The sequence below is a fragment of the Aspergillus ruber genome (assembly GCF_000600275.1).
Source record: "Aspergillus ruber CBS 135680 unplaced genomic scaffold scaffold00034, whole genome shotgun sequence".
Classification (NCBI taxonomy): Eukaryota; Fungi; Ascomycota; class Eurotiomycetes; order Eurotiales; family Aspergillaceae; genus Aspergillus; species Aspergillus ruber.
Genome location: NW_024467330.1, coordinates 1 through 64,821, shown reverse-complemented (window position 1 = coordinate 64,821; position 64,821 = coordinate 1). Strand labels below are relative to the sequence as shown.

General features: G+C 48.4%; 21 protein-coding genes across 21 annotated transcripts in view; 12 read left to right on the top strand and 9 right to left on the bottom strand.

Annotated features, from left to right (window-relative positions):
- The window catches only part of EURHEDRAFT_405969 (SLC26/SulP family anion transporter), a gene marked incomplete at both ends in the record, with an annotated part of 2,550 nt that extends 687 nt beyond the window's left edge, over nt 1-1,863 (top strand). Inside the window, one exon of the mRNA XM_040780427.1 lies at nt 1-1,863. This exon is cut by the window's left edge and continues 687 nt beyond it. Coding sequence (XP_040635166.1) covers nt 1-1,863 — 1,863 coding nt within the window.
- Nucleotides 1,864-4,565: 2,702 nt separating this feature from the next.
- EURHEDRAFT_416352 (EMC6 family protein) lies at nt 4,566-5,638 on the bottom strand. Its single transcript, XM_040782930.1, has 2 exons — nt 5,343-5,638; nt 4,566-5,273 (listed from the first exon to the last, which is right to left on the bottom strand). The coding sequence occupies exons 1-2, from the start codon at nt 5,415-5,417 to the stop codon at nt 4,911-4,913; spliced, it is 438 nt and encodes a 145-aa protein (XP_040635165.1). The 5' UTR covers nt 5,418-5,638; the 3' UTR covers nt 4,566-4,910.
- Nucleotides 5,639-6,170: 532 nt separating this feature from the next.
- EURHEDRAFT_464826 (RNA-binding protein VTS1) lies at nt 6,171-8,126 on the bottom strand (the record flags this gene model as incomplete). The annotated part of the gene is made up of 3 exons (XM_040784989.1): nt 6,171-6,227; nt 6,282-7,570; nt 7,625-8,126. 3 exons carry the CDS (start codon nt 8,124-8,126, stop codon nt 6,171-6,173), a joined length of 1,848 nt encoding a protein of 615 aa, XP_040635164.1.
- A 1,187-nt stretch (nt 8,127-9,313) lies between these two features.
- Nucleotides 9,314-12,782, top strand: EURHEDRAFT_416350 (tetratricopeptide repeat protein). The gene is made up of 4 exons (XM_040782929.1): nt 9,314-9,610; nt 9,662-11,532; nt 11,583-11,798; nt 11,850-12,782. The coding sequence occupies exons 1-4, from the start codon at nt 9,354-9,356 to the stop codon at nt 12,728-12,730; spliced, it is 3,225 nt and encodes a 1,074-aa protein (XP_040635163.1). The 5' UTR covers nt 9,314-9,353; the 3' UTR covers nt 12,731-12,782.
- Nucleotides 12,683-14,379, bottom strand: EURHEDRAFT_533599 (UbiD family decarboxylase; the record flags this gene model as incomplete). The annotated part of the gene is made up of 6 exons (XM_040787252.1): nt 12,683-12,994; nt 13,015-13,269; nt 13,436-13,800; nt 13,926-13,930; nt 14,003-14,294; nt 14,331-14,379. 6 exons carry the CDS (start codon nt 14,377-14,379, stop codon nt 12,821-12,823), a joined length of 1,140 nt encoding a protein of 379 aa, XP_040635162.1. The 3' UTR covers nt 12,683-12,820.
- Nucleotides 14,380-14,947: 568 nt separating this feature from the next.
- EURHEDRAFT_380976 (kinase-like protein) lies at nt 14,948-15,828 on the top strand (the record flags this gene model as incomplete). The annotated part of the gene is made up of 2 exons (XM_040779353.1): nt 14,948-14,971; nt 15,025-15,828. 2 exons carry the CDS (start codon nt 14,948-14,950, stop codon nt 15,826-15,828), a joined length of 828 nt encoding a protein of 275 aa, XP_040635161.1.
- A 49-nt stretch (nt 15,829-15,877) lies between these two features.
- On the bottom strand, nt 15,878-16,929 carry EURHEDRAFT_464710 (uncharacterized protein; the record flags this gene model as incomplete). The annotated part of the gene is made up of 3 exons (XM_040784983.1): nt 15,878-15,925; nt 15,972-16,474; nt 16,533-16,929. 3 exons carry the CDS (start codon nt 16,927-16,929, stop codon nt 15,878-15,880), a joined length of 948 nt encoding a protein of 315 aa, XP_040635160.1.
- Nucleotides 16,930-17,308: 379 nt separating this feature from the next.
- Nucleotides 17,309-19,507, bottom strand: EURHEDRAFT_405961 (patatin-like phospholipase domain-containing protein; the record flags this gene model as incomplete). Its single annotated transcript, XM_040780426.1, has 2 exons — nt 17,309-18,016; nt 18,068-19,507. The coding sequence occupies 2 exons, from the start codon at nt 19,505-19,507 to the stop codon at nt 17,309-17,311; spliced, it is 2,148 nt and encodes a 715-aa protein (XP_040635159.1).
- Nucleotides 19,508-20,864: 1,357 nt separating this feature from the next.
- On the top strand, nt 20,865-21,535 carry EURHEDRAFT_416345 (uncharacterized protein). Its single transcript, XM_040782928.1, has 2 exons — nt 20,865-21,427; nt 21,490-21,535. The coding sequence occupies exon 1, from the start codon at nt 21,057-21,059 to the stop codon at nt 21,330-21,332; it is 276 nt and encodes a 91-aa protein (XP_040635158.1). The 5' UTR covers nt 20,865-21,056; the 3' UTR covers nt 21,333-21,427; nt 21,490-21,535.
- A 3,627-nt stretch (nt 21,536-25,162) lies between these two features.
- EURHEDRAFT_240405 (leucine-rich repeat domain-containing protein) lies at nt 25,163-28,305 on the top strand. The gene is made up of 3 exons (XM_040778063.1): nt 25,163-25,264; nt 25,345-25,595; nt 25,662-28,305. Exons 2-3 carry the CDS (start codon nt 25,554-25,556, stop codon nt 28,020-28,022), a joined length of 2,403 nt encoding a protein of 800 aa, XP_040635157.1. The 5' UTR covers nt 25,163-25,264; nt 25,345-25,553; the 3' UTR covers nt 28,023-28,305.
- A 1,735-nt stretch (nt 28,306-30,040) lies between these two features.
- On the top strand, nt 30,041-31,304 carry glcA (type 1 serine/threonine-protein phosphatase catalytic subunit GLC7; the record flags this gene model as incomplete). Its single annotated transcript, XM_040779352.1, has 4 exons — nt 30,041-30,217; nt 30,318-30,719; nt 30,855-31,154; nt 31,212-31,304. The coding sequence occupies 4 exons, from the start codon at nt 30,041-30,043 to the stop codon at nt 31,302-31,304; spliced, it is 972 nt and encodes a 323-aa protein (XP_040635156.1).
- A 1,305-nt stretch (nt 31,305-32,609) lies between these two features.
- On the bottom strand, nt 32,610-33,915 carry sar1 (Arf family GTPase SAR1). The gene is made up of 6 exons (XM_040782927.1): nt 33,750-33,915; nt 33,496-33,599; nt 33,398-33,437; nt 33,255-33,320; nt 32,902-33,201; nt 32,610-32,834 (listed from the first exon to the last, which is right to left on the bottom strand). Exons 1-6 carry the CDS (start codon nt 33,766-33,768, stop codon nt 32,794-32,796), a joined length of 570 nt encoding a protein of 189 aa, XP_040635155.1. The 5' UTR covers nt 33,769-33,915; the 3' UTR covers nt 32,610-32,793.
- Nucleotides 33,916-34,455: 540 nt separating this feature from the next.
- EURHEDRAFT_464675 (DUF2457 domain-containing protein) lies at nt 34,456-36,687 on the bottom strand (the record flags this gene model as incomplete). Its single annotated transcript, XM_040784980.1, has 1 exon — nt 34,456-36,687. One exon carries the CDS (start codon nt 36,685-36,687, stop codon nt 34,456-34,458), a length of 2,232 nt encoding a protein of 743 aa, XP_040635154.1.
- A 1,489-nt stretch (nt 36,688-38,176) lies between these two features.
- EURHEDRAFT_416333 (uncharacterized protein) lies at nt 38,177-38,778 on the top strand. Its single transcript, XM_040782926.1, has one exon. It carries the CDS (start codon nt 38,416-38,418, stop codon nt 38,641-38,643), a length of 228 nt encoding a protein of 75 aa, XP_040635153.1. The 5' UTR covers nt 38,177-38,415; the 3' UTR covers nt 38,644-38,778.
- A 3,074-nt stretch (nt 38,779-41,852) lies between these two features.
- Nucleotides 41,853-45,302, bottom strand: sha1 (putative calmodulin-binding protein Sha1). Its single transcript, XM_040782925.1, has 2 exons — nt 42,498-45,302; nt 41,853-42,441 (listed from the first exon to the last, which is right to left on the bottom strand). Exons 1-2 carry the CDS (start codon nt 45,109-45,111, stop codon nt 42,305-42,307), a joined length of 2,751 nt encoding a protein of 916 aa, XP_040635152.1. The 5' UTR covers nt 45,112-45,302; the 3' UTR covers nt 41,853-42,304.
- A 2,550-nt stretch (nt 45,303-47,852) lies between these two features.
- Nucleotides 47,853-51,630, top strand: EURHEDRAFT_518326 (uncharacterized protein; the record flags this gene model as incomplete). The annotated part of the gene is made up of 7 exons (XM_040786663.1): nt 47,853-47,901; nt 47,970-48,169; nt 48,241-49,834; nt 50,655-50,695; nt 50,763-51,192; nt 51,270-51,556; nt 51,613-51,630. 7 exons carry the CDS (start codon nt 47,853-47,855, stop codon nt 51,628-51,630), a joined length of 2,619 nt encoding a protein of 872 aa, XP_040635151.1.
- A 2,991-nt stretch (nt 51,631-54,621) lies between these two features.
- Nucleotides 54,622-55,813, top strand: EURHEDRAFT_464796 (uncharacterized protein; the record flags this gene model as incomplete). Its single annotated transcript, XM_040784988.1, has 4 exons — nt 54,622-54,704; nt 54,781-55,222; nt 55,274-55,468; nt 55,526-55,813. 4 exons carry the CDS (start codon nt 54,622-54,624, stop codon nt 55,811-55,813), a joined length of 1,008 nt encoding a protein of 335 aa, XP_040635150.1.
- Nucleotides 55,814-56,650: 837 nt separating this feature from the next.
- On the top strand, nt 56,651-57,233 carry EURHEDRAFT_405952 (SEC61-beta family protein; the record flags this gene model as incomplete). The annotated part of the gene is made up of 3 exons (XM_040780425.1): nt 56,651-56,653; nt 56,778-57,126; nt 57,199-57,233. 3 exons carry the CDS (start codon nt 56,651-56,653, stop codon nt 57,231-57,233), a joined length of 387 nt encoding a protein of 128 aa, XP_040635149.1.
- A 1,098-nt stretch (nt 57,234-58,331) lies between these two features.
- EURHEDRAFT_416322 (sodium:solute symporter family protein) lies at nt 58,332-60,905 on the top strand. Its single transcript, XM_040782924.1, has 5 exons — nt 58,332-58,650; nt 58,698-58,870; nt 58,923-59,439; nt 59,489-60,142; nt 60,191-60,905. Exons 1-5 carry the CDS (start codon nt 58,529-58,531, stop codon nt 60,828-60,830), a joined length of 2,106 nt encoding a protein of 701 aa, XP_040635148.1. The 5' UTR covers nt 58,332-58,528; the 3' UTR covers nt 60,831-60,905.
- Nucleotides 60,906-61,877: 972 nt separating this feature from the next.
- Nucleotides 61,878-62,958, bottom strand: EURHEDRAFT_416320 (rhodopsin family protein). Its single transcript, XM_040782923.1, has 7 exons — nt 62,834-62,958; nt 62,636-62,689; nt 62,542-62,575; nt 62,462-62,486; nt 62,376-62,408; nt 62,278-62,318; nt 61,878-62,224 (listed from the first exon to the last, which is right to left on the bottom strand). The coding sequence occupies exons 1-7, from the start codon at nt 62,862-62,864 to the stop codon at nt 62,077-62,079; spliced, it is 366 nt and encodes a 121-aa protein (XP_040635147.1). The 5' UTR covers nt 62,865-62,958; the 3' UTR covers nt 61,878-62,076.
- Nucleotides 62,959-63,823: 865 nt separating this feature from the next.
- Nucleotides 63,824-64,487, top strand: EURHEDRAFT_546510 (uncharacterized protein; the record flags this gene model as incomplete). The annotated part of the gene is made up of 3 exons (XM_040787464.1): nt 63,824-63,864; nt 63,920-64,028; nt 64,214-64,487. The coding sequence occupies 3 exons, from the start codon at nt 63,824-63,826 to the stop codon at nt 64,418-64,420; spliced, it is 357 nt and encodes a 118-aa protein (XP_040635146.1). The 3' UTR covers nt 64,421-64,487.
- Nucleotides 64,488-64,821: the final 334 nt, after the last annotated feature.

Sequence of the window (64,821 nt, the reverse complement as noted above, 5' to 3'; positions counted from 1 at the left end):
CTTGGACAGACCGCGGATTTCAGCACTCGAGGTGCTACCTACGAAGTTATCATTGACACTTTGAAGTACCTTCCCAGCGCGAAGATCGACGCCGCCATGGGTGTTACCGCTCTTGCCATGTTATATATCATCCGTTTCGCTTGCAGCTACGGCGCTAAAAAGTACCCTCAACGGGCCAAGATCTTCTTCTTTGCCGCCACCCTGCGTACCGTCTTTGTCATTCTGTTCTACACCATGATCAGTGCTGCAGTCAACCTGCACCGGAAAGATGATCCTCTGTTCCAGGTTATTGGCGAAGTGCCACGAGGTTTCCAGAATGCCGCTGTCCCGGTTATCAACACCAGAATCATCAAGGCCTTCGCCAACGAACTTCCCGCTGCCGTCATTGTCCTTTTAATCGAACACATTGCCATTTCCAAGTCCTTTGGTCGTGTCAACAACTACACCATCGATCCTTCCCAGGAGATGGTTGCCATCGGTGTGTCCAACCTGCTTGGTCCTTTCCTCGGTGCCTACCCCGCCACTGGTTCCTTCTCGCGTACCGCCATCAAGTCCAAGGCCGGTGTCCGGACTCCCCTTGCTGGTTGCATCACGGCCATTCTTGTCCTTATCGCTATCTACGCCCTGACGGCTGTTTTCTTCTACATCCCCAAATCGTCTCTGGCCGGTGTCATCATTCACGCCGTTGGTGACCTAATTACCCCTCCCAACACAGTTTACCAGTTCTGGCGCGTTTCACCCTTGGATGTTATTATCTTCTTCGTCGGTGTGTTTGTCTCCGTCTTCGCCACTATTGAGGACGGTATCTACTGCACTATCTGTATTTCGGCTGCCGTTCTGCTGTTCCGCGTGGCCAAGGCCCGCGGCCAATTCATGGGCAGGGTGTCTATTCACTCTGTTATTGGCGACCACCTCGTGGATGAGCAAGGGAAGTATGGTCCCGTCAACAACCGTTCTTCCGAGGATCAGGACCAGCTGCACCGTTCGATTTTCCTCCCCATCAGCCATAACGACGGATCGAACCCGGAGGTCAATGTGGAGCAACCATTCCCTGGTATCTTCATTTACCGATTCTCCGAAGGATTCAATTACCCCAACGCCAACCACTACACTGATAACCTGGTCCGGACCATTTTCTCGCAAACTCGCCGCACAAACCCCTTCGCCTACTCGAAGCCCGGTGACCGCCCATGGAACGACCCAGGCCCACGCAAGGGCATTGTGGCAGATGACGAAAAGCACCTACCCCTTCTTCGCGCCGTTATTCTTGATTTCTCATCTGTCAACAACGTCGACGTGACCTCAATCCAGAACCTCATCGACGTCCGCAACCAACTCGACATGTACGCCGCCCCTGAGCGCGTCCAGTGGCACTTTGCCCACATCAACAACCGTTGGACCAAGCGTGCTCTTGCCTCTGCCGGTTTTGGTTTCCCCACCCCTGCCTCTGACAACGGTTTCCACCGCTGGAAACCCATCTTCAGTGTGGCCGAGATTGAAGGCAGTTCCTCCGCCGCCGCGCACGCCGAGATCATCAACAACCAGCATATCAATCCGCCTCCTCCGAAGGGAGAAGACCCCGAGCAGGGTCTCAAGAACCAGTCCCATACTACAACACATGAGACCAGTCGTGATATCGAGGAGTCGTCCGACGGTAGCAGCAGCAGCTCCCGCGACGACAAGCTGCAAAAGGACCTCAAGTCCAGCAAGGCGTACCAAAGCCAAGGGCCGCGCAAGGTGGCGATGGTGCAGGGCATCAACCGGCCATTCTTCCATATTGATTTGACTAGTGCGCTGCAGAGCGCATTGGCAAATACACCCGAAAGTGAACCATACAACAAAAATGGTGGTGAAGATGCATGATCGATTGGTTCCCTGGTGGAGGTCGGTCTAATCTTTTATCATCTCTTATGGTTGCTTTTTATTGATGTGCATATCTTCTCTTCTATTTTACTTTTGAGCGATTTTGGATTCCACCATGGCTTGCATACGTTGTTTTAATGTTCTGCTAGGTATACCCCTGTTTGGATGGCCTTGGTTGGTTTTGCTTGTATATAGATAGACTTGGCTCGAGTATCTCCTTCGGAGTACATAATAGACTTTCTCTCTTAAATCTTGCGCCCTGGTCGTAGTAAAGTCACATACCTTGATGAGCCTCCTTTAGTGAACATCTTACCATGTATCTTGGAGCCTCTACCATCGTCAAGATATACCCTTTTATTCTTTCACTCACGTCAGTTCATCTTCCAACAACCAAGCTGCTGCAACACTTCCTCCGGCACTTCCCAATTCTCCCCATCAAATATACGAGCTTAGGCCGTGCACGTCGTTGTTTGAACTTCTTTCTATCGGTTTTGTTGCACAAGTATCGGGCTATGCCTTTAACCTTGAAAGCTAACCATGCATAACAGACCCATGACCCCCATGGCGAAAAACCCGAGCGACGGCCAAGGACGCTGTCCGGCTCTTCATACCTTTAGAAAACAACGTGGAATCATACCAGCAACCTCACGTGCTCTTTTTCGAAACGTGAAGTGCTTCGCTTGAGCGCAATTTGAATGCTTGTTGGGTTCAACTCCTCTGCCGGAGTACCGGTATCAAGAGCAATTCTGGCACGACCGCAGCGTCGGACATTGCTAGAATCGAGATGAGTGCCCATTGCAGGTCTAACACTTCCTTTATTTTGTCCGCAATTTTATCAGACAAACATTATTCTGATATCGTCTTTGGAGAAAACCCCTAAAGAGGACCTGACATCTCTCGACGATGACAGTCTGATCACACTTGGCTGGGCCTCGCGTACCATCCAAGATGCTTCCTCTACCTGTATTTGCTGTCACCAACTCAATAGGTCTCTGTGGCAGTGTCACCTGCCAAAGGCTTTGTAGCATCGTCTGAATAGGTGTGGATCGTATACGACTCCTTTATGCGTGATTTGAAAACAGAAGAAGGCAAAAAAACTAACGGAGCATCGCACACGGATTTGTGGACTTAGCGTGAGCGTGTTCCATTTTTTGGAGTAAAAGAAATTTCCCAATCCTGGACAGATATTCTGTGAAGACGCTACTTGGTCTTTGGGGATCGTTACTCACAGTTTCTTCATGAGCATAACCAAGGAGCTATTGACAGTATCTGCATCCCCTGATGGAGTATAAAGTTGTTTTTGTTAATTGGGCCTCGTCATTTATGGTTCACTTATTGCCATATGTACTTTCATGCGGAGTTTCGTAGTCTCTTCGAACATTGTTTCCACTGCTATGCGTGATATAATACAAGACTTTTTAACCTCACTCAGACCTACCACTGAATTGTATGATGATGGGCAGGCGTGCAATCGGGACAGGCCATAATAGCCTAGTACTCTATACACTGTCATCGATTTCGGTTCCAGATCGCTGGTGTCCACCCATGTTCGAAAATGATATCTCTAGTTTCTGCTGTAGAGATGTAAGTCAAGAAGGATCTATATCCCAAAGTAAAGGTGAGATGCCTACCAGGTATGTGCGGGTGACAATAGCATATCGAAATTGGCTGATTCTGCAAGCGATTACCTTCTCCGGTGCCCATAATGTCTTCAATCGTTGCCACTTGGCCTTGCTTGAGTCTTTGTAAGACGCAATCCTTAGTCTGGAATGTGTTGCTCAATAAAATGGGGTTAACACTGTTTGCCTGCTTTTCCCAACGATGCGTTCAACTTCGAATAACGTTGAAACTTCGCAACTAGGGCTTAATTTCTATGTACTATACCGACAAGAAAACAATCCCGAAAAGGCAGAGGGCCGTATCGCTTAATCAATATCTTTAGGGAGGGGGGGGGGCTGCTGACTGTTGTGTTGTGGTCTCTAGGAACCCCAGAGTTGCCCTGTTTTCCCCATATGTCTCGTCCAACCATCCGCTATCCGTCAGATAAATCGCTGTGAATGCATGAAGCCCATGCTTCGAAAATGCTTGAGTCACAAATATGTCCATCATAAAGTTGTCACCAACTGCCACGGCGATGTATTGCTTCACGAAGGTCTTTGTGGGAAGCCTCGAAACGCGGTCTGCGCCCATGCCTTGGCTCCCTCGGAATCTAGCAACAGCGCGATGATAAGCGCATGAACTCTGCATCGCATTTTTGGAATAGCATCATTGCTGCAAAAATGTAATTAAACGGAGTACCGCAATAGTACAATCAAAAATACGACATCTCGAGTTTTGGTGAGATTTATGTCAACCGAGTTTGACTGTCTGTCGAACAAGGATTCTTGGTATGTCCAAAGCTTTTATCTGTCCTCTAGAACTGGGTGTAGGGTGTTTTCCTTTCCCCTGTGTTATGCTCGCATGTTATATTGCTAAAGAGCTTAGACAAAGTATTCTCGAGGATTTGACAACATGACAATGGAAAAATTTTGGTGGGATGGATCTAGATGGAGGAGGCAATGGTGCTAATGAAATACGATCATGTACTATACAGGAGGATGAAGAGGGCAACTCGAGAGAAGTGAATAGAAAAAGCCATGCTCCTAAAGATGCCTGGCCCGGCAAAAGAATGGCCTGACTATAAACGGCACATGAACATCAAGCTAGTATATTCACTTATCAATATTCGATAACAAGGCGCTCTACTATCACTTGCCCAAGATATCCAACAGTAGCTATGCTCGTGTTTCGTCGCCGATAAAGGCCTATGGCGCTGTGTCTGGATGAGCGAGCAGTTCATGTCCACATGGTAAGTCGATTATATTGAAAAGCACATAAAAATGCATGGCACCAGTATCATTATCGAACCAATAAATCCCAGTATCGTAGTCAAAAACACCAAGTGCCAGTAATAATAGTACACCACCCGGGCCACTCAAACCACCACCTCAAAGGTAACCCCATTACCAAAAACAACCTCCTATATCCCTTCTTTCCCTAAATGGCAATCACCTCAAAACACCCCCAAGACCCGACCACCCCAAAATAAACCCCGAAAGCGCCTCCCCAAGCACCCCACCCCCAAACCAAACATCCCTCCAAGCCCCCTTCCTCAGCACCTTTCCACTCCCCTGCGTCTTCCCTATCCGCCCACCTATACCAATATCCTCAATCTCTCCACCCCCAGCACCCGGAAAGAATAACCCAGCACCCTTTCCGCCAGATCGATACAGAAGAAGGATGTGGAAGAAGCCGGAGACGGTGACCGTACCGAGGAAGTAGAATGCGAAACCGGTGGAGGATTGGAGGGCGAGAATTCCTGCGGAGAGGCCGAGGAGGAAGGAGGTTATGGAGTGGAGGTTTGAAAGGATCTGTTTGTAAGAAGAGAGAGGTGGTTAGTTGGGGTGGTTTGGGGATTGGGGGGTTGCACGGGGACGTACGCGGTTGTTGTGTTGGACAGATTCAGGAACGAGGGGGTTGATTAAGAGGGATATTTCTTGTTTCGTTGGTGGCATTTTGGATTCTTGGTTCTTTTGGGTTGGATCCTTATATTTGGTTTCTGTGTTTCGTAGCTCTCGAGATAATCTGTTTGAGTTGAGCAATTTTGCGGTCTGGTTGGTCGAACGTATGCGCGCGTGATATCAGAATAGTGATAATACAATTTGTTCTGTATGTCTTCCTGTGAAATAGCAGTATGTATAGATAATGAGCGAGGAAATGTGGTCGACTGCAACGCCGGAGCTGCAGTGTCGTCGGGAATTATGAAGTTGGCGGCCGGAACGGACCAATCAGGCCACAGCATTCAACTACACTACCTAGCGCATACTAGAATACAATTTACGGACAGAACACTTCATACATTGATCCAAATCAATTACTATACCTTCCAGACATCTTCACTTATATCAATTGTAGCATCACGGCATAGACATGGCCTGGTCCCCCCCCCCATATCCAGTACATTGAGATCATCACCAGTCAACGGCAACTGACAGAAAAGTCCAATATAGTCGAAAAAATCACATAGATAAGAGAGACAAGTAGTAAGTACAAAGGTTTATCCTTTTCGTCATGAAGTAACCAAAAGAGCAGAAAACAGAAACTCGAATCAATTACTAAACAATTACTTTGTCAAGGTTCCAATCAAATCGCTCATGGAGAATTATCGGATCCTGCCACTTATGTCCAAAGACAACTTGTCAATTAATGCAGTAAAAACGTTCAAGGAAACCACTGAGAAGAGAAGAGAAATGGATATATGCATTCAATCACGCAGTGTTCTCGAATTTTCCATCCGCTTTGGCCTCGCGGACTTGTTCAAAGACCTATCATGATACTGTCAGTTTTTGTTCGTTTCTAATGGCCATCAAGGATCTTACCTTGAGCATTTTGTTTCGAGCACCCAGGGCGTTTACACCACGCTCTTCTAATGCCTTGTCGTCGAGTTCAACCAGCTCGGTCCACTTGAGATCCTTCAAGTGGTCGGTATATTTATGCAAACGCAGAGACCTCAGCCAGCTGGGGATGTCCTTCAAGAGGGTCGGGTCAGTGGGGTCCTCCGGCGGCTTCGAGCTACCCCGGCGACCGCGTGGTGAACGACCGCGAGTAACCTCGGAGTGGTCGGATAGATATCCTTCGTGACCACCAAGGCCAAACTGTCCAATTCCAAGAGCACCTAATCCGTTACCAAGGAGGGCGCTGTTGGGATCATAGGCTGTCAAAAATCCATTGTTCTGCGGCGACGTGAATCCCATAGGACCGAGAGTGCCACCCTGCATGGCGATTCCAGGAGATGTAGGGCGCGAACGTCGCCCTGCCATGGCAGCTTGCTGTTGGGCCTGCAATGCAGCAAGCTGCTGAGGGTTCAAAAATTGCCCAGAGACGACATTTGGTCCCGGAAGACCGGGGCTGGTAAGGCCTTGCGACATGTTCTGGCTGTTACTGGCATTAGTGTTCTTTCCTTGTCCATCGTTGGAGCGAGCACGACGGTATTTGCGGGCATCATCCAATGCAATGCGATTGTTCACCGTAGATAAAGCAGCGAGCTTCATTGCGGTGGCGTTAGCCACCATATCGGCTTGCTGCTGTGGCTGCTGCTGTGGCTGACCGCCAAAAGTGGCAGTCATGGGAGTGTTGGTCATGGATGCCCAGCTAGCGTTTCCAACATTGTAAGGTGACAGCAAAGGCGCTTCGATGTCAGGGGCAGGAATCGTGGCAGTCTGGGTGGTGGGCAGTGGAGATCGCAAGCCAGAAGACGCGGACGGCTGGCTGAATTGCCCCATGGGCTGCTGCTGACCGGACGATGATTTGGGGCGAGCAATTGGCGGCTGGTCAGAGCCACCACGCTGAGTCCAAGGAGAAGAGGGCGGCTGGCCCAAGCCCTCGTTGTTGTCAGGGGCGGAAATCGTAGGCGCGACAAACGACGTACGGTCCCCAAAAACAGCACTGTTACGGTTCGAGGGAGGAGCATTACCAGTCTGCTGGGTGAACTCGGCCTTCTTCCGTGCAATGGCCGCAGCAGCATCCGGGAACATCGCATTGATGGTGGAGGAATCGAGACCCGAGTTGCGCTTGGCACCTGGGGAAGGCGGAGGACGACCAAGGGAGTTACGTGAACTGTCGACGTTCAACTTCGACATAGCGTCATTCAGGCGGTTGGACATGGCATCTGCAGAAGTTATCAGTCATCTGTCCAAATATGTAGGAAGTAGTATTGACTCACCCTTTTCGCCAAAGTTGGCTGGCGACAATAAACCAGACATAGGATGGCTCTTTGCCATCTGCTGCAGAACCTGAATGAAGAAACGAATCTGCACCTGGGTGGTCTGCTGCAGCAGAGCGTACAGAGCAGCAGTCCTTTCGGCCTCGCTGAGGACCCGGAACCACTGTTCAATGGCACTGAGCTCATCCTTGAAATCCTGATCCAATGTAGCTGCCGCCATCTCTTCCAATGTAGTCTCATACTGGTCAATGTCGGAAAGCCACTGCTGCCCCGCACGGTCTAGCGCATCCTCATTATTGTTCTGATTGTGGGATTGCTGATTGTAGAAAACCTCCGATGACGGACGCATACTGCGGGAGGACAAAGGTGAGGGGAAGCCGGACATATCGGCGGATGCTCGCAGCTGATGAGAACCCAGGTTGCGAGCGGACGACGGCGGACGAAGGGTTGAATTGGACGCGTCAGGAGTACTGTTGCGGTTACCAATGATATGACTGGCCATGAAGACGGATATCGATGGGATTCAATCGGAACGGGAAAAAGGGTTGATCGATCGGGATAATCGTGTGTCCTTTCTTTTCGGAACCGGCCCCAAGGTATAATAAATATCGATACAATATTACTGCAAAACACCTGCAGTTCCTGCTGAGTTTGCGTCGTTGTGTGTGCGAAATCGAGTAGAAAGTTTATACCGAACGACACCCTAGGTTGACAAACAAAAATGCTGTATTTTCGAAATGGAATAAAATGAAGGTCGGAAGCGAATTCCAAACGGCGCAAAGGATAACCAAAAAGAAGATATCTCTCGAGTACAGAAACTCCGAATATCCCAACCACAACAGCTCTAGGTAAGATTCGAGATTGGGGAAGAGGGGAGGCACAGACCAGTCCAGTGGCTGCACGACCTGAATCGACTGGCAAAGATAATCTGGGAGGGCAAGTCGGTGGTGGCCACGAAGGCGTTGTTGTGTGCGTGAGTGGTGTGTAATTAGGAGAGACCTTGTGTGGCCGTTTCTTTTTTCCGTTCTTTTTTTTTTTTTTTTTCTTGCAATTGCTTTTTAACGAAAGGATGTCAGAATCAACTGCGGAAGTGTGTCAAACACAGCAAGCAGAAGATCTGAAGCATCAAAAGAATAAGAAAAATAAGGAGAAGAAAAGAAAAAAGAGCAAAAAAGGATGGGAAGAGATGCGATGGATGAGATGGAGAGAGGAGAAAGAGAAGAGAAGAGACCAGAAGAACAAGAAGCGAAGGATCGGATTGAGACTTGGCCCGATTCGGCAACTCAGAGGTCACTGGACCACTCCAAACCTTGACCCAGCATTAGTTCTAGTTCTTGTCTATTTAGCTGCTTGTCTATCGCCGAATAGTTTCTTTAGTCTATGCTATTCTAATGAATAGTCTTTGTTCGCGACACCATTGACTTTTTTCTTTTTTTTTTTTTTTTTTTCTTTTTTCTCCGGGCACATCCACGTTCTCGTGCCTTGCCGGTACGTACTGCATAGGAGAATTACGACGAATTCTGCTAATATCGTGCTTAGAATAAAATCATATTATATTGGAATTTACTTTATCAGCAGGGATAGAAAACAAACTACGCAATGCTGTGATAGGCCACCTGCAGTCTGCTATGGACAGCACTTGACGCAGACAGTCGTCAAATGTGATTAGAGCTGTTTCTATTATTATATGTTGTCTCATTGGTGGTGACAAAGTATAAGACGCGTCAATATGGATCATTCAGATTGGAACTACCCGGAGCATCCTCTTACAGACGAGGTCCAGTACGCAGTGCAGGATAGCCAACAACCTGCCGCGGAAGAGGAGTTCGACACATCGTTGCTGGATCCCAGACTTTACGGAGGTACACTTCCCGATCCTTCACAATTCTCGGAACAACCGGTCGTCGAAGATGAATACTACGTCGGGGATTACCAGGGCGGGGATGACTCGGAAGAGGAATACGAACTTTCCGGGGATGAGGACTCGTAAGTCGCAGTTATGGAACCTTTCTACGTTTCACGCTGACAAGGCACTAGGGAGGATGAAGAATCGCCCGATATGGCAGAGGAAGCTGCGGACGATGATGATGAAGACGACTTTCGAAGACGTCGTCGCAGGGGTACCGGCAAGTTCTCAGGCCGGTATGGTGCCAGGGGTGGTAAGGGTATCAAGAGAGGACCGCGCAGGCCTTTAGAACCTAGTCATGAGTTCAAAATGCTACATTCGGAGGCTACATCTGCGTTCATTGACGGAGACTACGAGCGTGCAACCGAGCTGGTGAAGCGCGCGATCCAGATCAACCCCGAAATGTTCGCCGCTCACTCTTTGCTATCCGAAATCTTCCTAGCAGAGGGTGAAAAGGACAAAGCGCTGACCGCGCTTTTCAGTGGCGCTCACACGCGACCAAAAGACCCATCAGTCTGGGCCAAGGTCGCGCGAATGGTCCTGGAGCGTGCAGGAGATGATAGGCAGACAGCCCTGAATGATGCTCTCTACTGTTATAGTCGAGTAGTCGATATCGACCAGCATAATTTGAATGCTCGGTTCCAGAGAGCGGCACTTTATCGCGAGCTGGGGCATAATGGCCGGGCTGCAACAGACTATGAACGCGTCCTTAAAGGGTCCCCGCACAACGTCAGAGCGCTTCGTCACCTTGCGGAAACGTACATTGATCTGGGCAATGTACAAACGGCGTTTGACTATTGGTCCGATAGTGTTGGGTACTACACGACCGTAAACCCAGACGAGGCCCCCGAATTTTCCTGGTCAGACGTCAATATCTACGCAGAATTGTTTACCTACCTAGGCCGGCACGGTGAAGGTCTTGGAGCGATCAAGTCGTTGTGCAGATGGCTTCTTGGGCGCAGTGATGATACAATGTGGGAGGACTTCCACGAAGACGATCGAGAATGGGATTCCAATGATTCTCCTCGGCGTATCAAAACCGATGGCTACATTCCAAAGCAATGGCCACGAGACTCCTATGGACTTGGTCTTCCTATCGAACTCCGAATCAAACTTGGTCTCTTCCGCTTAAGAATGGGATACGATCACAAAGACGAAGCATTGCATCACTTTGAATGGCTAAACCCAGAAGACAATGCAGAAGGAGCTCGACTTTACGATTATGGAGACCTCTTCCGAGAAGTCGCAGACGCTCTCAAAGAAGTCACCTTGTATGAGGAAGCTCTTCGCTTCTACACGCCTCTCCAACATACTGGCGAGTATGCAGACGTCAGTTTCTTCATGGCGATGGGAGATTGCTACATGCGCCTCGGTAACCTCGAAGATGCAGAGAACTGTTACATCACAGTCGCAGAACATGACACCAGAAACGTGGACTCGCGCGCACAGCTAGCCAAATTATACGAGAGTATCGGGCTGACCGAACAGGCTCTAAAATACGTTAACGAGACGGTCCTTCTCGAGAGGCAGGAGATGAGAAATAATCGTCGCAGAAAAGACACCAGACTTGAGCAGCTGGCAAAGGAATTCAAAACGGCAGAGATGGCACCAGAAGAAGCCCCGGTTGTAAAAGAATATGAAGAGGAAACCCCAGAAGCCGAAGGTGTCGCTGCGACACTTACTGCTGCGCCGATTGGTAGGAAGCAGGATGAAGAGGAGACCGGAGAAGGTGACCGGACAGAGCATGTCCAGTACTTGTTTTCGAAAATGCAGGTGTTTCATCCGCTGGTTAAAGAGGGCAAATTGGAAGCCACGGAAGACTGGCTGGATATTGCTGACGCTTTGCTGCGCGAGTTCCGGTCAAATCGGGTATTCTACCCGCTGCAACGACAGGTCTTTATGGGTTATTCTAGAGAGGCGCAGAAGAAGGCTGGGAGGTCTCAAGGTCGGACACTCATGGACGAAATGGCTGAAATGGCAGGCCGTCTCCAGGAGTCTCTAGGTAAGAACCATTCATAGTAATGATGGTATTGCTTTAACACAGGATTACAGGAAATGTCCCAGACGAACCGCTGCAGGATGTTATACCCACTGACTACCACGGAATTTCCTTCGACGATTGGCTCGATATATTCCTCCAATATGCCCTACTCGTAGCAGAACAGGGCGAACCCGGAGAAGCATACGAGTCTCTCGGAGCCGCGGCAGACGCAAGTGTCTGGTACAATTCCAAGCCCAAGACACGCTTAATCCACGTCTGCTGGTTCAGTCAGTTCAATCTCACCCTTGTCGTAATTTCCAACCTACTAACAAAAATAGCATGTGCCCTTCGCGTCCAAGACGAAGAAACACTCGCCAACGAAGCCCGCTGGTTTATCAAGGAATACCAATTTGTAACAGACACCTACCGCCTCTTCTCCATGCTTAGCCACCTCTCTGGCGACCCGCACCGCTCCCTGTTCCATTCCTCCCCAAACATGAAATTCATGCTGCGCCAAATCAAAGCAATAGACTACACCCTCCCAGACAACAACCCACAAGTCAGACATGGCAAGGCAGTCCGCGAATCCGTCTACCAAGAGCGCGCATCGCTCACCACCCGCGACGAAACCGGTGAGGCAATCCCGGCCGAGGAAATGGATGTCGCGCTGCTCGTGCTGTACGGGCATATCCTATACTCGGGGAATAGTTTCTTCCCGGCGCTGAATTACTTTTACCGGGCGTATGCGTTGGATGATGAGAATCCGGCTACGCTGTTGTCTATTGCGCTGTGCTACATCCATCACTCGCTTAAGCGGCAGTCGGAGAATAGACATTATCTTATCATGCAGGGTCTTGCGTTTATGCATGAGTACCGGCGTGTGCGTGAGAGGGAGGGGAGTCTTCAGCAGAGGCAGGAGATGGAGTTTAATTTTGCTCGTGTGTGGCATATGCTTGGGTTGACGCATTTGGCTGTCGAGGGGTATCATCTGGTGTTGGAATTGGGGGGACAAATTCAGGATGCGTATCGGAAGGCTCCTGGGGTTGGGAAGGGGAACGATACGGTTATGCAGGATGCTGGTGCTGGCGCGGTGGTTACGAATACGCAATTCGTGGAGGACTTTTCTCGCGAAGCAGCTGCTGCATTGCAGATTATCTACTCACTTAACGGTGACTTCAAGTCCGCCAAAGACGTGACTGCGAAATGGCTAGTTATATAGCCAATACCCACAATATTTGAATACAAATCTCTTGCAAACTTCCCATCAGCTATCAAACCCATACTCCTTCCAGTTCTCTTCCACTCTTTTCTATACACCCGGAGGAAGCGATCCTCGAAAAAACCCATCTTCCAAATGCAACTCCCCATCTCCAAACTCACTAGCAAACATGCAACATCTCACCACCTTCCGATGATGTCCGCTCTCCGTCTCGGGTTTAACCCCATGTCCCACGTACGGAATCAGTGGGATGTTTCCATATTCCTCGAAAGAAACTCATTCACACCGGTTTGACACCGCGTAGCTTCAGCCCAGATCACATTTTTCAAGTCAGTAGGATCAACGTCCTCCCCGACCAGGTAGATTTTGGGGATATACCACCCAGGCTTAGAGCCGAAAACGACATGCCCGACTTTCGCGCAGAAATCATTCATGCTTGTCTTCGATGCTTTAAGCTGCGTGAGATCGACCTGCAAGACAAACCAAAGACAGTGGGATTCAAACGGACACCGAGCCATTTTAACCGGAAGACCAGCATTCTGACAGATAGTCAAAACTTCGGCTGTTATCATAACACCCCAAACAGTATGATTCTCCTCAGTAGCCCGCCCTGCAACACAAACCGGTAAAACAGGGTGCTCCCGATAAGTAACAGCATCAACCCTGAAAACAGGACACTCCCTACTCCTCCCCGGAAACACAAACCCATGGTACTCCGCCACCAGCCCCCCCAGGCGCAGTCTCCGTATTCGAAACAACACCTTCAAGCACGATCTCCGCATTACCCGGAACGCGAATATCATTCGTTTCGCATTTCACAACCTTAACAGGTTCCCCTGACAACGCACCGATTAAATCCGTCTCATTCGTCCATTTAGGTATTGGCATCCCGCTAACCATAATCGCAGCGGAGAGTACACCGAAACACAACGCCCAAGGCATATCTTGTTTCTCGTCTTTCCACCTCTGGTGGATGACACCGATATCTTGCTTTGGGATGACGGGGCCGATGAGTGACCGTTTCCCGTGGACCATGCCGCGCGTGATGGACCAATTTGTCCAACGGCCGTCTGGGGTTTAAACGGTGTGCATGCCGAAGGTCTGCATGAATTTGCTGCCGTCATGGCAGTGGAGCAACGGGACGGGCAATGCAGTCAAATCAATATCCATCGCCGAATAACTTGTATTCTTTCACGGGTCCTGAAGAGACTTCTTTCGATGGTATAGACGGCTTCTTTTTTCGCATCGCTGATCTTCTGGATGATCTCCTACTCCGATGCAGTAGATGGAAGTCCCAGTGACTTTGCAATCCGACCAAGTTTGTGTCTAGGAACTTTGCTCAGGCCAACTGGTGCCCCAAGGACACGGAAGAGGCCATTGTCTTTGGATCTATCGTAGCCCTTAAATTTCTCAAATAAAGGAGCTTTACCGTCATTCTCGTAGACTTTGCGGGTTATAGCCCCTAACTCGAGGTGAGAATCAACTTCTTTGGTTATGGTGAGCACGTCGTTTTCGTCTTGGAGCTCTTTGAGGTATTGGCGGAAGCTTTTCGCGGCGGATTCGCCTCGGGAAGTGGTGGCTATTGTCCAGTTTGGGATACGGCGAATTGAGCGTTGGAGCGACACTTTTGGAATTGGTCTGGGTAGCATTGTGATGTTTGGTATTAGAGCATTGCTTTCTGTCTACAAGTATAATGATCCAGCTTGGGTCACGAAGAATGCTTCCTTCATATAAGAACCTTTCCTTGTTTCAGCATGCTGTGACATAATTCAATTCAAACCCCTCGTACCCCGAATCGGGCAGCATCTAACGACGTTTACAATTGCTATACTACGTCCTCGATCAGGCCCATGACCTAGCAACCACCCTCCACGGACAAACAGCCGCCAACTGGAGCAGCATCGCCTCGGACATCAAAACAGCCGCCAACCAACACCTCTGGGATGGTGACGCAGGACTATGCCGCGACAATAAACCACCACTCTCTACCCCCAGGGCGGAAATGTCTGGACAATCAAAGCTAACCTCACTATACTAAGTATTCAGTTATCAGTAAATTAATACGACCCGACATGAAAACAGTACTCTACCAATGAAGTCCGGTACATCCAGCGCCAAGATTCATACCTCATCATGAAGCAACAACACAATTCCACCACAGATAAGAATAACTAACAACAACCAAAAGAACGCCCCATTCAAACAGAAACATTCAATATGTCTGGCTATGAGATGCACCTAGTAAGTACACTCAAATACAATATCAATCATTCAAACTAATTCAAACAACGCAGCACGACACCCACCCCGATTACGACAACCTCCAACACCCAACCCGCGACAACATAATCAATGTCGGCCGCTTCACAACAACCCACAAACTGAACGACAAAGTCGTCCGCAAACTCCCAACGGACAAATCAAACCCCACCAACGTCCAAGCTCTCGACATTGAATCCCGCATCTACCACCATCTCGGCGAACACAAGCACATAGCAAGATGTCTGCGGTGCTGCGAGGAGTATATTGATCTACGGTATGAGCCACACGGGGACTTGCAGACGTTTCTGAGGAGGGATGGAGGCACTGGGAAGGTGAATGATGGATTCCGGTATGGGGTTGCGAGGCAGGCGATTGAGGCGGTTGCGTTTATTCATCAGAAAGATATTATCCATTCGGATCTGTCGGCGAGGCAGTTTCTTGTTGATGAAAAGGAAAATATCCGGTTAAGTGATTTCGGGGGCTCGTCGCTGCATGGCTCCGATGCGATGGTTATTGAGGGGGCTACGCATTATATGCCTCGGGGTGGGGAGCCGAACAGTGTGCGGAGTGATATATTTGCGCTTGGGTCGACGCTCTATGAAATACTAGTTGGGAGGATGCCATACGAGGAGAAGGAGGATGATGAGATTAGGAGGCTTTATTCAGAGAGTGTGTTTCCGTTGGATAATATTGCGCATGAGGGGTGGAGGGAGGCTGTGAGGAAGTGTTGGATGGGGGAATGTAAGTCTGCAGAGGATGTGCTTAAGGATGTGTCGAAGCATCATCATATGATTACTAAAGAGCTTTCAAAGGTGAAGCATGCGTTTGAAGGTTGATTCAATATATTCAGATATTTATATGGACGCCGCCATATCTGGTAGTAGGCTATAGGATAGCAACCCCATTCGGAGGACTAGCAACGCCCCCAGGTACCTATTTCATCAGCACATCAACACCAATAAAAGAGAAGAAATCTCACCTTCAAAGGAACACTGCTAAAGAAAAACGACCACCTCCCCTCCCCCCTACAAACCTCGCTCAGCCTCTCCAAATCAAACAACTCCCCAATCGGCATCCCCCACCCCGCCAACAACCACTCATGCAGCCAAAATCTCTTATCCTGACACGGCCACGCCTCCATACTCGGCATATCTCCCGCCACAGCCGCAAATCCCGTCTCCCAGAGCCACCGTAGCGTCTCCTCCGACGATTCGAGCCCGATGGCCGGGGGCACGGGGATGTCGGCTAGGGCTTGGGCTTGGGTGTCTGAGAGTTGGGCGTAGGCGCGGGTCCAGCCGGAGCGGATAAAGAGGATGTCGCCTTCTTGGAGGTCTGTGCCTTGGGACGCTGCGATTTGTTTGAGGGTTGGGACTGTTATGGTTGTGGGTGTGAAGTAGTCGATTGGGATGTTCTTTGCGTCGGCCCAGGAGGCGTAGTCAAGGAGGACACCACGGCCGACAATCCCTCCATTTTCAGCCCATGCTATGCACTGTCAGTATACATACATCTCATATCACTCATCTACGGGAGGAGATGGCACCGTGAATCCCAATCCCCGCCCCCCCAAGCACATCCCCCAACGTCCTCCCTCCAAAATAAACCCTCGCATCTTGATACGCATAATGCCGGAATCCATCCCATTGCGAACTACTCTGCGTATTAAACTCCAATGTATCATCATTCACCTCCCTCGGCGCCTTGTTCTTAATTGTCTGCTTGAATGGCGCGCGTCCAAAGCACGGTCTCGCCATCGCGTCTAGCGGCCAGTCTGTGGATATCCGGATCCCTTTTTGTATTTCTGCGGCGGCGACGCGGGTCTTATCTGGGGTTAGAAGGTTGAGCATGCCGCATTCATCGGAGGGACCGAAGAGGCCCCAGGCGTTGCCTGGAGGGCCCTTTTTTTGGAGGGGGAGCGAGTCGAAGGAGGGTTTGGGCATGGTGTGTGGTACTGTTAGTGCTTTGTGAGTTATTCAAGATGCTGGTTGTATACGCTTGATTGATTACAGGTCCATATGCTCGGTATAAATACCCCGACCTTTTTGGTTAAATGTGGGGAACATCTCGGATATCATCATCGAAATCCGTGAAATCCGAGGCAACCCTAAGCTCGGATTTTCATCTCGTTTCCAGTACACTTTAAAATCACAGTCGACCGAATATGCACTCCTAGACGGATAACCCAACTATTATAACTAAGATATATGAAACTCAACGCTAATGCTATGGTATCCTATGCACGATGTATATAAACGAAGCACGACAATCACTTGAGCTTTCGCCAACGAATTTGTCCAAGCCAAAATTCAGCTCGCAATTCTACTCAGCTGGAGCATCTTCTTCTCCATAAATAGCATCGTCAAAGAAAACGGCAGATTGCCGTCGCATCTCTTCAATTAACTGTCTACTTCCGCGACGGGGCGTAGGACTTGGAATACGAGAAGAACCAGTCGAGCCGCTTTCCGACGTTTCAACATACCGGGATTCATCCTTGTAGTTGGACCGTCGCTCTGTAATTTTGCGGTTGACATGGTTGACCATCAAATCGGCCGGTTCTTGCTCGTTTGATGTTTGGCGGCGATGAAGGAGAGGGGACATTAGCTGGTCCTCGTTGCGAGAATGCTGCCGAATTCCCTTGACGATCTCGCCCTCAATTTTCAATCGGTTTTTAATAAATTGAATCTTTGGAAAGGCGCTTTGTTGGCCCACGTGGATCAGGCGTGCCAGGCGCTCGACGCTGGGATCGGAAAGGATATGATAGAAGTCGGAGGGAATGCTCTTCGGCCAAATGGTGACGGTGCCATTGAACTTCTGGAGCCAGATCTCACTCCAGTCCTGGCCCATGGGGCGCGGCAGTAGCTCGAGGTGCCGGAGAACTCTAAGCCATTTGTTTAGGTCCAGCTTAATATACTGTTCAATAGCAGAGCCTAGAAAGCCACCGCGCCACCCGCGACCCTTTCGATGAGTGACTGGTCGCCCAACTGATCCCCGAGAGCTGAAGAAAAAGAGATTGATGTGGGGATTGACCTATTCAAATGTTAGACACGTCTCAGTTTGACAACCAACTGGATTTCTCACCTGCGAAACGATGGTAAAGTTGACATTGAAATGCAAGTTCAATGCTTTGATTGGTATATCAGTTCGTAGACTGCCATCTTTCCACTTGTGCCCAAAAGAATACGGTGCAAGAGTACCGTCACGTTTCTTGGTCATCAAGACAACAGGATTCAAGATACCAGGAACTGCCGCAGAAGCTAGCACGGCACTCCAAATGACGCAATCGGGCGACGTGAGATAGTTTGCGAGAATTGTAGGCGAGTGAGGGTCAGACGGCACACAGCTCACATTTAATACACGCCCTGTCCTTTCATACGCTTCGCGAAACGTAGTAGAACCTCTGCAGAACCAGCTGCATTGACGAGCCCAGTCCAGAGTATCGAACCGTGCACCGGTGCGCCACCAGCGCCGGAACCAAGTCGGGAAATTTTCGTGGCACGCCCTAATGCGATGAGCCAAAGCGGGAACCAGAAGTTGTTTCAATTCCTCATCTGTCCTTGTAGCAACCAAGCCAGCGACCAATGCGCCTCCTGAGGTTCCTGTGATGATCTCTGGAAGAACACCATTCTCAAGCAATGCCTTAACCACACCGAAATGGTAGTACGCAAATGTAGCTCCCCCTGACAAGCAAAGCGCAGTGCGACCAAGATTCGTGTTCAAATGCTTAAAGTGCTGGTACTTCTCATCACTCGTGACCTGCTGGCTGTCCTCCACTAGCTTGATACAGGCATTAACCTCGTCAACGTATTCCTGCACCAGATCCTTGGTCCCGGAATACGTTTCACTGTACAACCGCGGGTTCTCAACCCCAGAAAAGTTGTTCTTGACACACGCTTCCAGAAGAATGCACAACTCTTCAATTGCAGACTCGCCCGTGCTCGTCTTCCCATTGTGCATCTCCCATTCCGCCTCCTTCCTTGACTTCTTCAACTGTGCGACGACCTTGTTGATCGTAAGATGGTCGTAGTATGCGTATTCATCCACCTCCTTCCATCTTGCATTGCCCAAATGCGCATCAAGCGCCTGCGCGGCCTTTAACCAATCCGCATAATTCGCCTTCGTGGACAACTCGTGTCGTAGTCGTTGCCTCTTCCCCCTCCACGTAATCCAGTGTTCATATATAAAAATATACCACCGCGTCAAGACATATATCAGGCTAAGCACGGAGATCCAGGCAAATACGGTGAAGAGAAACGGCCACTTCAACAGCGTGTAGAGAACCCCTTCCCTGGTCTCATCCGTGCTCCGCCGAGGCTTCCTGCGTTTATTGTTCGATTTCCGGACTCGTTGGTTAATAGGTCGCCAGTCATTTATAGCGACCAGGGGAGAGGCTTCGGGGGCGCTTAACGCTTTCTCGAATTGTCGTAGATCATCGGGGTCGATGAAGTCGTTGTCGTAGTCTGGTAGGGCGAAGGGATCGTAGGGATTGCGAGCATTCGCCAATTTCTCCGCCGGTGCCATTATTATTGCTGCATTGTAATACAATTGTAGAAAGAAATCAGAATAAGAGAGAGAGTTGGGAATATGGGAACTGGATTGAGGTTGAAAGGCACCGACGTCATGCGCTTGTCAGCTTGGAATCCGTTAAGCCACATTTCAGGACGGATATATGTGGCTTGTATAAACACTAGCCACACATGCGCGCTCACCGACGGTTTTGTGAAACATCAACAACGCGAATAAAAGCAGTTGCAGTGAACAGACAGCCAGGACGCAAGGGTTAAAAGCGGGACAATGCAACTAGTATTCGGCGAAGTCAGATACGCTGATGGTGGCATCCACGCGTGCATCGGCCGAAGTCAAACTAGCAGACCGAGTACTCGGTGCTCCGACTGGTATCAAACTGTTTTAGCGCTTGGAAGAGGCTTGGTATAGAACACTCCGAATTGATTACAAAAGAGCAGCAAACTTTCACGTCTATATCGGTGAAGACGAACAAAGAGATGGATGACGGATACCCTCGCAATACGGGAAATTGAGAAGGTGACCTCGATGCAGCCGAGTCGATGGCTTACTGCATGTGGCATTCCGAGACGAGTAAGCCCTACGCGTTCTAGCCCAAGGCAAGCTTCCGATGCTCTCTCCGACCAAGTCTCATTGGATCCTAATTGTCACTCAAACATCGTTGTCAAGTCGACCACGGAGATAATTGTGCTCGTGCAATCACTCATTGGCCGTGCTCCCCTGGTCATCGGAAGCCCGGAGTATGCCAAGGATTAAGTGAGATTGACATTGCATACACCAGGAATAAAGGTAGACATTGCTTCTTGGGAGCTTGACACAGATATTCGATTTCTTGCAGTGAAATCTGGATGGATTTGAAGGTTCTCATGTCCCTAAATGGATGTTCAGTATAATTGGCCAATAACAGTACATGACTACCCCACGATTAACATTAGTGGGGCTCCATAGAATTTTATGTTGATATTGAACGATAATAGCGAGTAGTCTAAATGCATCGGGTTATGAATAGGAAACGAATTGCATCACTGGAGGAAGGAAACCGGTCTGGGCATGGATGGCTTGAAGATTGCTAAAGTGCTTCAATTGTACTCCATATGTTAGCGTGAAAAGGCACAGGGATTCGATGTATTCGATAATTGCAATGCTGTACCGTATGTCATAACTATGAGAGCCGGCCTGTCTTGCAGGCACTATGAATACTACCACGAATCAGACAGACAAAGAACACACACATGGCAATATCCCTCATACAAGCATTCGTAGAGTTTATTGCAGCACACCATAACAGAAATAGAAACCAGCAGCACAGATTTTTTTATTAAAAAAAAAAAAAAAAAAAAAAAAAAGAAAGAAAGAAAAAAGCATGTCGCATTGCAGCAGCCACACGCGCAACCCTCAACTCACCCGCCCACCACCAAGTTACCAACAGCCGCCCAGATACAAATGATTTTCCCAAAGGGGTTTGGTTGAGTTGAACCGTGCTTTGTACAGTAGCGTAATACTAGCCCATAGCGCTAGTACTGCAGCGTGCAGGTGATGGGACGCAATGACCGACATGTCAGTGGATAATTTGATAGGGTCAACTGCAAAACTATTTGGGCTGGATGCATCGCGCTACTCGCATTACTCGTATTTACCAGAGTTTGTTAAGAGGATTCTGGGTAAATTATTGCCGTTTCAAGTTGATTCGATGGCGCACCCTTTCAATGACTTGAAACTTGTCGGTTATTCTGGTATGCGTTGCTCTTTGTTTTTCTCCGTACTTGTACTCCGTATGTACGTGCTCGCATTGACACATTTGGAGGCTCAAAATAAATGTTAAAATGGCGGGCCTCGTGTGATCCAAGCCACCACGCTTTGTATATCAAATGACCTCATCAGCATCCCCAGTCATCACAAAAAAAATGTATTCATTATCTATACATATAGCCTTATTGTAAGCCTCATTATATACACCGCCATAGAAAGAATAGCCCTACCAATTATGCTGCGTAGTCGCGTTTTTCGAGTCATGGCTTAACTGCGATCAGGCGGAAAGCGGCGTCATGATATTCGCGTCTTATCGATATCAGACGATTCGGCGTTCTCCACTATCAATCACTCACACCGCCTCTACTACTGTATGTACTGACACTCGGCACCGGCACTGACACTGACACAACTCTGTTGATACGCTATTATCTACGTTATCTGTCGAGGCGACTGCCCCTCCATCCAGAAAGGGAAACACTGGCATCATAGATCTCGTTAATTCTACAAAGACACGAACATACCCGATCATACAATTACCCCGCCATGTTTTTGTGACCACCGGAAACATCCACCATATTGTGGTTCGGATGACGTCCATAGAAGGGCGCATGGAGCGACAGTAAAATACGGTGTAAATAGGGTATGAGCGGATGGTGGACGGAACCATAGATCGCGACATCATCTCATTTTGTATCGATATCATACCATGTTATGTTTTCCGTTCATACCACCGTGTCGGGAAAATCGGCGACATCCATGGATCAAAAGGTTTGATATCCTTGGTACGATCCTGTAGACGAGTTGGTTCAAATCTATAGGTTAATCTTGCAGTAGGAATTGTATGATTCTGGAGAACAAATACAAAGTAGGAGTTTAATTTATACGAATGCATGTACGAGTATGCCGTACAGCAGCGCACTGTATGAATCGGATAAAGCCCACAAATTATCACAATTAGCGTCAATGCCGTGCACACGGAGGTTAAAGTCTTCCCTCATTCTTCCAAACCGCTGACTCCAAACCAATATGTATAGGGATGAATGGGGAATTCCTCAAAGTGTCACTCTAGGCAATGACAAAAGCCAAGACTCACCTGACATTGATCATTTTCACTGATCGCCCACCACTGTCCGTGCAGGGCGCTTAGATAATCCAATCCAATCCACTCCCGGTCCTCGGAGATCCCAGCAGTCCCACGGACCAGTCAACGAAAGATCTGCGGCTCCCATTGTTACCGTAACTTTACAGTGGTACATACAGCCAATAAGATGCGTTTATGCTTGCAATGATATTATGCTAATGGGATCATCGTCTCTTGAGTGTTATCAGGTGATGGTTTGTTTGTGTGGTTTTTCTCCGATTTTTTTCTCCCTGCATGTCGTCTAATATTAGTTTTTGTACATGGTTAGCTGAAAGAAAACCCGCTACAGGCCAGGAAATTAATACAAATTTATCCAGAGCGCTAATTGACGAACATGGGTACATATGAAAATCAAGTCAAAAATGGAAACGTTTAAAGATTAGGTTAAAAATGGAGAGGGTTCCAAATTTTTCATCCCTTCCAGCGCTTATCGCGCAAAATAAAGACCTTCATTCTTTCCTTCGTTGGTAGGTCAGGAAACTTACTCCGAATAGTTACTCTACGACCGTCTAGCAATGGTACTCTTGATTGACAGAAGCCAGTAGTGTTGGTGATGACAGTCGCTCAATTGAAAACAAGCAACGACACGAAAAGCAAAAATGCATATTCGTAATTGTACATCTGTCCATGAGTCTCGATATCACAACACAGAATAATAGAACGTGCTTACGCGCAGTGTTCTTCATAGGTAACACCAAGCCCCTCGAGATTCCCATGTAGTTAACTGCGGCACCGTTTCATCAAGCCTCTAGTGGCATGTTCTCCGGTGCTAAGGGAGTTGGCCTGAACGCTAGTCGGGATATACAGCAGTCGGGTTAATGCATGGTCTTTTTGTTGTCCATCGTACCATTGCCATTCCTACGTTCCTTTTTCGTTGTAAGACGTTTTTCTACAGCGTTGTATAAGTGTGGTCTGTATCAGGGGCCGTCTTACTTGACTTCGCTTACCCCGCGCAAAATGTTTGATCAGCACCGAGAATAACAGGCGGGGTAAAGTTGGGATTCGAACCAGGGGTAGAGTATATACATAATACAAGCACAAATAAGAGGACAATTGTACTTCGTAGTATAGAGCAGATACGGCATCTGTTCCGTGAGGTCAGGATTCAAATAGTTCGCCATGAATAGTATCCATTCCCTCGGGCCTGTACTTTGTATACTGTACGCTGGAGTACGTGTATACCATAGACACCTTGGATTAAATGGAACTGCAGTACTTTTCTATGGCCTTCGATCGCCTCGTCACTTCTAATACATCCTGAACTCTACTTGTGCATAGTTAGTGATAAATGTACAGCCCTCCGTACTCTGTACAGTTACGCAAGCAAGGATTTACGACTACTCCCTCCCTCTGCAGTGTCGATCTATCAGAGTGACCATTCAGATCCCACCATGATGGGATCATTCTTGCCGAGTTTGGATTCCAAGATACTCAAGTGTATCAGGGGGTTTATATTCTATTGTTAAGAGCCGTTAAATGTCCGTGGTCCAGTGTACGAAGAATGTTGACTGTCGATTGTTTCCCGTCAATGCACATACGCACGGTCGCCGTTGAAATCAAAAGCAAACCGTAATCTCCTGGTCTATGCGTCAACCTCATTTTTCCTTCCCTTCCCGAACTTCTATCCTGTACGACAAAGGGTGGTCGACTCGTTGGGTCACGTGGTAGTATTTACCTTCTGTCCCCCCGCAGCAAGGGAAATAATGTCACCAATGGACATTGAAGACTCCGATTGATGGGATATCACTTATGAGTTGCGTAGAGTATGTAGACTTCGCGCAGGGTACTCCGAACATTTATCTCTGGGCCCACCCACACTTTACTTTTCCAAGACCCAAAGAATGACGCTTACTGGATGCACTAAGAAGGCGTACCGTTTCAGTAGCTGATATGACAAACCAGAAGCCCACGACAGAGAACTTTCTTTCCATCAATTGGGTCCATCCCAGCATGCCAGTAATTTCTCTTCCTTAATTGGATGGTATCGGAGTATAATTTGAAGCATCGTTCTGTGCATACTGTAGATAGGATAGAAAGGAAGAAAAGAGTCACAGTAGCGCTAATCCACGCTAAACCCTTCCGACATAGTTGCCACCAACCCATTTTGGTATAGCGGTGCTGTGGTTTGCATGTATGTCTTCACAGCCTTTTTCTCTCTCTTCGCTCGAGCACAGAATCGGGATGATCTGTACGAGGGAGAAATCGAGTCAGGAATCAAGTGAGAAAAGACATTTATATAATTCATGATCATAATCCTTAATGTTAGTAAAATGCATATTAATTAAGATCAGAATGATCCATCATCGGAGGACCCTCTCCTCAGCTGATTCGATGTTTTTTTTTTTTTTTTTTTGATACAGCAGCGCCTCGGGTGGTATTGCAGCTGTAAAATAAAATACAGGCTCTATTATCAGTAGCTCCACTCTGGGACTCCCCCCGTGCCACCATTGCTGGGTCACATCTTCTGGTCCGCTGTTATCATTCCTTCCTACGCCCCCCAGGCGGCCTGTTATTATTATTATTATTTTGATCCGTTTTCCTCCTATCCTATCCTTCTATTCATTCATCGCATTTCCGCTCCATTCCACTGACTCTCTCTCTTTTCACACCGTTTCTTCGAGAATTTCTATCGACTCAGAAAGTAAAGAGATTTCATCCGAATTTGGAAGATCTCCGGCCATTCAGCACGCCGTGCGAACCGCTTCATCCCTGACCAGTCACCTCGCTGCATACAACTACAGATATATATATAAACTGATACCTTGTCTGGTATGTTCCTTTTCTCTCCCCCTGAGTCTTTTTCTTCTGATCCATCGTGGGACAACCGACTTCTCTACGGAGGACAGTATTGGGTGATTCTGGTACAACAAAAGTTGGATTATCCAAAGGAAAAAGAAGTCCATTTGCTAACCCCTGGTCTCTTGTGTTCTTTCCACTGCAGGTCACATCGCGTCGCAAATCCGATTGATTGCCACCTTTCTTCTGTCACCTCTCTTTCCTGCTCGTCCTCTTTCGATTGTCTCCTTACAAGATGTCGACGCCCTTCTCTACCAGTTCTTGAGCGTTATCTTTCCAGCCAGTTCGCCTGACTAAAGAACACCCCATCCGCCTTTGAGATTTAGTTCCTCTCGGGTGAAAGCACCATCCGGAATGGAGAAACTAAACACTGAGGACGGACAACTCTTCATAAAGGTTGGTTCCCTTGATAATACATTCGTGCTGGTTCGGTATACTGATGGGTTGGTTTCTTGCTCTTAGAATCTCGCCAGCTTCGTCCGCACCCATGAAAAGGCGCTGGCCAATGCCCTGCAGCTGAGACGCACACAATCCGCTCATGTCTCCACAACCTCCAGCTCGGGGAGCGCCCTCTCCTCGACCTCCTCGACTCTGGCATCAGCCTTGTCTTTTGGGACATTGAAGCTTGGCTCTCAAGGCATCAAGCCTGCAAAACTTACCCTGACCCCCCATCATCTGTTCTACCTACTTTCCCGCTTCGAGGATCTCTCGATCTCCGTCGGTCCCATGAGTGTTCGACTGGAGAACATCCATAACGATGTGTCCCAATCCTACGTCTCCTTTCTGAACAAACCCCAACGATCCAGAGGTGATAGAGACTCCATCCACTCAGTATCAAGTGTCCGTAGTGTCATGTCTGGTATGAGTGCCCTCTGGTCGTCTTTCGGAATTTCCAAAGACTCCTCGACCAAATCCGAGAAAGTCAAGGCTGCCCTCGAAGCGGACCTCAAGTACCTATACTCTGCTTTTACCAAGATACCCTGTTTGCGTTTAGCCCCTGACCACCGCGCCCGTCTAATCCGCGGTTACGAAGAATTTCCCTTTGACACGGCTGTGCCACTCCATTCCTTCAAAAACCTGAGTGCGCTAGAAATCATTGATATAGACTACCGCTCCTTCTTTGGCTGGGACCGATTGTCGGAGCAACTGCGAACCCTGACGATCAAGAGAGCCAACCTCGAAGACCCTGCGGACCTGCTCACTCGCATTGTATTGGACGATATCGACAAGCGCCGTCGTCGGTCATCCAAAGCCCAGGGACACTCCCCGACGCTGAGTTCCAGTGGAAATGGTCACTCCCAGATGGTCCGTCCTGAGTGGTCTGGATCCCTTTCTGTACCAAACTCTCCGGTCGCTGAGACGGCCCTTGGATCGAGCACAAGTCCGCAGGCGGCCTCTATGCTCCGGGTTGGGTCAGAAGGCTCTCAGGACCGCTCCCGCACCGAGAGCAATTCGCCAACCCGTCCTGCCAGTTCGAGGCACTCGATCCAGCGTCATGCCCGGCATTCACGGATTAGGCGCACCGGTTCTGGTAGTTCTAATTCTAGCGAGAACTCAGGTCATTGTCGAAACTCGAGCTCCTCCAATCTTCTACTCTCCGCCACTCTCCCCTCGTCAAAATGGCGATTCCTTCGGCACCTGGGACTGCCGGATAATTCCCTAACAACCATCAGCACCACCAGTCTTGCCCCTGTAGCGAATACTTTGCATTCTCTGGATCTCTCATCGAATCTCTTTACCGACGTTCCCGACAGTCTAGCATCCCTGGTCGCGTTGCGAGCCCTAAACTTGTCGCATTGTATGATTGAATCCTTGCACTCCTTGTCCCGAAACCCTCTTCCCGCAATCACAGCTCTCAACCTCCGTGGCAACCGTCTCCGCTCGCTTGCTGGAATCGAGCGTCTTCTTTCGTTGGAACGATTGGATCTGCGGGACAACCTGCTGACCGATCCGATGGAGATTGCCCGACTCACCTGTCTCCCTGAAATACGGGAGATCTGGATATCAGGAAATCCGTTTGTGAAGACATATTCCGGCAACCGTGTCGTTATTTTCAACCTGTTCCGCCGTACGCCGGGTTACTCGGTCGACATCATTATCGATGGGACCGGTCCCGGATACACGGAGAGGAAACACTTGGTTGAACGAGTGGCGGAGCCGGAGGGCGCCCCAGTCATCCGAACGCCTGTCGCGGACCAATCGACGGTTGTGAGCAAGTCCCCTGGCACTGTTGTGGCACAACAAGGGCCTGTCCCGGCTGCTCGGCCGGGCCAAGCGCCGGATGTGCGAGGCAGCGCATGCGACGTTGGACCTCCGCGACGAAGGAGGGCCAACCGACGACGAATCGTCGATATGCCTAAAGCCCCCAAGGAGAAGCCAGTCAAAGATGGCAAAAGCGATTCAGGTATGACTGTGACTCCTGTGCTTTCCACCATCCAGCATGTCCAGATACCCGATGAAACGCGCTTTGCGGCAACCTCAGACCGTCAATGGAAATCTGATGGTGGTTCCCAGGGCGGAACTCACCAAATTCAATCGAACCCCGATAGGCCTGGTGATGCGGGCACAACGACGCAAACGCCGCAACCGACGCGCCATGGTGCTGATTGGAGCATGGATGGGGACCATTATATACGCCAGCTCGAGGCTCTTCGTCAGGAGGTTTGGCTCAACGCGCTTGGTGATCGTACCTGGGAAAGCAGACCAAAAGAAGCCAGTGTGCCACGCACTGGGACACCTCTGGACTCATCCACGAGGATTCCCACGAATACTATCCCAAGAGCTTGCAGTAACCAGATTATCATTGGTGGTGATCGCACATAAAAAGGAAGGAGGAGAAAGAAGAAAAAAGCACGGGCCTCTGCGTTTGGCCATCAATTATTTTTCCTTTTGGATTTCTATCCCTCTTCCCGATCCAGGGAGATGTCTACTGGTGACGGAAGACTACCTGTGCATTTTAATTTTTTTTTTCTTCATTATACCAACATCCAGATGCCAGCTGGGTGGATGATCATTATGACTTTCCTTTTCTATCTCTTTTGACCATTTCAGGCTGGTCCAATTAATGGGAGGCATCATGAAAGACCGTTATTGTTGATATTCCCCGTCTTTTTAGACTGTTTTGTATTGATATTTATTGGGAGGCAGATACTGAGGCGTTATGGGTGATTTAACTATTGGCGAGGCGTTTGTTTTTTTCTTTCTTTTTTCCTTTTTCATCTTCAATTTCTTCGACTTTTTGACTCCCGCTCTTAATGACGCTTGTCTTGTTTTGAGGACTGTGGGTGGATGTCTTTTGTTTCTACACGGATGGGAAAACGGCCGGATTTTGAGTTCGGATATGACTGTATGCGACGAGATGATGGAAGAGTAACGCTTATATAGTGGAATGCGAGATATGCATGTTGATGAAGCACCGTCGTTCTACGAGTATAAGTATTTAGCCTCGCTGTTAGCAAAACCGTTGGGATGTAGGCGGATTGCGCGTTCTGTTATCGAGTGCCCGACGTGCTCCTGTAATTCTGCAGATATATTGAACTTTTCTCATCAGATATCTAAAATATTCTTCTCTTTATCTGCTTTCTGTTTCTCCTTTTTAGTCAATGCTGCAGATATTTCTTCACTACTGTTGATGAGCCTGGTGGTGGATTACTCTCCACCGCCCGCCCAATCCAGCGCCACCCCAACTTCACTTTTCCCTCCTCGTTCTTCTCGCTTTTTTCACCCTTTTCCTTTTCTTGCTTTTTCTCTTCGGATTCCGAGATCGAGCCTGATTTCTTGTCGTCTGCCTGTGTTTATCTGTTCTGGTGAGCTTTTTCAGAACCACAGTAAGTGATTTTCTGTTCTTACTCGCAACCTCCGAGGGGGAAAAGAAAAACAAAAGAAAAAATTTCACCCACTTGGGGAGGGAAAAAGTAAGGGAATCCCTTGATTGCCGACTCGCTTTCCTTCTTCCTTCCACCACCACTACCACCTCTTATCTCCATCATCACAACAGCAATAACCAACACCACCACCAGTACTGCTATCACTGCTCTTACTGTCATCTCCCCTCCTTCCCTTCTCGCCACTCCAAAGAACTTACCTCCCGATTCTCGTCCACCGCCATCGGTGCCGCCGTCGTCGAGGTCCATCGCGTCCCCGTTGTCCGTTGTCATCAACTCATCGTCGCCAACTCTCCCACCACCACCGACGACGACTACAACAGCGACTCCTTTTTTTCTTGACACCCTTTGTCGCTCTTCATTCTCTCCTCCATATCGAGGCTTTTTCACCGGATTCATCGCAGACCGGGCGGGAGCCACACCCGGCAACAACACACCGTCCTGGTCATCGGCGCATCCCCACCGTCGACGAGAAATTTTCATAACAAAAGAATTCCCTTTTTTGCATCTATCTGCATTTGCTAAAGGCTGGTTTTTATCATCTCGTCGTCTGGCGTAACTTGCCAGATCCCAATTTTTTTTTTCTTTCTCTTTTTTTTTTCGTTTCTTTTTTCAGGGCCTTGGGCTTGAATTCTTCTATTTGCATTCTTCCTCCAGAATCCTTGTTTGGTAAGTTGTGCAATCCCGTCTCTGCTCCCCTAATCGCATTGGAAGGAGACGAGAAAAATCTGTACGATTGGCGTTGCTATCGCTTTCCTTCCTACTCCGTCGCTCCTGATTGTTTCTAACCCCTTCTTTGATAGTTTATAGGCACCGCGTCATCTGTCATACCATTTCCGTGCGCTCCACGCCGATTTTTCCTCCGTCGCTAGTCGCCTCTGTTTTATTATCATAGTTTTTTTTTTGTTTTCCATTTTCTAGTCCTTTTTTTTGTCGTCCCATTAGAACCATTTCGCCATGGCTGACCAGGAAGTGGATTTGGACTCGATCATTGACCGTCTCTTGGAGGTGAGGGGTAGCCGGCCTGGAAAGCAGGTTCAACTCTTGGAATCAGAGATTCGTTTTCTCTGCACTAAGGCGAGAGAAATCTTTATCTCTCAACCCATCCTGCTGGAGTTGGAAGCACCCATCAAGGTACATAATCAATGTTCTATTTCTTCCACACCCCCTTTTCCCGTCTACTCCGGGTTAGAGTGGCTGTGGACTTGCTAACGGAATGGGTCCGTGCGACTAGATTTGCGGTGATATCCACGGCCAATATTATGATCTTCTGCGTCTCTTCGAATACGGTGGCTTCCCGCCGGAAGCCAACTACCTTTTCCTCGGTGATTACGTCGACCGTGGCAAGCAGTCCCTCGAAACCATCTGCCTTCTCCTCGCGTACAAGATCAAGTACCCCGAAAACTTCTTCGTTCTCCGTGGTAACCATGAGTGCGCCTCCATCAACCGAATTTACGGTTTCTACGATGAGTGCAAGCGGAGGTACAACATCAAGCTCTGGAAGACATTCACCGATTGCTTCAACTGCTTGCCCATTGCGGCCATTATCGATGAGAAGATCTTCACCATGCACGGTGGTCTCAGTCCCGACTTGAACTCGATGGAACAGATCCGCCGTGTCATGCGTCCTACTGATGTAAGTTTCTTCCCTGTACATTTCTATTGCACAATACCCAAGTTTTCTTCCAAATACAAGGAAGAGAAACTGAATTTCCTTTCGCCTGGCTCCTTGAAGCTCAAGGCTTGATCCGCTAACCAATAACCGATATAGATTCCTGACTGCGGTCTTCTCTGCGATCTCCTCTGGTCCGACCCCGACAAGGATATCACCGGTTGGAGCGAAAACGACCGCGGTGTGTCGTTCACCTTCGGTCCCGACGTCGTCTCACGATTTCTGCAGAAACACGATATGGATTTGATATGCCGCGCCCATCAAGTCGTCGAGGATGGTTATGAGTTCTTCTCGAAGCGACAACTCGTAACATTGTTCAGCGCTCCCAACTACTGTGGAGAATTTGACAATGCTGGTGCGATGATGAGCGTCGATGAGAGCTTGCTTTGTTCGTTCCAGGTATGTCATAATCGCTTGACTGGTCAGTTGGGACAGATCGCTAAACAATTTTGACAGATCTTGAAACCAGCAGAAAAGAAACAAAAGTACGTCCACGGGGGCATGAGCTTCGGCAGGCCCATCACTCCTCCGCGAAAGCAAAAGAAGTAAGAATTCGTACGAGCTTTTCTTTTTTTCCATGTGCAGCAGGTTCGGGCGGCGATAGAACATATCAGCGATATCTATCACACAGCATCCACCACACGCGAGTCCACACAGTTTAGCGACACGAACGGCGACATTTGAAAGGGACCCCATGTATTAGACGACGTTTGAGAGCAGACTCCCACGACAGCCACCGGAAGTTTCGTGAACATAAAAAGAAAAAGAGAAGAGGATACGCCGAGATTCCCCCCTCCCTCCCCCCTCATGTGAAATTCCAGCGACGTTGAACTGTTTTGAGCGGAGTGCTTGTTTTCCCTTTTTCCTCTTATCATCTGGAACGGTACCACTATTATTCTGCTACTTGAAGGGGTTGGTCTTTTCTTTTTCTCTATTTTCATTTATCCTTGATCATTTTTTTTTTTTTTCTTGTTTCTTTCTTTTCTGTCTTTTTTTTTTTCGTCCCCCTTCATTTTCCCTCTTGTTGTCCCGGATTCATTTTGAGACAGGAGGAAGGGAAAAGCGACGGGTTGCATCTGGTGTTTCTCTCTTCCGTTTGCCTTTTTCATTCTATTTAATCTTCCTGTGAGTGCAATGCCAAATTAAAACGCAAGGAACATGTCTTTTGTCTCTTGTGTCTTCAGTACAGCAAGCACTTCTACATGCATACGCCTGAAATAGCCCAATTCCTTTTTCAACGAAATCATATTCGTTGTCCTTAGAAATGACGTCGGCAATTATCAACTGTACTGATATGATTCGCTCGACTATATATGGGGTATGAGGGGTATAGAGGGTATGGGGCCGGGGATTATTGCTTGCTTGGTCTCGTATAATGCCATTGTACTCGGGACTCGAAACTCGGAACTCGATATTTGTATTGATTTTTTCTGTTTGGCTTCGCTTGGCTACGTATGTATACGGATTGCATGCAGCACGTACAAGTACATATCCGAACTTGTCCTAGCATAGCATACATCGTTGGGAGATAAGGTGAGGCGAGGGATATTTAGTTCTGCATTCCTGTATCCTGTGATAATTCTGTTCCGACGAATTCTTTCATGTAGATACCACAGTATGGCACTCGTCTCTAATGGCAAGTGTAGAAAGGGAGGAGACTCGAACCGATATTACGCTTATATTTCTAAATAAATCAGAAGAGAATAAGGGACTCCCTATTAATAAAAAAAAAAAAAAAAAAAAGCTAGCATATTGACATACATGCTCTAAAAACAAATCCTGAACAAGGCTAATCTGGTCATTTACCAAAGCAAACGGGAAAAGGAGAAAGCAGGAAGAGCGAGGCAACCAACCCCCCCCCCCCTCAGGAAACGAGAATCTCGAGAACGCTGTTGAAAACTGCGGGGGTTACGTACAGCGTACGTCGTACGTTGTATATTGGCTTGGCTTGGCTTGGCTTATTTTGTTGGGTTGAGAGTATGGAAGGTTAGGATATATGGCACGGTATGGTATCAGGGGAGGAAATCATCGGAATCGCTTAGACGTATTGAGAGAGCCATCTGATACCTTCCCCGTATCCTGTATAGCGAACATATTAGCCTAAGAGTCTCCGATAATTCAAAGCCGAGAAAAAGAGAGAACGTACCCTGTCTCATGACGACACTACACATAAACACCTCAATCGGCCGGATTCCCTCCAGCGGCACCTTACCCTTACCAGTAGTCTGGTACAGACCCAACTGATGCCTCAGCTCATCCTCGCTCACGGCGCGGGGGTGGTCGATCTTGTTTCCGAGAACAAGGAAGGGGACCTTGGTGAGCTCCTCCATGGACAGGAGAGCGTCCAGCTCGGCCTTGGACTCGAGGAACCGCTCGTGGTCACAGGAGTCGACCAGGAAGACAATACCGCTGACTTCGGGGAAGTAGTCCCTCCAGAGACGGCGGGCTGTATGTCATCAGTATTGAGGTTGTGCTGGAGGGAGGAGGGTATGAACTCACCTTGCTGGTGACCACCAAGATCGAACGTCGTAAACCGGTTATTTCCGATGGCGAGTTCCTCCGATGCTGAACGTTGTCAGTCCTGTGCTTTCTTCCTTTCAAATATCCCATCCATCAAGTCCTAGGAAGCGAAAGGTACGTACTAGGGTGCGCGGTGGGCTGCAGGATTGCAACGCGATCGTTCTATTCCCCATTAGCATCCATATACCATAACCTTCCAAGTTAAGAGGAGCAAACTCACCTTCAACATATGCAACAAAGTCGTCTTTCCGGCATTATCAAGACCGAGGAAGAGAAGCTTGGCGTGCTTGTTGAGTAGACCCAGCGAGGCCAAAATGTCGTAGACTGATCGACGGATTCAGAAAATCAGCATAACGAACTCATCAAATTGAAATCCGATCGTAGCAGTAAAATAGGAATGGATTATTACGTCCCGAGTCGCAATCAGGACAAGACAACAAAGACCAGCTGAATAAATCCAGGCGCACTACTTACACCAGTTGATAATCCACATTGTGAGCTCTGGACTCGAAAATAAAGAAGGGCTCAAGTAAAAAAACAGAGGTGATTAGTATCAAATATAAACACTGAGAGGTTCCAGGAGTAAATGGAGTGCTGGCAAAAAGAAAGGCAAAAAGAAGCCAGGTTGCGGAGGGTGCTGAGGATGGGTTGACGTTGACGGTCCGATTCGCTTGCCCGACCGCTTGCTCGTTTGGACTTAACCGAAAAAGCAGACCGAGTGGCAACTACTATACACTACTCCGTCCTTCAATACTATTATTGATGTAGGGTAGTGGATGTTTTACTAGGAAATTATCATAAGTTAGGGGTATCTGTAATTCATTCAAGCGAAGAGGGGTATATCTACAGCCCAGCAAGATCCAGCAAACAAGGGCCCGGTAAAGATCGAGAAATAACAAAAAGGGTACTCTAAAGACACAAATGGGAAATATAAGCAAATATGTATAGTAAAACGAAAACGATCGCCTTGTAAATGCAAGCAAAATATCCTCTCTGAACAAGAAAGATTGAATCGCAAGAAAAGGTCAGCGATAAGGGATATATGACCAAAGTAACAATAGCAATGCACAATAAAATAAAGCGAGGGTAATCGTGAAAATTTTTGTTTTGACAAAAATGGTAAAAAAGAAAATTCTATGTACAAAAGAAGGACTCAAATTCCTGTTCGGAAAGAGGGGGCTTAAACAGATAGGACGAGCTGGGCGTCTTCTCCAACGCCATAAGCTCTGCACCTCTCAGCAACTTCGAGGCCAAGCTCCTTCATCCGTTCAGCGCCTTTTCCGGGAATCGGTCGCCGCACCATTTGCTCTTTGGCAGCTCTGCGGCAGTGTTGACGCCAGAACTTTTCCTTTCGTTTCTGACGCTTCTTCTCGAGACCCTCGACAATATCGATGGGCCCACGAGTGTGCACTTCACGCGTGCGAGACGATTCATCCGAAGAATCATCAATGCCCGTCCACCGGGGACGCCATTCCTCTAAGCTGGCGAAGAAAGGGTTCGGTGTTCGAGGAAGCGACTTGGTCCGCGTCACGGATGGCCGTTGAACCAATTCGCTGATGTTGACGCCCTGCGGGTGCATAATCGGGGCCTCTTCTGAGGGTCTCCGGTCAATGGGGGACGGCAGCTTTAATTGTTTCATGGTTGGAGGAGGCGGGGAGCGAAGACGTTTAGGCGAGGAGCGACCCTGACGAGGGGGCGGCGATACCATACGCTTCGGAGGTGGTGAAACCATACGCTTGGAGGGAGAGAGACGAGGTGACGTTTTCTGGCTCTGCGTGGCGCTGGAACGGCCCCGAGGGGCTTCGTCCACTACCGATTCTTCCACCTCATCTTCCTCATCCTCATCTTCATCTTCAGGATCAGAGGTGGGGAAGCTCGGGTCAATATCCTGGGGGATGACGACTTGCTTGGACAGACGACGCTGCTCCATGCAGGACTTGTATGCAGCCTCCAAGGGACGATCCTCGTCCAATGTACCACACACAAAGTCTGTGCTATCGGGGAGGTTCGGGGTGCCAGGTCGCATCCTAGGTGTCTTGGAAGATCGTCGACCAGGCTTCCCTGTCAGAGCCGGCGGCCAGTTTCGTTTTTCGTTATCAAATGGCGAGTCGTACGAGGCGTTCGACACTCTACGATCCAAAGGTTGACGAGGGATGTCGATGGTTTGTGGGCTGGTCGCAGCTGTAGTAGTGGTCGTGGCCCAGAACTCATAGTCCGAGCCAGCGTCACTGTCGTCTGAATCCGCAAAACCAGCCTCGTTGTCAGTCTCGTTTCCATCATCCGTATCCGCATCATCTTCGTCTTCGTCTGCAGAATCGTCGTCATCGTCCTCCTCGTCGTCAAAATCTTCGTCTTCCAGGGCCTCTTGCTCCGCCTCTTCACCCAGTTTCCTAATCGCGATCTCCTTTTTCATACAATCGCTCAAGGTGATCTTATTGGTATATTCACCAGCCTTGGCAACCCATTCGTCATCTTCCTCGACAGAGCTAGCAAACTCGTGGAAACGGGTCGCCTCTGACTCTTCAAACTTGCCCAGACCCCGGGTGGGAACTCCTCTCCGGTCGGTCGGCGTCGACTCCTGAGGGGATTCTGCCTGGGGAATGGTAATCGGTGCTGGTGGCTCCTTCTCTGGCTGAGAGGCCCTACGGGCGGTAGGGGCAGGCGAGCATCGGGGCCTCGACCGGAACGCTGTCTTGCGAACTGGCGAGCGTTCACGTGCGGGCTCGGGACTTTTCGAGGGACACGCAAAGGTAAGGGTCGTCTTCCGCTTCATTGGCTCGGTGGGTATAGGCTCAGATTCCTTATTCTCTGTGATCGGCTTTGGCGGTGTAGGGGATTGTGGCTGTTGAGGCTTCTGCTGCCCCTCGGTCTTGCGACCACATGCAAAGCTAATGCACCTCTTGCGCCCGAGATTAGCCTCAACGGTACATTCACTGGGATCAGCAGCAGCGTTTTTATTCGTTGTCGTTGAAGATCGTCTGCCGGTCAAGTGCGAAGGAGCGGGAGGGCTGGGAGTGTTGGAAAGCGATGGGCTGGTCGTCATGCCGCCATCACTGGTCAATTCGGCTGTCGAAACGCCACTGACATTGCTCTGCGGGTAGGAACGGAAGGAGACGCGGTGACCGTAGGAAGGTTGAGGTTCTGTGGGCGAGAGTTCCGGGCTGTTCTTCAAAGCACGGGTGAGGAGCGACTCTGGGACGGGAGGTGACTTGACGTAGACGAGGGTATCGTCATCGTGGGCGTGCATTGGCGAGGAAGGCAGGAAGCGATGATCGGGAGGTTCGTCGACGTCCTCAGCCATATCTGTTGTATCTTGGCTTGCTGGCTTGTTGGACGAGTGTGGTGAGAGAAGCATCTTGACAATTTTGTGTATTGAGGAAAAAGGCCTGTCACCACCGCGGAAGTGTGCCATTCCTTCAGTATCGAGTCGACTCGCGTCACGACAATTAAATCGGTCGGAGCATAAGCCGAGAGATATTAAAAAAAGAAAAATAAACAATTAGAACAGAAAGGTAATAGACCAAAGAGGAAAAGAGAAGACTCGAATAAGGTGAAAAGGTGAAGTATGACGAAGGTGGTGGTGGTGGTGGTGAATGGGAGGCGCGGATGGCGGAAATAGTATCTTTGTACAAATAAAGATAACAAAAAAATGTTCTCTCAATATCGATCGAGGATTAAAATCCAAAACCGATCGACGCAGAGGACGGAAGAAGAGGAAGTATTATAAAAAGAATGTCCCATAGAGGACGACGATTGTCATGATATACAGCACATGGCGTAGTTGCGCAGGAGGGAGAGGCAAAGTAAGGGCAGGGAAGTGACAAGAAAGTCGAGTATGCCCGCCAAGAGTAGGCGAAGCACGGCTCTTTTTTGTCCTGTGTAAGAAAATAAAAAAAGAAAAAAGAAAAAAAGAGGAATGGCGACTCAACGAGCGCCAGGAAGAGACGCGTCGAAGGAGTGCCCAAAGAACAGCTTATGGATGTGTTGGCAGAAGTGGATTGTGTAGAGAGGAGAGAGGAGAGAGGAGAGAGGAAAGGAAGAAGAGAAAGAGGAAAGAGGAAAAGAGAGACAGAAAGCAAAAGGAAAGAAAGCGAGAGGAAGGAATCAGATTTAGTATATGCTCGTTAACCACAAAGGCTGAGGTTTACTGTATGTAATTTTCAAGTCATTTAATAAGAAAAAAAAAAAAAAAAAAAAGAGGTTAGGCGTGTACGGTGTACTCTGTAATTTACAAAAACCTCGTGGTCAAGTCACTTAGTCAAATATTACTCCGTACCGTCATCAGAATTGCGCCACACAAATAAAATTCAAATTACAGTTTTTCTCGTCGTTTTCTGCAGTCCGTCTGTGTGTGACGCTCGGGCCAGTGACCCATATTGGCCCTCTTAATTGGCCAGATGCGATTTCGGTTCCTGCGGCTACATGGGACATTACAGTACATTACAGCTGAGTAAGTTAAGTTAGTAACCGTGCCCCGTACAGGGTGCAAGGAAACGGTAATAATGCATGGCAGGGAGAAGACAAAGCAAGAAATAGGAGTACAAGTAAAAAATAGAACTGCAAGGCTGGTAGCCTGTAGAGCGTGGTCAAAAGGCAAAGGCAGCAAGATGTTCTTGTTGTTGGTGGAAATTCTCCTAGAACATGGGCTGTCGGAGATGACTATGAGGCATTTTGTTCTAGTACTCTGTAGAGATCCGGGACATACAACTACGGACGGGCTGTTCGCTTCACCCAAAGGACCAGTTAAAGACATACAATAATAATAACCCGTCTGACTGGCGAATGGTCTCCCCCCGTTTCCCCTTAATAAGACTGCATATTACCCCAAAATACGCGGGCTCCGGAGTACTTACGGAGAAGGAAAGTACGGAGCCCACCTCCCCAACCATGGATGGTTGGATTTTCGCTACCGCCAGGATAAAACGGCACAGGGTTGTTCATGGTTGGCACCAATGACACCAATAGCAGCACACAGAGATTACTTCCAAGTGAGTCTTACAAAATAACGTATTACCGGCAGGTCTACTACCACTGAGACAGCCGAGAAGAAAATACTGGGAAAGGAGGGCGAGAAACTCTATCGCACAAAATTTTTGAAGAGCCTTGTGAAGGAATATGCTTTAGTGATAGGCCAAGAGCCATGCGCGTAGAGCGCGTGTATCTCAATTGGATTAGACTTTTGCAATTGACCCTCTTCATTTCTAGTCCATTGTACCGAATTACACTTGATCTGCTCTCATGCTTCCTCTGTATTGGTGTTGAATGCTTGGTTCTTGTCGCTCAACCGCTGCTTCTCTTGGCATCCTTGGCTGATTTCCCTTGCCTGCAGTTGTGTCCGGATTTGGAATGTTTAGATCTTGGCAGGTGAAGATAGCATGCGTGCCGACTGCTTGCAAAGATAACAGCCTACAAATTATGCAGTACCGATGATGCCGGTATTATTAGAAGAGATAAATTCCATCTGTCGATGGTAATGAATCCATAACTAATGGGAATGGACCGCTTTACATACATATCACTTTGCTTATTCCAAACTCGCAGCAAAAGCAAAACCAAGACCCTGATGGCTATTCAGACCCCAAGCATTCTGGTCCATTGTGTATTCTGCTTTCAGTAATTGACTATCTCACTTGGCATCATTCTCAGAAGTGCTGCTTGTAGGAACATGTCTCCGTCCTAAGGAAGGAATGCAAACCCTTACATTGCTCTCCTGACACTTCTGCGAGCAAAGTTCTCGACAACGCATCGAAATTTCTTGGACGAATCCCCTGTCTTTCAGCATTCCTGGCTCCTGAAATAAAGAATATAGATCAGATCTGACATTGTATGGAATGTGCAGTAACCCCATACTCTACTTCGTACGGAGTCGAGGCCAATCCCCCATACTACGGAGCACCCTATAGATGGCTTGTGCTTCAATAGATCGAACGCAAAAACGACCGAAACAAGCAGATCGATCTCAGCCCATCTAATGCAAATAATCCAAACTAACGATTAAGTCATAAAGGCTTTCTACAGTGAGTGATGAGCAAAATCGATGTTTATTCTCCGGTGTAATGGTAATACGCAAATTACAGAATACGCAGGAAGGATATATCGCGAAAGTCGTCCAAGAGAGCAACAACAGCGCAGATCTGTCAATCCAGTCCTCCGAAACAAAACTTGGGCATGAACTGTACGGAGTATGGTGTATGGAGTACATTCTCTCGTAGCCACCAGAACTGCAAGAGTAAAAAAAGGAATCGGACCCATGATCCAGGATAAACATGACACCAGACCATGCTCCCGGCCCCCAAACCATCATCCTTCAACCCGTCCATTCAACTGACGGATGCAACTGACTCGCCGCCCCAAGGCTGACGAAGACACTGCCCGATGATGAATGACAAGCGGTCAAGGGTGCCGATGGCCGAACAGCCATGACCAAGAATAACAATGATAGACACATACATACAAACACAAACACAGACACTGTGACTTGGATCGCAATGGTTGGCTAGTTTCGCCAGCTAAGCGGGGTCTTGGGTTTTTGCCGACTTTGTCCTATTCCAGTGGGATGGATGGGATGCATTTCACGACGCGACAAAACATCATCGAAAGGCTTGGTTCTATTGAGATGTTGAGGCTGGGATAAGCTTCGACTGAGTCAGGGATATCCTGGTAACTGCCAGTGTTGGTTTCGATCTGATATTGCTATCTCCTCTGGGTCCTTGCTTGTATCTGGCAGTTTCACTACGAACACATGGTAGGAAGACAGCGTGCAAATCGCCTTCAACGGAAAAGCTCGGACACCGACAATTGCTCGCTTTCACCTGATTTCCGATGGCAACGAGGGGAGGGGCCTTTCAGCCATCTGGCACGAGAGCCGTGTCCCGTATGCGTACTCCGCGGGAGACGCAGTACAATAGCAGGGAAGCTGCTCTCCGTCCGTTCATATGCTCTCTACTCCGTACAAGTACACCTATTGCATGCTCTCCGTACTCCGTATGCAAGAGCTTTCCCCATTCCATGTACAATTCTCCAGGTGAATTGTCAGTGGGGGATCTGTAGCGTACTCCGTACTCTTCTCTGTTTCGTTTCGAGAGGTGCAAGGCCGGTCGGGCTCCCGGTGAGCAAACTCGGGCATCGCGCATGCAACCACCAAAGTATGAGGCATTTAGTTCCCTTCTCTAATATTTCTTAGTAAGTGGTCACCTGCCATGTCGTTCTCCCCACCGCGACTGGAGAGTTCAGGTGTTTGGGATTGCTGCATGAGGCGCCTGATTGGGAAAGTATGGACTTGACATCTCGGGTATCGGATAGGCATGGACAGTTCACTCGACATGTTTCTGAGTTTCTGATTTCTGTTCCAGCGAGTTGGATCTTGCGTTTTTCGCTTCTGTATGTGGAAATTTATCCGGTTTTTATTCTTTTTACCCTTTTTTTATTTTATTTTTCATTCTTTATCTTGCAATTAGTCACTTTGTACAGGGTATTGCTATTTACCAATTACTTGTACAGTCATCAGTTACCATCAATACCAGTCAGTAATATTTACAATATTCCCTTACCTCACACAAATCACCCACACAAGTATACAAAGTACAAACCTCAGCTCAGAACAGCACAGCACCACACACTACAAACCGCCAAGACGTCAACACAACAACCTAATCCCACACTCCCTCGCACAATACCCCATTCTCGTACATCATGATCTCCTGATCGACGAATAGCCCCGGACCAGAGTAAGCAAGCCCGGCAAGGTAGGTTCCCGCTGGGAAATGCTACATACATTCCCACGGGGAAGAAGAGAAAGGGGAACACGGCGGGCGCAAGGGAAAAGCAACAGCACAGCCTAGCCCGAGCCAAGAGGATTAAAGAGGGAAATCTGAACTTCCGCCAAGGAGCCAAGAATTGAGCCAAGAGGATAAAGCTTGGCGGGTGTGTACGAAACTATGCGGTGCTAGTGGGTGTGCTATGGAATGTTTTATGTTATGCTGCCAAGATCGGTCTAGTAGTATGAGTATGACTATGGTAGGCATCATTATTTATTGTGTTTGTGTTCGTACTATCTATGGCTGTGCTCTGCTATGCTATGCTATGCCATACTATGTCTCTATTCCTGGTAACCTAGCGCCAAGGCTCACTCTCCGGACTTCCCGGATCTGGATAGATAGCACTGTCTAGCACAAGTATGGAAGAAAATGCACCGTCGATCCGCTGACCTTATTATTCAAGAGGAAAGGTCTTGGCGAAGAAGCGATTTATTCTTCAGCGGATTCGATGGGCCTTCGTGCTTGGCGGGTGAACTGTGGTTATGCTCATGTCAGACTCGATGGAACCGTGGTACACAGTAGTAGTATCTCAAAGGTGAGATCATATATACTTTTTTATCCCTGTATAGTTGTGTGAGTAGGTTCGAGCCGTCCGTTAGTTGGATTTTTTCGGGTTATGTTGTGTAAAATTGGGTGGATGGTGGTACTATGGTATGCTACTTTGGATTTATTCGTGCTGGTGGTGTATTGAGGTTTACACTGGAAATATAGATAGCGTATCGAATGTAACTGACCCCCACGTCAGATGAACATGAGGTCATGATAAGAGAGCTATTATTCATATTTCATCATCGATCACACACGCCTCCATCGATTTATCTTCATAGATGCATATAGTGCCTAAAGGAGTAACTCCAAGAGGGTCGTGGGATGCGAAGTGTGTTTTAGATGGTCAATTGCAGAGGACTTTGCTCAGCTGATGCTAATATGAATTCGAAAATTAACGCAAATACTGCTGTAAGAATATGCAATACACTCCACGCCGAACACCTGAAAGAATAGGATAATCATACAAACGCCACATTCAAAATGAACCTGGGTTGCGTCTCGTATTAGCGCCCGGACCGGCCGGTGACGCTGCTGCTTCATTTGCCGCCGTCCCTTGACAATAACGCCCTTGGCCCAAACAATCGACTTCTCAGTTTGTGCAACAGTGGTGCTCTGGCTGGCAATATCGCTGGGTATCGCGACGGGGTGAATCCGCCGCCAAGCTTACTGTATAACAGTCGCCGCCCGGGCTCGTTTGGAGGCGGACAGAAGTCGTGAGCACAGGAATGCGACTGCACCGAGGATGAAGTCACTGTTGACAATATGCGATGTTGCGGTGGATGTTGGTGTGACCAAAGCCGCTGCGATTGTTAGCTATGACTGCTTTGGTGCTACAGAGTACAGACCGCGGGCTTACCGAATTCTGAGCTGCATCCCAGAGCCTGAAGACGAGAGGCCATTGTATCACCTCCGCTGCGTTCAGCGTCTTGGCCGATTATATAGCCCTGGTACTCGTCGAGAATGCTCTCGTAGATCCGACCATCCGCAAAGTTTGTATCGAAGTTATCCATGTGAATGCCTTTGAGCTGTGCCAAGAGAAACACCCATTGCTTCAGCAGCAGCTCATATCCATCACTTGATTCGTTCGATTCTGTCTCCGTAGTCTGTTTGTACCCGAGCTGTGAAATGGCTTTCCGCTTGAGTCGCCCAATCTCTTGTTGAACATCTTTCCAGTCCACTAACCCAGGAAGTCCCCATTTGCTGACCAGCCTCCACAGAAGCGCAATGGTTTTTTCCCGGTGGCCGTCGACTATGTCCTCTGCAGCTACACCATGGATTAGCACATTAGTCCCGCTGTTGGATGCCAATGCGCTGAGCGCAACCTGCACATTGTACAGCTTAACCGCTCGGCTCGTACACGGAAGCTTCAGGTGTGGTAGAAGTGACCATTGCTCCTCATTCAAATGCGAAAAAGCCCCTCCGTCTGGCAGGGTCACAGTGGTGGTTGGTTCTCCATCAAGGCCGCCATAACAGTTGAGTAACAGCTCGGCAATTCGGGTTAACCTCACGCCGTCTCTCACATCCACGGCGAGGTTTTTGATGTGGTAATCATATTCCTCGATTTGCTGCTGCTCGTACGATACTTGGCAGTCTAGGTGTCCGAGCGATTTAATGATGTCGCCTGATGTCGGTAACAACAAACGCGCCAGGGTCTGAAGCACAGCGGCGGAAGACTTCAACAGCGATGACGTTACAAACAGACGGCGAGGAAGGGTCGTGCCGGAGTGCACCCTAGTCTTGTCCAGCAGGACAACGATCATGATGCTGCGAAGGGCCGTGCGGCGATATGCGTGGCCGGTCGCGTCCGCTTCTTTGCTCGGCGTCTCCAGTCGCTGCACCATGTCCTCATTGCGCAGCAGGAAGGCTTCCAGAAAGGTCTCTATTCGCCTCTTCAAGATCTTTTCTTTGCTTGTTGTCGTGTATGCACGTCCGTCATCGTCATCGTTGGCAATTCTTCGGCCAATAACAGTCTCCAGTGCAGCTCGCAAAGCCCGCAAATCATAGGTCTTCGTCCAAATGTCTAGAAATCTCCGCTTCAAGCCGAGGTCCTGTCTCAACCGCGACTCTCGCGCGAGAACGTTCTTGGGGATGCTCATGGCACCGTTCATTAGTGACACCTGGACTCGCTTGTAGAGCAGTGTAAATGAATTGTTCTGGTAACGATCGAGAAATTCGTGTCGGAGGGCAGCAGGGTCATCGGAACTTGTGTGGTCATCCGTTTGTTCGAACACTTCGTTGAGCGATTGGGCTATTACTTCCTCTTGATGTGCGAGCCAGTTATCTTCGTACAATGCCGGGTTAGAGATGTTTTCTGCAAGTAGCGGGAACTGCTCGTTTAGTTTCTTCGCTTTGGTGCTTGATACAGCAAGTTTGGGGGGCATCGTGTTCTTGGAACGGTTGAGAGAGTTCAACGTAGTTGGCTTCAACGCACTAGACCGGGTGCGCTCATGGCCTGCCATTTTTGGTTTGACAAAGTCCTTTTTCTGGCTCCCGTTGATTGGTGCTGGGCTTGTGTTGCTCTTGTCACCCAGTGCTGCCCTCATTTGAGGCCTGGGCCGAGTTGCTGTATGTAGGCCATCTGTTCGACTCCCTCCAGATTTTGAAAAGTTTCCGGCTGACTTGGGCTTTGGTGGCTCAAACACAGGCATGCCACGCTTAGAGCTTTTGTCCTTGCCGTCAAGAACAGATCCAGGTGGGGTGTTCTCTTTTCCACCATTCTTCCCGGCAATATCAACTTGAATAGCCCCTTCTTGGGCAACTTTGGTGCTTGGCTGCAACGGTGTTTTCCGTGCAGAGCCTGCCATCGTTCTTTTCGCATGTCGTTTTCTCGCGATGCGCGCCTCTAAACTGTCGATCTCGGGGTCTTTGGGGATTTGGTAATTGATAGTATTCGTCGTCTGCGATTTCAGTGGACTAAATAGACCCATGAACACGCTCGCGACTGTCGTATCTTCTGTGGGTATGTAGATGGTTTCACGGCGGACATCCTTTTTCAAGGCAGCGTTTTGCTCAATGCCTCGCTCCTTCCCGTTGATCTGCATGAGCAGTTTCTTGTTCCTCATCGCGTCCGTCTCTGCACTCTTTTTCTGAGAATCAGACTGCCCCAGATGTCGCGAATTCGTAGACGATGGAGTCGTGGCGAAACTGACTTTCGGTCGAAACCTCTGCGCGGGCTGGGTAAGCAAGGAGGATTTGCGATTAGAGGCTCCCAACGTTGTTTTTGGTTTGTTCATCGATGGCACCGGTCTCTCGCCGTTATTTTCATGAATTTGGAAAGACGGAACTGCCTCAGTCCTCCGTTTGGGTTTCGCTTTTGTAAGAGCAGATGCTTTGATTTCGGTTGTGAAGTCGAGGTTAGCGGTATCGTCGGAAGTATCCAATCCATCTTGCCATAACCTGTCGAAATTGTCGTGTCTATTGCTCGATCTGGATGGACAAGGCGTCCCAGCCTCCCCCAGGATACCGGACATCTTGAGCGGTGGGCAGTTAGTCTTTCTCTAGTCCATGTAGACCGCTTTTTCCTCTGAAGAGTGTGCTGTATGTGAGTAGGAGGAGGATAATAGACACAATCGAGGACAACTGAGTCAAGCTAACTAGGCCAGAGGGTTGATCATAGATAAAGCGTTTAGGTATTCATTTGATCCAAGGAACGAGGTCGATCACGTTCGTCTTTCAAAAACGCGATGTTGACAGGCGATGGTTGCCGGTGCAACTGCAGGTGGGGTCTGAGGCACCAAGGCATTATTTTCAATCACATGACTGCGATGCGACATTCTACATCATCTTGGATATGTCCATTTCTGTTTTATTTTGATTAGGCATTATTTGTATCAAGACTAGCTCCCAGTGCTTAGGCAGTGCATGGTGCTGAATCGGTGAATCTGGTCTTTTGATTCGCTCGCTTGTTCTCTACGGATATATAAACCTTGGATGCTCGGGATATATAGGCCATCAACTGTTTTATACGTTCTAGCAAAACTACAATGACTCCAACAGGGAATCAGCACCAGGATTTCTCAGCCCCTCAAGCACAAATACCACTTCCTCTACCTTTATCACACTGTTTTGAGTGCTAACCTTCTATCCAGTTTCGCTATCTCAACCGACAAACGGGCTTGACCCGCGAGCATTTACTGAGAAAAGAGTCTATTGAAATATGTTATGTGTCTTCGTTAGCAGCCTTGCCCCGATTATACCTTAGGAGATCAGGTCAGCATAGGGTCAAAAAAGGAAAGAGGGCTACCCATACCTAGACCTCGTCCGTCTGACCAGCCGCTCCGCTCTCCCACGGCGCTGTTCCAACATATCGTTCAAGATCTCCATCTTGAGTAAAAGGCATAGCTTTTAATCCCAACTCAACGAGGGGCCATTCTCGTAGCTCGTCTGTTTCTTCTTTGTTCGGCCTGGACTCGAGTACGCATAATTGAACCCCAGAAGCCCTGCAATGGTTGCGATGATAAAAGCAACGAAGAGAACTGCCAATATGGCTATGAGGCCGGCTTCAAAAAACGCATCGAGGAAAACGTAAGCAATTCCGGAGAAACGATTGTAGTAGGGATCGTGGTAGTCGAGGGCTAGGAGGGCCATTGGTAAGGATCAAAGGTCAACTGGCACGGTGCCGGATGTTTGTTTGAAAGGGTCATTGAAGCTGAACGTCCCTCTACACAGGGCTGTAACCATTCTAGCCATGCTTTGTTTGTCATGACATCCAAAGAAGCTGCTGGGTGCCTATACGTTGTCAGATATTTAGTATTGGCTGGCCGTGCTCTCATTGTGCCAGGGTAGATGTATACCAGGAGGTTCTATATGGACAAACAATGTGGCCGTAAGTTTCTCAGCTATTCCAAGCATGGCTATACCGAGTACACGTAGGTAGCCGACTTCCATATAGTGAGTTGTAGTATAGGATTCCAAAGATAGGTAACACGATGCTGGCAGCCGTATAGAACAGGGATGCTGGCTCTCCCATCACGGTTACTAGTTTTCAGTGATGAGCGATGTTTGGAACATTAATGTGGCGCCAACATCTATAAAATACTGGGTGGCAGTGTATGAGGTGAGGCTCCTCGGAACGCCGTCGTTTCCCCTAATCGTACTAGGCTCAGCAGACGTGCTGTAGATGATCAGCATACCTGGGGTGACAGGTGAGATGCATCGGAGTGTAAAAATATCGTCAGATATGAAATATTCAAAGTCTGACAGCATTATGGTTTAAAAACTGTACTAGAATCTGTTTACTTGATCTGGTTCCTGGCCGGTCACAATATTCAGATCCTCCTAGTTGGGATAACCTCCGTGGAAACATCCTCGGGATCCAGGTACCACGCGGGGAAAGGGATTCGTTGACGGTTAATCCAACGGATAACGGCCCATGTGAAATGAAATTTCTGTTCAATATGCATTCAGAGTGGGCATAAATAGAACGATCTCCTCGGTATGGAGTTTGCATTCGGTGATAACTCCGGGTTCCGTAAAGCATTAAAAAGAATGAAATGCCCATGATCGGATCAGACCATTATCCAACTTGATAATCCAAAGTGTTCAACCCATAAAGTATAACATATCTCACACACCCTCGTTTTACTTGCATACACACACTCTCCTTTGCATATGTCGAATCAATAATCATAGCACTCGCTTTCCTTTTCCGTGGGTCGCCACAAATAGTGTGGCTCAGCCTCATTATTCTGTCTCTCTTTAATACCCCCTTCCCCGGAAACGACGATTACTACGGAGTCCGTACGAGTACGACTATTATTACTTATCCGTAGTTATTATATGGCCAGATCTTCAACGTGGCCCTCTTCTCATCATTTCGTTCTGAGTCCATCTTGCTAGGTGTGTATACAAGACACTGCCAGGGACTGAAACTCCTTATATTACCTTATTTTATTCGTTGATATTTATCTGTCTGCCTGCCTGCACGTCTTGCTAAAATCGCGTCATCTCTTCTTCTCCAGTGTTCGTTGCGGCAGCCCCCTTCCTCGCTACCAAACCGCCTCCCCGAATCTACCTCCACGCCCTTCTCCTGAAACTGATACGCCGTCGGGCCAGTGCGGGATGGACCATCAGTAACCAACTTGAATTTCTAAAACGTCCGATTCGTTCTTTAATTCCACCTTCGTTTCGCCATTACGGTTCGCAAGCTCTTGACAGTTGCTCTGCGTTTTATCGTGCTTATCGCTGGGTCAAAACGGAATGCACAAACGTCATGGAATCTCTTGTGTATGAGAACTCGCCCTTGGCAGACTACCTCCAAGGTGAGTTCCTTCTTGACTGCAATAGGTTCTTTGGGATATCAGAGACTGATATTGGGATGGTAATATAGGAGAGGGTGAAAGCGACAACAATTGGCCTGTTGAGCTTACAGAGAATGAGGATAGCGATACTGCAGATGCGACAATGGACTTTGCCCCTCGAGGGGCCTCGAAATTTCAAGAGAGAATCCGCGATAAGCTTCCGAACCAGCTAGATTCCAAAGTCTCGCAACGAAGTGAAGCATTGGGGAGGTTCTATGATGCCTGCGCGGTATGGCTTGCTTTTGCTATTTATCTTCAACTAGAATATGCGAACTGACCGATGTCATCTCTTCCTTATAGTCCACTTTGAATTCTCGCATCGGACAAAGCGACAACGCAAGGTTCCTCGAACAGTTCGGTTATGTGATCGTCGCGTCACAGTTGTTGAACGAACATAGCGCTCCATCATACACCTCCGCCGCAGATGTGCTGTCGCATGCGCAACCTGCAGAACTCCCATCGCTTTCCACAACGTTCGGTTTACAAGGTGCCATTGTCACCGGTGCGACTTCCTTTTCGATTGCATGGTTATTACACTGGAGCCGGCCTCGATCAGGCACCGGCATAAACCCCCGGAAAGTGAGCATTCTTATGGTCTTGGTGCCGGTCCTCGGGGTTCTGTTCTATGCTTTTGCGAAACGGCAGTGGCTCAAATATCTGCGCCATCAAGCGGTTGATGCGGCTGCGAACTTCATCAGCAACGCGCAGGGGTTCGATTCGGCTGCCTCAGCATCAGTGGTTTTCATACAAGAAGTCGAACTTGTCTCCAGGGGTTATCGCATAAGTACGCCCTTACCTCCGGTGAGCAGACTCGAGGACCAGGCACAAATTCGACGGTGTCTTCGACTCCGTCGGACGGTCTCTGAGTGTTTGTACTCAATGTTGGAACGATATATCCGGTCGCTACATATTCTACAGCCGCTCACGGACGATGTCAACCTTGCTAGATATTACGATATCTACGATATCTCGCTGGATGAACTTGCTGAAGCCAAATCCAGCTTAGCTGAACGCTCGACTGATGACCAATATTCGCTGCGCGCCCTTCGAACTCTCTTCGGAAGACTCTATGGCATCAGGAAAAGTGTCTTGTGCTGCCTGCTGGCTCTCAGTGCCGATGGTGGCGGTTCTGACATTGAAAGATGGAGCACAGCTGTGGAGCAGATGCGGGATTTGGCAGATGTGACATCAAAGAACATCCGCAGGATGACCAATATCCTCAGTGAGGAAGACCGTGAAGTTATCCCACCTTCACCTCTACCCACAGCCTCCCCCAACAAGGACGCACTTAAAGCGCAATATCGAAGACTCAACACTCTTTCGCAAGGAATCCGGGCTTTGCACGCTAAAATGCATGTGATTCGTGAAGAGTCCCATTCCAACCTTGATGAAGCCGATACCGGTGAACTGGAGGCTACGCTTATCGCGCAGTACGACTCGGTCGGGACAGACATACGGGGCCTCCTCCAAGAGTGGGAAGCCGGAAAGTCTGCCCTCGTCAACAGCTTCGATAGACAATCTCTCGCAGACCGCTACTCACGGCCGTCGAGTACGTTGGCACCGTTGTCGCCGACGCCTAGCCTTAGCGGTGTTACAGCGGTTGAAGGAAGCCCATCGGATGCGCTCAAGGCATTAACAGGCGAAGGTTCTCGTCTGGATATAAGCGTCACAGATGCTCCCGAGGAAGAGGAAATCTTTGAAGCCGTGGCACTTCCATCCCGTAGCAATAAACGGTCCTCTATCAGCAGGGAAGAACGTATTGCACGCGTCAAAGAAGATCGAGCAAAACAAGCGGCTGCACAAGATCGATCCACTGCCAACACTAGTATGCTGAGGGAGCTTGAAATGGTCATCAAGCAGAGACCCCATACGGCAGCCTCGAAGCGGGTCACAAGTATCTGATTCCGATGTCTTGCTCATCTACGTTCTTACTATCCACTCCCTATGTTATATTTTCTTGGGTTTCTGTGCCATATGAAGCCATTGACCAAAATTTGCTGATTGATACCCGCATGTATAGAACGGACTGGCGTCGCTGGTGTTTAGCTGGTTTTCATTTACATTCCCATTTCTCTTCTATTTATGTCTATATTCTTCCATCCAACTTCTTCTTTCTTTTTTGTCAATTTGCATTCTTGTACATTCTAGGAGTTTCTTTATGGATTACATTGCTTTTGCCTTGTTTTAGTCGCTTGCTTTCCTTTTTCTTTTGCACTCATTGAGCGAAACCTTGCCCAATTTCCTTGTGTATATCGTGTAAAATAGCTGGGTATCTTGCATTCATAGATCATTACGGATGCCAGTGAATCGAAGTCATTGTCAAACTGTTTTATTAAGAAGGCCCTGGCAAGGGGATAGTGAATGCCCAAGGCATTAAACTACCCCAAGCGGTCATATCAGCCTCAGGCGCAACGCGACTGGACGCGTTTCGGTCCCCACCAAACCCTCGAACGCGAATTCACCTCATTTCCTTTCTTCAATCTTTACACTTTTATAACTTCAACTTCTTCTACTGTGCGTTATCCTCTCCAGACCTATAATTCACCAAAAGATATCGATTAATAACTGTACAACAGCTCCATTCCAGCATTCATCTGACGTCAATTAATTCCCACATTCTCGCTACACCCCTCTTGTGGTTTACCGGAACTCATATTCAAGAGTGAGTGTTCTCGTTGTTTCTGGGTGTTAGCAAGATTCTAACTGTTTTACAGTGTTAGAAGCACGCCTTGAACAAGCTAGTCTCCTCAAGCGCGTACGTTTACTCCAGCGTCTACTCTGGAATTGCCAAAAAGTCAATAATACTTACAATTGAACAACAGGTCGCCGACGCCATCAAAGACCTCGTCCAGGACTGCAACTTCGACTGCAATGACTCCGGGATTGCCCTCCAGGCCATGGACAACTCCCACGTTGCCCTGGTCTCCATGCTGCTCCGCGCCGAGGGTTTCTCCCCCTACCGGTGCGACCGCAACATCGCACTGGGGATCAACCTGGTCTCGTTGACCAAGGTTCTGCGGGCCGCCCAGAACGAAGACATTCTAACTCTCAAGGCCGAGGACACCCCCGATGCGGTTAACCTCATGTTCGAGAGCCCGGAGACCGACCGGATAAGCGAGTATGATATCAAGTTGATGGATATTGACCAGGAGCACCTGGCTATTCCCGAAACAGAATACGCAGCTACAGTTGAGATGCCGTCGGCGGAGTTCCAGCGGATTTGTAGGGACTTGAACCAGCTTTCTGAGTCGGGTACGTTTTTTTTTTTTTTTTTTCTCTATTTATTTTTTTGTTTTACTCCATGTAGCAGACCTTGCTAACTGCTATAGTCGTTATTGAGGCTACCAAGGAAGGTGTCAAGTTCTCCTGCCAAGGTGACATTGGCAGCGGTTCCGTGACCGTCCGTCAACACACCAACGTTGAAAAGCCCGAGCAGAACGTCTCGATTGCGCTCTCCGAACCTGTCGCTCTTACTTTCTCTCTCAAATACCTCGTCAACTTCTGCAAGGCTACAAATCTGTCTAGTTCGGTGTCCCTGTGTCTGTCCCAGGAGGTCCCTCTGCTTGTCGAATATGGTCTCGGAAGCGGTCACTTGAGATTCTACCTTGCTCCCAAGGTGAGTTTTTCCCTCGAGATCCTGGGTGTTGAGCAATGATAGCTAACGTGTTATAGATTGGCGACGAGGAGTAACACGATTACGATAAAAACAACGAAAGTGCCCTATATTAATGATGGGGGTGTGCGACGATTTTTTCTGATATTTTCTCATGTCCATTGGACAAGGGTTTTCATAGTTTTTTGTTCGAGCGGTTTATTTAGTGTTTTCAATATACCAAGCATGACTGGGGTTAGTCTAGTGGTATTACGTGAACCTCCGTACTACGTAGGCAGAGAAAAGCATAGTAAGAAATGCTAGGCGCCAAAAGTTGCATTGTGAATCATAGCTATCCTAACAGCCCAGCTACCATCAACCAGTATGGTGTTATCCCAAACCATCCAGCACACGAACAGCGACGAATCGACCAAACTGCCCTAAGAGAAACCCTCAACAGGCCCTCAAGAACCTTACCAATTAGCCAAGGTCCACCAAGTCCTTTCCAGAGCTCCCCTCACAACGTATTCAAGGGGAGGGAAGTATTACTGACCTGAGAAAAGAGATGAAGCGCCATCCCCACCAGAATAATCGGAATCGAATGATACCATCCCCCGCCTCCTCCTAAAAGGGAGGAAGAGAGAACACGGTATGCTGCGTATTGCACTTAAGTGTCGCACGGCCGAACCGCACACACAATCTTCGCAACGACTCTCCCATGGGGTGTTTTAAGCCCCGATGTTTCTGATGCCGGTTGCAGGTGTGGGAAGTGAATTCACACCAGGCCCTCACGGGCAGTACCGGCTTCTTCCCTGAGGGGTCAAGCGGGTTACTGGGTTTGGGTTGAAGATTCCTCCGAATTTCTCATTTGCAAGGTACTCGGGAGGGGAGAGCTGAGCATAACTCAGACCTCGGCTCCCGAGGACAAGACAATGTCTTGTCGTGTGTAGCAAAGAAACGCAGCATTGATGGGGACGGCGCTTGGAGAGAAAAAGAGAAGAAGAAGCCGAGGGGAAGGGAAATTTTGTTTTTGTGTCATAGTGCGGCTGTGATTTCACCGCCTTCCTATTTCTGTTTCTGGAAGATTGCTGTTTTAAGTTAGTTCTGTTTTAGACGGTCGGCTCGACGCCTGACTCCTTTCCCAATGAGGGATCAATAGTTGTGTTCACGACTCGTACTCGTATGGTACGCAGAATACATACATCGAGTTGTAGAGATCGATGGAGATCTTTTTGGCAGATCATACTCGCTGAAAAGTCGAGATATGGAGGGTATATCAGGGCAATAGTACGGAGCGTCCTGGCTCGATTCCTTCCATGCAAGGTGTCGGGCCGTAAATAGCACACGATTTATTAGGGCCCCTTAGTGCAAGTGTCAGGAAAACAAAGCCCCCGCAAAGAGAGTGCATCCGAGTAGGACTCATAGATGAACATTAATACCGAGTCATCATTTTGGCACGGAACGGCAGCAGCAGCATTAATATACTATTATATAGGATTTTTTATTTGTTTATCAGTGCCGCTGTGCCGCTAATTTGTTATGTCGCAGTGTTATTCCGATTACTTCTCCTGGAAGGGTTTACTACAAAAGTCCAGACCTCTAATCCTACTCCATCCAGAACTCCAATGTACACGCAAATCTCCATGTTGAGAAGCTAATGGCCACACCCAAACTCTCTGAGAGTTCTGGCCTGGACAGTAAGTCTGGATGAATGTCCATCAATTTCCCGTCGCGGCGTGCCAGGGCTGGATCCACTCAGGAGAAACGATATTTGATTACGGGTTTCTTGGCTTTGTTGCGAGTCAACCGTGGATGCGACAGGTACAACACAAAGAGTTATGCCAGTCCCTTCTCAGGGAACTTGACGGTTTTCTGGTTCCAGCGGGGTGGAATTCCAGTCGAGAACTCGGTAGTTGTCGTCTCTCACTTTATTATTCAATCCCATTCGCGAGAGGCTCAACCTTCTTGTACTGTATAGAGTAAAACGATATATAGCCTGAACCGGCTAGGCAATTGCTAATCCCGCGCGGTGGTCAACTCCTCTCTGGCCAATTTCTCCGTCTTTCGTCAATCGCTCGCTCTTTTTTTTTTTCTTCTGCCTTACGATTTCTCTTTCTCTTTTTTTCCCTTTTCTTACTTTGTGTACTTTTCACACATTCATTCTATCATATTGTCAGTCCTTCGTTTTCCTTTACCTACGGCCTCGTTCGAATCGCTCGTTTCGTACTCGATCGTCCACGCACCCTACGTTGTTCCTATTTCCGGAATCCCTCGCTCCCTGTGTGTCTGTCTGCATGTGCGTCCTCGGCCTTACTCTGTACACCAAGCCTCCGTCCAAATCATCACCAACAAACTGGAGCGTTTGATCGTTGGCTCAGTGCTTTTCCCATCGAGTCCTGAAATTGCCAGACGACCACACCGTTTCACGCGCTCTTGGCATTCCTGTCCTGATCGGCAGCTAAGAAAACCGACCAGAGGCTGAATTTCGGACAATAAAAGCAGAATAAAAAGAAGCAGGGAAGGGGAGATAAGCAAAGGTCCCGGGTCTGAGAGGCAAAAGTGATCCCTTCTCTCCGCATTCTCTGGGGTTTCCCACATTCCCAAGAAAAAAGAGAGCTTGTTCTGTGAATAGGGACAGACAAGCGTGGACCTGTCATTGTCTCAGATACCTTTGCAGCGTCAAACAATCGCGACAATCTGACCTCCTGAAGGCGCTCTTCATCCAGCCAGCCCTTCAATAACCGGCGATCCAACGGTAGTCCCCTGTTAGTTGGCTCTTCCGGCGGTCCCGTCTGTCGCACACGACAAGACCCTTCGTTTCTTTCATTCACTCCCTTTTTTCAAACCTACGGAATTTTCCGTTACGCACACCGCCGCCCGGTGGTGAAACCGCCATATTGTATTCCAAAGAAGATCCTCTGGCGGACACAGGCTCCATCTTGGAGCCGCTCGCCAAGATTTACTCTCACAACTCGCGAGCTTCCCTCCTCGGAGGGTCTTTTGATCCTTCGTTTCGGGGAGATACTGCTGGCGGGTTTCGACCGAGAGAAGGCTATGTCAACGTTCCGCCTCGTGAGCGCGCTCGCAAGATGTACGTTCCAAATTCGCTCTGGACGTGGTCCTTTGCCATCGTCACGCTTGTTCAGACTATCATCACCTTGGCTCTCGAGTGGTACGTTTTCCCGATCGATTTTTTTTTTTATCTATCTATCTATTATTATGGATCAAAACTAAATGGTGCCTGATAGTTATGTCTTCGCCAATTTTCAGCTCCAACTCAAACCAGAAGCCGACGGTGTCACCGCATCTAAAGCTATTCCGACGTTCTTGGCCCTGTATTGCTTCGGTTTCATCTACGAGCTGGTTCTCGTGTACGATGCGCTGCGCATGAAGAATACTATTCAAATCATCGGGTTATGCGTCTGTAATATTGGTCTCCTGATCTATGGCGCTGTGCAAGTCCAACAGATCAAAGAAGCGGTTAACAATGTCCTCGTCGTCAACCAAGTCATCAGCCCACTGGTATGGCCGGAAACAGAACCGTTCCTCATCATTATCCCATGTGTCGTGGCCATGGGGACTGGTTTGATGCTCATCGTTGCGTGGAAACTGTACGATGAGTTCGCGTGGTCCATCTACAAGCATATCAGCGCTGACCTGCGGATGAAGCGTCGGTATCTCACATACCAGGTTCGTTGATCAACTTTAGCTGGAGGAAATATCGCACTGACCCAATCTTAGATCTACATCGCATTGCTCAAATTTGACTTTTTCTTCTTCCTCGGTTTTACAGTCCAATTCATGGTCATCGTGACAGGCAGGCAGGATTCCGAGTTTGCCCTCACGCTGGCAGCTATTCCTGTGACAATCTTGATTCTGGTGTGTGCGGCGGTCTTTGTTCGACGAGAGAGTACTGTGGGAATGATTATCACCATTGTAAGTGCCTTTGGGATATCTTCGCTCCGATCACTATCATCCTGACTGACGTTTTAGCTCCTCTACTTCGCTGCCATGGCGTATTTCCTATTCAAGCTCGTCCGAATGTACCAGCCCTCCTTCTTCAAGGAATACCTCCCCGCTCGGCGATCCCTCACGTTCTTCGCCATCATCACCCTCGTTCTGATTGTTTTGACCATCATCAACGCTTGCTTGTGCACGGCCAACTTCAACAAAGGCTTGAAGCCTCACATCAACCGAAAGAAGACTCGCGAAGAAGAGAAAACGACCGAGTTGTCCACCAATGTCGCCGGTCAAATGCCTACGCGAATGATGATTGATTAAGCGAATTCTTTGAGCAGCAAACAGATACCCCTTGTTCTACATTTCGGAATGGATTCTGGGACCACCTTTTTCCACTATATGATACCTTTTTTCGAGCGTTGTTCTTACTCATTTCATGTTGATTTTTGCCTTTTAATTTTCTGGTTCATCTTTTCTATACTATTCTTTTCGCAACCTTTCCTCTACAAAGAACTGGCAGTCTTTGGGGACACGAAATCACTCCCTCTACCTTTTTTACTTTCTTGTTCTTTCCTTTAAGCCTGACTGGTTACGCTCTAAGTCACGAATTTGCATATATTTTGTCATGTATACAAACTTACTTTACTGGTTAGCAAATAGACAAATGATACGAACGAGCTGGGTAGACACGATAGACATAGAAGTCGACCTGAGCGTACTTGAGTCATTTTGGGCTATTTTGTCGCGAGAGCAAAATCGCAATCGGCTTTAAGATGCACATATTCACAAGGCTTGAGGATTACAAATAAACAACTCTATTTTGGAAAGATGTTCGTTTTTATACGTTAATCTGATCTGGATCTTGGGATTTATACGGCAGTATTATCGTAGTATTAAATACAAAAGTTCCGGTCTCTAATTGGCTCTATAAGCCCCGGGGTAGCCATCCGTGACAATACCTGACCATACGGAAACCGTGAGCGTGGCCTCTTTCTGGCAACTTTCAACTTCATTTCCCCAATCAATTCGACTTTCTTTCTATCTTCAACCTCCTCTCTCTTCCTTTCCTACCGGCCATTTTCTATTCAATTTCTCCACCGTAACAATTGCCATCTTCAATCCACACTCTTTTCATCCTTTACTCTCTCTTTCGACATAATGGTGAGTGCGACCAGATCACCCCAGGGAGGTGAGATCGACCTCAGTCGTCTCTCCTCCCATCATCACCCACACTTCCGTGTTTAGATTCTTTAGAAAGTTACAATAGTCTAACCAATTCAACCAGGCCTCTCCCCGTCCCGCCTCTCCCCTGACCTCCGGCGCTGAATCCGGCCCCGACACCAAGTCCGCTGGCTCTGGCCCCGGTGCCTCTGGATCTGCCTCGGCCATCAACCGTCCTGCCTCGCCCACTCCCCCCGGTGGTCCTCGCGCGGCTCTGCGTCGTCGCGCGGCTGCAGACCACAAGGAGTCCCTGCGCAATGCCAGACCCAGCTCGACTCGCGCCGCAGGTGCCGGTGGCTCTTCGGGCACGATGCTGAAGCTTTACACGGATGAGAGCCCTGGGTTGAGGGTTGACCCTGTCGTCGTGTTGGTTCTTAGTCTTGGATTTATCTTCTCGGTTGTGGGGTTGCATGGTAAGATTTTATTTTGTGGATTGGTTGGGTTGCATTTTTGAGGATTCGGGTTAATTGACCACGTTGCAATAGTTATTGCTAAAATCACTCGCAAGTTCTCGTCGTGAGCGTGTTATAATCAGCAAATCGATTCGGTTCGTCTGAAATCAATGTTCGCCTTGCAGTTTGCCTAGCGATTCCGCGAATTGTTGGTAGCAGATGGCTGGGTTTTTGACCTGACCTGGCCCGATCCAGTCATTGCGAGGTCCCAGACGAACGAACATCCACCGACAGAACATCCTCTACTTCCTCCACCATTGAATTTCCTATACCCCTTTTTTGTCTCTTCGTCGCTATTTTATATCAGAAAACTTCGAACGCGGTCACCAATTCGCAATCGATTTATTTTGACTTTTCGCGAAACACGAGTGTACCTTATCCATCTGCAGCATGGGTCTGGAGTGCTTTTTGATGTCGGTTATAGCAATCAATTGCTTTGTTGTGTTACCAGTATGGGGAGTTGGGATGGAGAGTGCATTGTATAATAGTCTCTGTTTCTCCAATGGAATGACGTTATAGTATCCAAAAGGTCTGTCCTGGGCAAGGTATGGACCATGTTTGAACGACGACCTAGTATTGCGATAGTTACTTGCACGAAACCATACTATATATCCCTTCACGTACACGGCTCGGAATTTCCCCAGCTCAACCAAATATCTCCCATCTGAGGAGTGTCATCAACAGCATAGCAATACATGTATGTCCCACTGAACATTGGTACGAAGCTAAGTGAAGATGCCGTCGGAGATACCGGAGACAGCTTACTCTATATATTTTGTCGCCTTAGCTTCGGAATAAGTTTATGTAGTATTCCCCACCAACAAAGCAATGACGGCAACACGACCATGGAGAAAGCCCACAAAACACTTACATACAAGCCTGAGCTAATTGCTCCCGATAGAAATCCATAATCTCCTCGCCCCCGGTTCGTCAATCGCTTATCTCGACAACCCCCCGCCGGGACCAATCGCCGCGATGATAAGCAGTCATCAAAGATAAGAAACGAAACAAGCCCTTTTTCGACCAATGACAAGCCTCCAAACTTCCAAACGACATCCTAATGATGGGCAGATGAGAGAAGGAGCTCATTGGTGGTGGCTCTCTGGGGTTGCGCTAGACCCTTATGATGCTTGCCTGCTTGCCCTATTACAAAACGTGGTTCCTTATCAGGAGTACGGTGTTGATTTGTCTTGTGTGATTTCCTATCTCGACAGGGCAGGGACGGGACCCGTATATAGTCGGGAGATGTAAAGATGATGATGCGAGATCGGAGGAGTGCTCCTTCTCTTGATGAGGCTGGAGGGGGTATTTGTATCTTGATCTTCCTTCAGTGGTATTGAGATCTGCTTTGGAAGTGAACAATATGGCGTCGAATGAGGTCAAGTTCGATGTGCCCCTCTCACAGGGCTTTGGATATGGTATTATCCTTGGTCTGGGGTTTGCGTTTGCTTTGGTGATGATCTTTATCACTTGGTCGCTTAAGAGGTATGTCCTACTCCAAACGATATGCGCATTGCGCTGACAGGGTGCAGATATCAGCAGGAAGTCCAGACATCTGAAATGTTCTCGACTGCCGGTCGGTCTGTTAAATCAGGCTTGGTTGCTGCTGCTGTTGTCAGTAGTTGGACGTGGGCTGCGACTCTTCTTCAGTCCACTTCAGTGACATACAAGTATGGCATTTCAGGGCCGTTCTACTATGCTTCGGGTGAGCATCTATAACGCCTGTTTATAAACCGATAGAATGCTAATCCTCACAGGTGCAACCGTCCAGATCATCCTGTTTACGACCCTGGCCATCGAACTCAAACGACGAGCCCCCAACGCCCATACCTTCCTCGAAGTCATCCATGCGCGATACGGAACGACCGTCCACATCGTCTTTATCATCTTTTGTCTAATGACCAACATCTTGGTCACTGCCATGTTGCTCACCGGCGGTTCCGCAGTCTTGACAGCCCTGACGGGCGTCCACACCGTGGCAGCGTGCTTCCTTCTTCCGATTGGTGTTGTGCTTTATACTCTCTTTGGTGGAATCAAGGCGACCTTCATCACCGATTACATGCATACAGTGGTTATCCTGGTGGTCATCTTCCTTTTTGCATTCTCGGCGTACGCGACAAATGTGACTTTGGGATCACCCGGGAGGGTATATGATGCGTTGGTTGCTGCTGCTAAGCTCAATCCGGTTGAGGGCAATGCGGAGGGAAGTTATTTGACTATGCGGTCTAAGGAGGGTGGTATCTTTTGGATCATTAACCTCATTGGAAACTTTGGGTGAGCAAGTAGATGTTATTGTTCAATGCAAGTACTGACCAAGTGACAGAACCGTCTTCCTCGACAACGGATACTATAACAAGGCTATCGCCGCCCATCCCGTTCATGCCTTCCCTGGATACGTCCTTGGTGGTCTCTGCTGGTTTGCCATTCCATGGCTCTGCGCTACCACTATGGGAGTCTCTGCGCTAGCCCTAGAAGGCAATCAACGTCTGAGCCGCGAAGACGTGACTGCAGGTCTCGTGCTGCCCTTCGCCGCCGTCAAGTTAATGGGATACAGCGGTGCCGTCGCGACAACCCTCATGATGTTCATGGCCGTGACGTCTGCATTCTCAGCACAGCTGATCTCCGTTTCTTCTATTCTGACCTACGACATCTACCAGGCCTATATCGAACCCCATGCCAAAGGTAAGAAACTGGTGTGGATATCCCACATGGCATGCATTGCATATGCTCTTGCCATGGCTGCGTTTGCAACGGGTCTTTACTACGCAGGAATTGGAATGGGTTATCTCTACCTACTAATGGGAGTTATTATCTCCTCTGCCGTGTTTCCGGGTGCCATGACACTGCTTTGGAAGGACCAAAATTTGATTGCTGCTGGCGTTTCGCCTGTTCTTGGCCTGGCCGTATCGCTTATTGCTTGGCTTGTGACTACGAAGAGGCAGTACGGTGATTTGAACGTTACTACTACTGGAGAAAAGTAAGTGCCATAACACAGTTCCGAGATAATAGAAGCTTACAAAGTCAGTTACCCCATGCTGGCTGGCAATGTCGCCGCCCTTCTCAGTCCCGTGGTCATCTCCCCAATTCTAACCTATACCCTCGGCTCCCAGAACTACGACTACAAATCCATGCAAGCAATCCGCCAAGTCGACGACACAGAAGTCCTCGCAGCAGCACACGTCGATCCCGAATCCCTCCCACCCACGAACGACCCCAACACCGCCGACAAAATCAACTCAACAACCTCCCAAACCCAAACCCAACCCCAATTCCAACTCACCCCAGAAGAAGAAGAACGCAAACTCAACCGTGCTGCCCTCTATTCCCGCACCCTCACCATCTTCATGGTCCTCTGTTTCCTGATCCTCTGGCCAATCCCCATGTACGCGTCGTCGTACGTCTTCAGCAAGCCATTCTTCACGGGGTGGATTGTTGTGGGGATCATTTGGCTGTTTGTGACGACGGGTGGAGTTGTTGTGTTTCCACTTTGGGAAGGAAGGGAGAGTATTGTTAGGACCGTGAGGTTGATGGGGAGGGATGTGATGGGGGTGAGCGGGAGGAGGAAGCCTGTTGCTGATATTTCTGGGCTGGGGGAGGAGTCGGAAGAGGTTGTTGGGAGTATGGGGGCGGATGGGATGGGGGGTAAAAGGAAGGACGGGGCGTAGGTTTTTGTTTGGTTTAGTTGCTTATGTTAATATGTATGTTAATGATAGATATGCTAATGATTATTTATTTAGATGCTGATATGCATCCAACTCTGATCTCGCCCTTTTTGTAAGCCCATATAGAGTACCAAGTTAACATATGCAGGGTCTCCTCCAGTATCCTAAATCACACCAACCCAGCATCTCACTCTCCATCAACCAAAATGGCCAACCCTTTCCATCCAATCTACGGCAATCAAAACAGCCGCAAATTCATCCTACTGTACGCCATTTATTCCTACGTTCCTTAAAGCCATCAAAGACAACGTCGACCTAATCCCCTCCTCCCACTCTTTCCAAAACCACCCTGTGTTCGACATAATAACCTACACCGAAGTTTGCCGAACAGCCACTCTCACAATCCACCTCCTCCGCATTCTAATCACTGACAAAGAAGACTTCCCAATAATGGGGCATCCTAATCGCAAACCTAGACATCCACATCGATCCCGCCTGGAAAGTCGAGTTCATGCGGCAACCACTCGCCTCTCATCCCGTTAGCATCCTCTGCAGTATCAAAATGGCAGTAACAGACTGGGAAGAGACCTCGAGAGCATGGAGTTTTGAATTCAGTGGGATAGATATTTCGTCAAGTACCCTACGGTACGATATTCCAGGAATGAGAAGAAGGCATGGGCTGAGAAATGGGATAAAATGCCAGTGCAGGCGTTTTGGGAGTTTGATAAGGAATCCAGATGTGCGCTTAAGGGGCCTGAGGAGCAGAGGTTTTGTGCCTCGCAGGTTTGGAGAGAGAATCTAAAACAGCATGATAGGTTTTCGTTGTGGGAATGGAGATAATGTGGGTGAGGTTGCGAGGGTTCATGCTGGTATGGCGAAGTTTGATGAGAAGTTTCGAGGGGTTATGCCTTTGGTTTGATGTTGAGGCTTTTTGAGGAGAGAAAGGAGATTACGGTTGCGAAGCTTCGTGAAGAGAATGAGGCACGGGAGACAAGGATGCCCTCTGTTTCTGAGGCTGCTAATTTGCTTGTGGATAGTTATTGCGATGGGACCGAGATAATAATAGATCATTTGGAGAAGTACAAGATGAATTCGATTGCTTTGAATACCTTAACGACATAAAATTGACTGGTATCCCAAACTAGTATCCCAAACTAGAACTCCGAGAAACCCATAACTGAAGATTAAACAGAACATATGATGAAATGTAAATAAAACATAACTAGACCATCACTTCACGCTCATTCCCTCACTTGTATCCGTAATTAGGCTGCTCCTGCGGCGCCGGTGCTGCGCCAGTTGCTTGCGGCGGAGGATAGTAAGCCTGCGGAGGCGGATACGGGCCTGGTGGTAAATTCGCTGGAGGCCTTGTCTCAGGAGTGATATCAGGCCGGTCACTAGATAAAATTAGTTACTTTTGAATCATAGGGACGAGGTAGTTGATACGCACCGTAGGTCCTGGGTAAATCGACATGTGTAGCATGTGACTTCCTGGAGGGTGTTAGCTACGGTGTTCATTGGATTCGACGGATGTATGGCTGTACTAACCTTGTACTTATGTATTGCTAGAGGGATCACGGGCTTGAGAGGCCAGGTCAGTAAGCTACTAGATCCAACGAAGTAGAGATGCATACAATGAAGCAAATGGTGAAAAAGGGCCTATGATGTGTCAGTAAAAGACCATTTCCTCTTTCTTATTAGGAATATAACTCACCATCGAGTCAAACAGTGACCATTCCAATGTTGACCTAGATACATTAACCGCCGATTCCGATACGGAATACTCCAAACAAGGATAAACAACTCACAGTTGTAGCAATACGCCTTGACATTCTCATATCCCTCAAGCATAGAGGTGAACTCTGTACATATTCAATCAGCATATGCCATCAGAACACGAGATACTCTGTAGTCGTCTATACGGTGTACTCTAGATTGGATAGATCTCATCGCGGTGGGAGAGCACGGAGTTCAGGTACAGGAACGGAACGGGCTGCGGTACTTACCATGCGTTCCGAACGTAATGCAAATAGCCATAATCGGGACTCGTTGGCGGTAGCGATATTGACGATGAAACAACTCGTATTCTTGAATGTTCTGCTAACAGCGACTTTTGCCGTCTATTTCAGAGGATGAAGCTACTAAAGAAGGGGCTGGTTCAAGGCAGGCGCTTTGTGAGGCGCCGCGTGACGTGTGGCGCTTGTGGCTTGGCGCTTGGCGTGGCACTATATACTATTATTGTATGCTATTCTTGTGTCTACGGAGTATGTGTATAATTGTTTAGGGTTGGCTTAGATGGCGATGTATATATGTCACTATACGAACTTGATTTTCTAGAGCCACTGGAATTTTCCCCTTCCGGATGCCACCACTTTTATGAGGGTACTCAGGGGCTTGCTCAGTGAGTATTTTCTGTCACAGGTCAGTACTCAGTGAGCACTCAGGGCCTACTCAGGGCGCGCTCAGTGATCAGTCACGTGCACCCTGAGTTGCTCACCCCTCTTTATTTTGCGCGGGAAGTCTGACGGCCATGTCTGATGAACAGCCCTCGAAATGGCCCCAGGTCGTCCAATCTACCATACAAGATGACACAAGTAGAAAGTTGATGGAGACTAGCTGAATCCTGAGTGGCGGACTCTAAGCGAAGCATACACTCAGGGCAATTGTAAATTAATATGAAGATGGGTTCCCAACAAAGCTATAAATGCAGGTACTTCCCTCTCTTCAAGATAATCAATTCCATGGAAGCAAGATCCCATCGGCCATTACTCCTTTCATTTACTCTTCTTGTATTACATCTTTCAATTGTCTTATTCCCATTAATCTTCTGCACTCGTGCCTTTCCCAGTTCGCTGACAAGATGATGGGCACAAGAAGTTGCTTCTGAGATGAAGAGGTAAAAAAAGCGCTGTGAGCGCTGGGCAGAAAATGGCTATGTTTCAAAAGCCCATCAAGAGGAAGACGCTGTACGAAAAAGACATGATCAGACTGATAAAATGAGAAAGCAACAACAAAAATATGTGACGCACTATCTGAAGTGAGTTGTCATACAGAGAATTTACTCTTTAGGCTTGCTAAACTCACTGCGCCAGGTTTGTGACAGAAGAAGGTTGCAAGCCAGCTGGATACCAGATCAAGCCCGGCTGCCCAGCTCCTGACATTGTCATCATCAAAGATTTTCTTCGCTCGTATGTCTGTACTGTAAGGGGCACAGGGTGTCTCAGTCAAATAATACACTTCGCGGGCAAAACAAAGGCAAAAAAAATACAATCACCTACCAAACCACTAGCCGGCCGGCGTGTGGCTTGTGTACAGTCAATAGTCAAGTGGGTGCCCTAAAGGGTGCAAGATGATGTGAACTCTTGGCACTTGCACAACTAGCATAGGCGCTCTATAGAAGGGCGCGACACTCTACAGCTACTCACACCTGGTGTGAAAAGCCCCAGTCCAAGCACTGGCATCATCAATCTGACAGTCAATGGTCTACATTAAGTTTGGGTGCAGTTCCAGTCCGCTTCTGGGATCGATCTGGGTCCACGGAGCTTGCTCAAAGCTCCTTGGAACATAACCGATTATCCTGTGAGCTAGGCTGAGATCCACAGGAGATTGAAAGTTCCCATGACCAAGCGTCACATTAGGGTTTAGTTCAAAACCACGGAGGTATAGCTACTATCTTCGATAATCTCTAGTTTTATTTCCCAAAGGCTTAGTGTATCAGAGCTGACTGGATAAGCACCTTGTCAATAGTGTCCATAAAAGATCTTTCAGGTTTACTTCCAGATACATGTCTACCTCCTCACTTGTCAACTCACCTCTGACCTGTGCGTATTGCCCTTATTTGACTGTGATCCTTGCCTGAGACTTTGATGGGCAACACTTGCCATATTTTGTTTATGCCTGGTATTCTTTGCAGTCATCTTCAGTTTCACATCCCTTTATGGGACCCTCTCCTGTTCTGCCCATTGTTTTGTCCTTGCTCATTTACTTCAACCAC

What these genes read in the sequence shown, in the direction of transcription:
- EURHEDRAFT_416352 (XM_040782930.1), bottom strand. Translation starts at nt 5,417, where the DNA reads ATGCCACCAACGAAACAAGAAATATCCCTCTTAATCAACCCCCTCGTT. An exon ending in CTGTCCAACACAACAACCGC is followed by an intron (nt 5,274 to 5,342) that starts GTACGTCCCCGT and finishes TCTTACAAACAG; the next exon opens with ATCCTTTCAAACCTCCACTC.
- EURHEDRAFT_416350 (XM_040782929.1), top strand. Translation starts at nt 9,354, where the DNA reads ATGGATCATTCAGATTGGAACTACCCGGAGCATCCTCTTACAGACGAG. An exon ending in CCGTCTCCAGGAGTCTCTAG is followed by an intron (nt 11,533 to 11,582) that starts GTAAGAACCATT and finishes ACAGGATTACAG; the next exon opens with GAAATGTCCCAGACGAACCG. An exon ending in AATCCACGTCTGCTGGTTCA is followed by an intron (nt 11,799 to 11,849) that starts GTCAGTTCAATC and finishes TAACAAAAATAG; the next exon opens with CATGTGCCCTTCGCGTCCAA.
- EURHEDRAFT_416345 (XM_040782928.1), top strand. Translation starts at nt 21,057, where the DNA reads ATGACCGACATGTCAGTGGATAATTTGATAGGGTCAACTGCAAAACTA.
- EURHEDRAFT_240405 (XM_040778063.1), top strand. Translation starts at nt 25,554, where the DNA reads ATGGAGAAACTAAACACTGAGGACGGACAACTCTTCATAAAG. An exon ending in ACGGACAACTCTTCATAAAG is followed by an intron (nt 25,596 to 25,661) that starts GTTGGTTCCCTT and finishes TCTTGCTCTTAG; the next exon opens with AATCTCGCCAGCTTCGTCCG.
- sar1 (XM_040782927.1), bottom strand. An exon ending in CTTTGTTGCATATGTTGAAG is followed by an intron (nt 33,438 to 33,495) that starts GTGAGTTTGCTC and finishes AATGGGGAATAG; the next exon opens with AACGATCGCGTTGCAATCCT. An exon ending in TCTTGGTGGTCACCAGCAAG is followed by an intron (nt 33,202 to 33,254) that starts GTGAGTTCATAC and finishes GATGACATACAG; the next exon opens with CCCGCCGTCTCTGGAGGGAC.
- EURHEDRAFT_416333 (XM_040782926.1), top strand. Translation starts at nt 38,416, where the DNA reads ATGCGCGTAGAGCGCGTGTATCTCAATTGGATTAGACTTTTGCAATTG.
- sha1 (XM_040782925.1), bottom strand. Translation starts at nt 45,111, where the DNA reads ATGTCCGGTATCCTGGGGGAGGCTGGGACGCCTTGTCCATCCAGATCG. An exon ending in GGGATGCAGCTCAGAATTCG is followed by an intron (nt 42,442 to 42,497) that starts GTAAGCCCGCGG and finishes TAACAATCGCAG; the next exon opens with CGGCTTTGGTCACACCAACA.
- EURHEDRAFT_416322 (XM_040782924.1), top strand. Translation starts at nt 58,529, where the DNA reads ATGGCGTCGAATGAGGTCAAGTTCGATGTGCCCCTCTCACAGGGCTTT. An exon ending in AACCTCATTGGAAACTTTGG is followed by an intron (nt 59,440 to 59,488) that starts GTGAGCAAGTAG and finishes ACCAAGTGACAG; the next exon opens with AACCGTCTTCCTCGACAACG. An exon ending in GTTACTACTACTGGAGAAAA is followed by an intron (nt 60,143 to 60,190) that starts GTAAGTGCCATA and finishes TTACAAAGTCAG; the next exon opens with TTACCCCATGCTGGCTGGCA.
- EURHEDRAFT_416320 (XM_040782923.1), bottom strand. Translation starts at nt 62,864, where the DNA reads ATGGCTATTTGCATTACGTTCGGAACGCATG. An exon ending in CAAGGCGTATTGCTACAACT is followed by an intron (nt 62,576 to 62,635) that starts GTGAGTTGTTTA and finishes TAATGTATCTAG; the next exon opens with GTCAACATTGGAATGGTCAC. An exon ending in CGATTTACCCAGGACCTACG is followed by an intron (nt 62,225 to 62,277) that starts GTGCGTATCAAC and finishes AATTTTATCTAG; the next exon opens with TGACCGGCCTGATATCACTC.